The sequence below is a fragment of the Peromyscus maniculatus genome, chromosome 10 (assembly GCF_049852395.1).
Source record: "Peromyscus maniculatus bairdii isolate BWxNUB_F1_BW_parent chromosome 10, HU_Pman_BW_mat_3.1, whole genome shotgun sequence".
NCBI classification, from domain to species: Eukaryota; Metazoa; Chordata; class Mammalia; order Rodentia; family Cricetidae; genus Peromyscus; species Peromyscus maniculatus.
This window is the reverse complement of record NC_134861.1, coordinates 18,523,891-18,595,979: the sequence shown is the minus strand read 5'-3', so window position 1 is coordinate 18,595,979 and position 72,089 is coordinate 18,523,891. Positions and strand designations below refer to the sequence as shown.

General features: G+C 39.4%; 1 protein-coding gene across 4 annotated transcripts; it reads right to left on the bottom strand.

The window, feature by feature from the left end:
- Positions 1 to 24,180: 24,180 nt before the first annotated feature.
- On the bottom strand, positions 24,181 to 52,502 carry Vstm2a (V-set and transmembrane domain containing 2A). 4 transcript variants are annotated; one of them, XM_016009274.3, is made up of 5 exons: positions 51,995 to 52,303; positions 50,035 to 50,201; positions 48,543 to 48,593; positions 46,718 to 47,054; positions 24,181 to 24,420 (listed from the first exon to the last, which is right to left on the bottom strand). In XM_016009274.3, exons 1-5 carry the CDS (start codon positions 52,071 to 52,073, stop codon positions 24,311 to 24,313), a joined length of 744 nt encoding a protein of 247 aa, XP_015864760.1. In that variant the 5' UTR covers positions 52,074 to 52,303; the 3' UTR covers positions 24,181 to 24,310. The 4 variants fall into 4 exon arrangements, with proteins under 4 accessions (XP_015864760.1, XP_006991080.1, XP_015864759.1 ...); XM_006991018.4 differs by lacking the exon at positions 24,181 to 24,420 and adding an exon at positions 25,724 to 28,945 and having other exon boundaries at positions 51,995 to 52,502; XM_016009273.3 differs by lacking the exon at positions 24,181 to 24,420 and adding an exon at positions 25,724 to 28,823 and having other exon boundaries at positions 51,995 to 52,496.
- Positions 52,503 to 72,089: the final 19,587 nt, after the last annotated feature.

Sequence of the window (72,089 nt, the reverse complement as noted above, 5' to 3'; positions counted from 1 at the left end):
CTTAAACACTTAAACTTTTGAAAATTTGCTACTTCTTTAATGTCTAAAGATGATTTCAGCTGGGTTTTGGGACGCTGTGACTCAGGTGAAGTTTAATGCATATTTTTATTGGGTCCCTAGCAGTGCTGTGGATATCGCTCTATATAAATAAAACACTGGGCAGTGACCAGGCAGGAAGTATAGGCGGGACAAGGAGAGAGGAGAATTGGGGGAACAGGAAGAAGGAGGGGGAGACACTGCCAGCCACTGCCAAGACAAGCAACATGTGAAGATGCCAGTAAGCCACGAACCATGTGGCAAGGTACAGATTTATAGAAATGGGTTAATTTAAGATATAAGAACAATTAGCAAGAAGCCTGCCATGGCCATACAGTTTATAAGTAATATAAGCATCTGAGTGATTATTTTATATGTGGGTTGTGGGACTGCGGGGTTTGGTGGGACCTGGTGAGAGCTCTCCAGCAACTTAGCAGGGACTTTATGATCATTGTGTTCAATGTTTTTTGTTTCACTCTTTGGAAAACATTCTGTTTATCGAACTTTCACTATTTTCCATAGCAACACTGTTGGTAAGAGGTTAAATCTGCTGTATCAAATCCCAGGGCTCTTTAGCTGTCTTCTATGTGGAAGATAATAAAATGACACTTTTAATCTTTTATTAGCATTTCAGAAATTTCTTCACATACATTGTCTTATTTGCTTCTTGTAGCTGCCACATGAAATAGGCAGGGCAGAACTCATTACTTCCTCTGACAGGGGAAGCGATTGAGGGCCAGGGGGGTTAAGTGCCTCATTACCACCAGACTCCTTTGGTGGAAGGTGTCATTGTGGACAGGGGTGGGTACCTGCTTAGGAGGCAGTGCCTCGAGTCTCGTCATCTCCGTATTCTTATATCGTCTTGGCATACCATTTAAAATCCCTGGTCTGGGTCATTAACTGAGACATGTAAAGCAAAGCAAAGTGTCAGGGACATGCTAAATACAAACTCATAAGGCTCTTCAAAGATAGAGAGAGTGAGGCACACAGACAGTAGGTTGGGCAGAAAGGGCTTGGCAGGCCAAAATGAATGACGAAAATGGAGTGGGAAGGAAATGGCCATTATTATTGGCCTTTGTTTTCTTTGTGGAAGCATTTATACAGATGCATAATCAACCAATAACCCGAGACACACTTAGTGATGAGCCATGTGGGGTTTATTGTGTAAGACATTACAGCCTTCCCTCCCTCCCTCCCTCCCTCCCTCCCTCCCTCCCTCCCTCCCTCCCTCCCTCCCTCCCTCCCTCCTCTCTTTCTTTCTTTCTTTCTTTCTTTCTTTCTTTCTTTCTTTCTTTCTTTCTTTCTTTCTTTCTTTCTTTCTTTCTTTCTTTCTTTCATTTTTTAAAAGAAGTGAACAAGCAGCAGGAAAATACACTTTAAAAATAGCTTGATCTGTGCAGCCTGGGGCTTGAGTGATGTGTTGCTGGATTCTCGGTTGCTAATGGCAGCACGCTGGGCATTGGGGTATGATGAATGGGGTACTGCTGGACCTACGGGTGTTTTGTAAAATCAGTGCTGGAAAAATCTGAGATGATAGGGTGAGCCCAGGACTGGAAGAATTCCAATCACTTGTTTAGATAATTTTTTTTTTTTTGAGACAGGGTTTCTCTGTGTAGCAATTTGTGATCTATACAAAGGGAAAGACTGGCAACATTATGCAGATCATTCCTTCTTCATTTGTTAGATATAGGAACACTCTTATAATGAGAAAAAAAATGAAGGCACTTTAAAAATCTAAATTATTTATGTAATGTCAGTCATACGTTACCATAATTATGATTCTTTAATTTACTGGAGGTTTATTGTAAGCATGTTGATTTAAGTAAACATACTGTGGCTATTTATGAAAAATTTCAGTGTAACATTCTCTACCATGTGCTCTGGGGAGAACAACACTATGCCTAACACAAACTAGAATGTGTCAGGACTCACTTCAGAGTTTCATTTTTCTGCGAGTTGAACAATGAGGACAGAACCTTTGTCTCTTCTAGTTTTCCCACAATATAATTAGTATTTTATTTTTAGAGACCCTTCATTGAATTCTTTTCTATCATCCTGTAAGGTTAGGTTTCCACTCATGGCTGCTCAAGATGCTTAGAGCAAATTATAGTTGAATCCTTAGTCTAAATAGGACATGTATACCAACCTCTCTAGGGCTAAGGGGACATTCTGAAAGGGGGAGCCTGAAGAATATAAAATCTGGAAGATAGAAAAAAATGCCAAATTCTATCTTCATGGAATGACAGCCAATTGAAACATAATCTTAAAGCAGCTGTGCTTGCCTGCACACTGCCTGTACAAGACTGGGGCTGTCACAGCTAATTGTGGATCAGAGAGGAGCTCATGAGGTCCCTACCGTTCCCTAATTAAATACTGGTGACTGATGAATTTGGGATCATGGAGATGGCAGTCATTACCTTCAGCTGTATACCATGGTGAGCCCATAAGGCTCCAGTGGATACTTTCAAATGGGGGCCACACAGAAGATCCTGTTTAAAATCAGTGGATCTCTGTCTCTCTGTCTCTCTCTCTTTCTCTCTGTCTCTCTGTCTGTCTCTGTCTCTGTCTCTGTCTCTCTCTCTCTCTCTCTCTCACACACACACACACACACACACACACACACACACACACACACACACACACTCTGACCTTTTGAGTTTTCTCCTTTAACACCTTCAGGTACTACGGAGACTTACCAATACAGAGGGATCTTCCAGGTTGGTACCAGCTTGCTTCCTTCATGTGCAACAATGAAAGTGCGTGATATCTTACCATTGAGTTCTAGTGGGCAACCAAGAGCGATGACAATAGACCATGCTACAATCTTCCTTAAAATCTTCCTTCCTTCCACCGGGCGATGGTGGCGCAGGCCTTTAATCTTAGCACACAGGAGGCAGAGGCAGGCAGATCTCTGTGAGTTCGAGGCCAGCCTGGGCTACAGAGGGAGTTCCAGGGAAGGCGCCAAAGCTACACAGAGAAAAACCCTGTCTCAAAACAACAAAAAATTCTTCCTATGCCCACTTTTTTGGTTCTTCATGTTAAACGCATTTAAAGATTTGACACTCGGATCCATGTCTGAGAGAGAATATTTGGCAAATTTGCCTCTGGGTTCTTTCACTCAGTATATTTTCTCCTAGTTCTACCCATTTCCATCCTTTCGCTCTTTAAGCAGTATTTCTTGGAAGAAGTAAACAGAGGAATTTTATTTTCTAATCCAATCCACTCTGTGTTTTTGATGGAGAATCCAGACCATTAATATTCGGTTATTACTGAGAGGTGTGTAATGCTCCCTGTCATCTTCCTGATTTTAAAACTTTTGGAAATTTCTTTTTTTTTTTATTATTATTATTATTATTATTTTACAACACCATTCAGTTCAACATAATAGCCACAGAATCCCCTGTTCTCCCCCTCTCGCCCACCCCTCCCCCCAGCCCACCCCCCATTCCCACCTCCTCCAGATCAAGGTCTCCCCCGAGGACCGGGGTTGACCTGGTAGACTCAGTCCAGGCAGGTCCATTCCCCCCTCCCAGACCGAGCCAAGTGTCCCTGCATAAGTCCCAGGATTCAAACAGCCAACTCATGCAACGAGCCCAGGACCTGGCACCAATGCACAGCTGCCTCCCAAACAGATCAAGCCAACTGACTGTCTCACCCGTTCAGGTGGCCTGATCCAGTTGGGGGCCCCTCAGCCTTTGGTTCATAGATCCTGTGCTTCCATTCATTTGGTTATTTATCCCGGTGCTTTATCCAACCTTGGCTTCAACAATTCTCGCTCATATAAATCCTCTTCATACTCACTAATTAGACTCCCAGTGCTCCACCAGGGGCCCAGCCGTGGATGTCTGCCTTCAGATTCCTCAGTCCTTGGATAGGGTTTATGGCATCACTATTTGGGTGTCTGGCCATTCCATCACCAGAGTAGGTCAGTTCCTGCCGTCTCGCGACCATTGCCAGCAGTCTTTTGAGGGGGTATCTTTGTGGATCTCCGTGGGCCTCCCTAGCTCTCTGCTTCCTCCCCTTCTCACCTTCCCATGTGGTCTTCATTTACCATGGTCTCCTATTCCTTGTTCTCCCTCTCTTTTCTTGATCCAGCTAGGATCTCCCACTCTTTCCCTCGACTGTCGCCCTTCATTGTTCCCACTCATGACCAGGCTATTCATGTAGATCTTGTCCATTTCTCCGTGTCTTTTTTGGGGTCCCGTTTTCCAGGTAGCCTCACTGGTGATGTGAGTAGCAGTCTAGTCATCCTTGTTCCACATCTAGCATCTTCCTATGAGTGAATACATACCATATTTGTCTTTCTGAGTCTGGGTTACCTCACTCAGGATGATTTTTTCTAGATCCATCCATTTGCCTGCAAACCGTGTGATGTCGTTGTTTTTCTCTGCTGAGTAGTATTCCATTGTGTATATGTGCCACAATTTATTTATCCATTCTTCAGTTGAAGGGCATCTAGGTTGTTTCCAGGTTTTGGCTATTACAAACAATGCTGATATGAACATAGCTGAGCAAGTGCTCTTGTGGTATGATTGAGCATTTCTTGGGTATATGCCCAGGAGTGGTATAGCTGGATCTTGGGGGAGATTGATTCCCAATTTTCTAAGAAAGCGCCATATTGATTTCCAAAGTGGTTGTACAAGCTTGCATTCCCACCAGCAGTGGAGGAGAGTTCCCCTAGTTCCACATCCTCTCCAGCATAAAGTGTCTTCAGTGTTTTTGATCTTAGCCACTCTGACAGGCGTAAGGTGGTATCTCAGAGTTGTCTTGATTTGCATTTCCCTGATGATTAGGGAAGTTGAGCAATTCCTTAAATGTCTTTCAGCCATTTGGGATTCCTCTGTTGAGAATTCTCTGTTTAGTTCTAAAGCCCATTTCTCAATTGGACTGTTGGTCCTTTTGATGTCTAATTTCTTGAGTTCCTTATATATTCTGGATATCAGTCCTCTGTCAGATGTGGGGTTGGTGAAGATCTTTTCCCATTCTGTAGGCTGTCGCTTTGCCTTGTTGACCGTATCCTTTGCTCTACAAAAGCTTCTCAGTTTCAAGAGGTCCCATTGATTGATTGTTTGTCTCAGTGTCTGCGCTACTGGTGTTATATTTAGGAAGTGATCTCCTATGCCAAGGCGTTCAAGACTATTTCCTACTTTTTCTTCTAGCAGGTTCAGAGTAGCAGGATTTATGTTGAGGTCTTTGATCCACTTGGACTTAAGTTTTGTGCACGGTGACAGATATGGATCTATTTGCAGCCTTCTACACGCTGATATCCAGTTATGCCAGCACCATTTGTTGAAGATGCTTTCTTTTTTCCATTGTACACTTTTGGCTTCTTTGTCAAAAATTATATGTCCGTAGGTGTGTGGGTTAATGTCAGGGTCTTCAATTCGATTCCATTGGTCCACATGTCGGTTTTTATGCCAATACCAGGCTGTTTTTATTACTGTAGCTCTATAGTAGAGCTTGAAGTCGGGGATTGTGATGCCTCCAGAAGTTGTTTTATTGTACAGGTTTCTTTTAGCTATCCTGGGTTTTTTGTTTTTCCATATGAAGTTGAGTATTGTTCTTTCCAGATCTGTGAAGAATTGTGTTGGTATTTTGATGGGGATTGCATTGAATCTGTAAATTGCTTTTGGTAAGATTGCCATTTTTACTATGTTAACCCTGCCTATCCATGAGCATGGAAGATCTTTCCATTTTCTGAGATCTTCTTCAATTTCTTTTTTCAGGGACTTAAAGTTCTTGTCATATAGGTCCTTCACTTGCTTGGTTAGTGTTACCCCAAGGTATTTTATGTCATTTTTGGCTATTGTGAAGGGTGATGTATTTCTAATTGCCTTCTCAGCTTCTTTGTCCATTGTATATAGGAGGGCTACTGATTTTTTTGAGTTGACTTTGTATCCTGCTATGTTGCTGAAGGTGTTTATAAGCTTTATCAATTCCTGGGTGGAATCTTTGGGGTCACTCAAGTATACTATCATGTCGTCTGCAAATAGGGAAAGCTTGACTTCTTCCTTTCCAATTTGAATCCCCTTAATCTCCTTATGTTGTCTTATTGCTCTGGCTAGAACTTCAAGTACTATATTGAATAAGTATGGGGAGAGTGGACAGCCTTGTCTCGTTCCTGATTTTAGTGGAATTGCTTTGAGTTTCTCTCCATTTAATTTGATGTTGGCTGTTGGTTTGCTATATATTGCCTTTATTATGTTTAGGTATGTTCCCTGTATTCCTGATCGCTCCAAGACTTTTATCATGAAGGGGTGTTGGATTTTGTCAAATGCCTTTTCTGCATCTAGTGAGATGATCATGTGGTTTTTTTCTTTGAGTTTGTTTATATGGTGTATTACATTAATGGACTTTCGTATGTTGAACCACCCTTGCATCCCTGGGATGAAGCCTACTTGATCATGGTGGATAATCGTTCTGATGTGTTCTTGGAGTCTGTTTGCCAGTATTTTATTGAGTATTTTTGCATCAATGTTCATGAGGGAGATCGGTCTGTAGTTCTCTTTCTTTGTTGCATCCTTGTTTGGTTTAGGAATCAGGGTAATTGTAGCCTCATAGAAGGAGTTTGGTAATGTTCCTTCTGTTTCTATTATGTGGAACAATTTAGAGAGTATTGGTATTAACTCTTCTTTGAAGATCTGGTAGAATTCTGCGCTGAAACCATCTGGTCCTGGGCTTTTTTTGGTTGGGAGACCTTTAATGACTGTTTCTATTTCCTTAGGGGTTATTGGACTATTTAAATAGTTTATCTGGTCTTGATTAAACTTAGGTATATGGTATCTATCCAGAAAAATGTCCATTTCTTTTAGGTTTTCCAGTTTTGTGGAGTAGAGGTTTTTGAAATATGACCTTATAATTCTCTGGATTTCCTCAATGTCTGTTGTTATGTCCCCCTTTTCATTTCTGATTTTGTTGATTTGGATTCTCTCTCTCTGTCTTTTGGTTAGTTTGGATAAGGGCTTGTCTATCTTGTTGATTTTCTCAAAGAACCAACTCTTTGTTTCATTAATTTTTTGTATTATTCTCTTAGTTTCTAATTTATTAATTTCACCTCTCACTTTGATAATTTCCTGGCGTCTATTCTTCCTGGGAGACTTTGCTTCTTCTTGTTCTAGAGCTTTCAGATGTGCTGTTAATTCACTAGTGTGCGATTTCTCCAACTTCTTTATGTGGGCATTTAGTGCTATGAATTTCCCTCTTAGCACTGCTTTCATAGTGTCCCATAAGTTTGGGTATGTGGTGTCTTCATTTTCATTGATCTCTAGGAAGTCTTTAATTTCTTTCTTTATTTCTTCCTTAACCCATTGGTGATTCAGTTGAGCATTATTCAGTTTCCATGAGGTTGTAGGTTTTCTGTAGTTTTTGTTGTTGTTGAAATCTAGCTTTAAACCATGGTGATCTGATAGAACACAGGAGGTTATTCTGATTGTTTTGTATCTGTTGAGATTTGCTTTGTGGCCAAGTATGTGGTCGATTTTAGAGAAAGTTCCATGGGGTGCTGAGAAGAAAGTATATTCTTTCTTGTTAGGATGGAATGTTCTGTAGATATCTATTAGGTCCAATTGGGTCATGACATCAGTTAAGTCCTTTATTTCTCTGTTAAGTTTCGATTTGGGAGATCTGTCCAGTGGTGAAAGTGGGGTGTTGAGATCTCCCACTATTAATGTGTGGGGTTTTATATGTGGTTTAAGCTTTAGTAATGTTTCTTTTACATATGTGGGTGCTCTTATGTTTGGGGCATATATGTTCAGAATTGAAACTTCATCTTGGTCGATCTTTCCTGTGACGAGGATGTAATGTCCTTCTTGATCTCTTTTGATTGATTTTAGTTTGAAGTCTATTTTGTTGGATATCAGGATGGCTACCCCTGCTTGTTTCTTAAGACCATTTGATTGAAACGTCTTTTCCCAGCCTTTTATTCTTAGGTAGTGTCTATCTTTGAATTTGAGATGTGTTTCTTGTATGCAGCAGAAGGATGGGTCCTGCTTTCGTATCCATTCTGTAAGTCTATGTCTTTTTATAGGTGAATTAAGTCCGTTGATATTAAGGGATATTAATGACCAGTGATTCTTCATCTCTGTTATTTTTGGTGGTAGTGTGTGTGTACTTCTCTTCTTTGGGGTTTACTGTTGTGGCTTTATCTATTGCCTGTGTTTTCAAGTGTGTATCTGACTTCCCTCGGTTGGAATTTTCCTTCTAGTGCTTTCTGTAGGGCTGGGTTTGTGGATAGGTATTGTTTAAATCTGGTTTTGTCTTCGAATGTCTTGTTCCTTCCGTCTATGATGATTGAAAGTTTTGCTGGGTATATTAGTCTGGGCTGACAACCATGGTCTCTTAGTGTCTGGATTACATCTGTCCAGGTCCTTCTGGCTTTCAAAGTCTCCATTGAGAAATCGGGTGTTATTCTGATGGGTTTACCTTTATAGGTCACTTGGCCTTTTTCCTTGGCTGCTCTTAATATTCTTTCTTTATTCTGTACATTTAGTTGTTTAATTATTATGTGTCGAGGGGACTTTTTTTGGGGGTCTAGTCTGTTTGGTGTTCTATAGGCTTCTTGTATCTTCATAGGCATTTCCTTCTTTAAGTTGGGAAAGTTTTCTTCTATAATTTTGTTGAATATATTTTCTGTGCCTTTGAGTTGGTATTCTTCACCTTCTTCTATCCCTATAATTCGTAAGTTTGGTCTTTTTATGGTGTCCCAGATTTCTTGGACATTTTGGTTCATGACTTTGTTGGCTTTAGTGTTTCCTTCGACTGATGGAACTATTTCTTCTACTGTATCTTCAATGCCAGAAATCCTCTCTTCCATCTCTTGCATTCTGTTGGTTATACTTGCATCCGAAGTTCCTGATCTTTTACTCAGGTTTTCTATTTCCAGCATTCCCTCTGTTTGTGTCTTTTTCATTTTTTCAATTTCCCTTTTCAGATCTTGGACTGTTTCCTTTGTTTGTTTCATTGCTTTTTCATGATTTTCTTTCAGTGCTTTATTGTTTTCTTCCAGGATTTTAATGTTTTCTTCCAGGACTTTATTGTTTTCTTGGAGGGCTTTATTGTTTTCTTCTAATTTGTTTGCCCTTTCCTCTAGTTGTTTACAGCGTTCTTCCAATTTTCTTGTCTTTTCCTCTACACACGCCTCTACCTTCTTCATGAAGTTACTCATAAGGCTACTTTCTTCTGCTTCTTCCAATTTTTGGTGTTCAGGTCTAGATGTTGGAGGCGAGCTAGGTTCTGGTGATGCTGTATTGCTCTTCATTTTGCTGTATGTACTTCTGCTTTGACGTCTGCCCATCTCCTTGTGATTCCTTCTTGGTCTTATCAGTGGACTTGTTTCACAAAGATCTGACAGACTCAGGAGGACTCTCTCTCTTGTCCAAAAGGGAGTTCTCTTGTCCAACTCTTTGGTCCAGAAGGGAAGTCAGGGGCAAGCTCTGGTCCAGAATGGCAGTCGGGGACAGGCTGGGAGCTGGGGGCCGGTCTCTAAGTCTCAGGAAGTGGGTGGGGTCTTGGGCAGATGGGCGTGGGGGCAGGGCGCGGAGACTGCAGGGGCTGCCGGGGGCTTGGAAATGGGGATCCCTCCCGGTGGGGCTAGAAGGGGAGCTGCCCGGTGGCCAGAACCCGGCGCCAAGCTGGGCAGGTCCTCCCGGGGTGGCTGGTGGCCAGGGATGGGGTCCGGGCTGGACCCAGGCACTCACCTCTGGTCCAGAAGGGAAGTTGTCGGGGGCAGGCTGGGAGCTGGGAGCCGGTCTCTAAGTCTCAGGAAGTGGGTGGGGTCTTGGGCAGATGGGCGTGGGGGCAGGTTGCGGAGACTGCAGGGGCTGCCGGGGGCTTGGAAATGGGGATCCCTCCCGGTGGGGCTAGAAGGGGAGCTGCCCGGTGGCTAGAACCCGGCGCCAAGCTGGGGATGTCCTCCCGGGGTGGCTGGTGGCCAGGGATGCGGTCCGGGTTGGACCCGGGTACTCACCTCTGGTCCAGAAGGGAAGTCTTCGGGGGCAGGCTGGGAGCTGGGGGCCGGTCTCTAAGTCTCAGGAAGTGGGTGGGGTCTTGGGCAGATGAGCGTGGGGGCAGGGCGCGGAGACTGCAGGGGCTGCCGGGGGCTTGGAAATGGGGATCCCTCCCGGTGGGGCTAGAAGGGGAGCTGCCCGGTGGCCAGAACCCGGCGCCAAGCTGGGCAGGTCCTCCCGGGGTGGCTGGTGGCCAGGGATGAGGTCCGGGCTGGACCCAGGCACTCACCTCTGGTCCAGAAGGGAAGTTGTCGGGGGCAGGCTGTGAGCTGGGGGCCGGTCTCTAAGTCTCAGGAAGTGGGTGGGGTCTTGGGCAGATGGGCGTGGGGGCAGGGCGCGGAGACTGCAGGGGCTGCCGGGGGCTTGGAAACGGGGATCCCTCCCGGTGGGGCTAGAAGGGGAGCTGCCCGGTGGCCAGAACCCGGCGCCAAGCTGGGCAGGTCCTCCCGGGGTGGCTGGTGGCCAGGGATGCGGTCCGGGTTGGACCCGGGTACTCACCTCTGGTCCAGAAGGGAAGTCTTCGGGGGCAGGCTGGGAGCTGGGGGCCGGTCTCTAAGTCTCAGGAAGTGGGTGGGGTCTTGGGCAGATGAGCGTGGGGGCAGGGCGCGGAGACTGCAGGGGCTGCCGGGGGCTTGGAAATGGGTATCCCTCCCGGTGGGGCTAGAAGGGGAGCTGCCCGGTGGCCAGAACCCGGCGCCAAGCTGGGCAGGTCCTCCCGGGGTGGCTGGTGGCCAGGGATGAGGTCCGGGCTGGACCCAGGCACTCACCTCTGGTCCAGAAGGGAAGTTGTCGGGGGCAGGCTGGGAGCTGGGGGCCGGTCTCTAAGTCTCAGGAAGTGGGTGGGGTCTTGGGCAGATGGGCGTGGGGGCAGGGCGCGGAGACTGCAGGGGCTGCCGGGGGCTTGGAAATGGGGATCCCTCCCGGTGGGGCTAGAAGGGGAGCTGCCTGGTGGCCAGAACCCGGCGCCAAGCTGGGCAGGTCCTCCCGGGGTGGCTGGTGGCCAGGGATGCGGTCCGGGTTGGACCCGGGTACTCACCTCTGGTCCAGAAGGGAAGTCTTCGGGGGCAGGCTGGGCAACTTTTGGAAATTTCTTATTCACCTTTTTATTTGTATTTCTAGTAGTCCCTTGATTGTGCTTCTCTTTCCCTTCATACTTACGTTTTCCTTCCAGTATCTTCTGTCAGTTCGCTTGGTGGTCATACATTCCCTAGCTGCTTTTACCAAGTGAAGTTGTAGATTCACCTTTAGTTATTGTGGTCTTGTCTAGTGTACTAGATGGTGCTGACAATATCTTCTGTCAGAGTTTGAAATGCATCATTACAAGCCCCTCTTGCTGTCTTCATTTGGACTGAAATGCCAGCATCATTCGGATAGGCTTGCCTTTAGAGGTGAATTGGCTTTTTTTGCTTTGCAGCTTTCAAGGTACTTTTCTTGTTCTGTACATTGAGTGTTTTAAATACATTATGACATGGACAGTTTATTTTCTGGCACTGTATATTTATTTGGTGTTTAATGTATCCCCTGTTTCTGAGTGGTTCCTCTTCCCCTATATTAAGAAGGATTTTGTCTATAGTTTATTAAAAATATCTTGTATTCCTTTTACATGAAATTGTTCCCTATAATTTATGTTTTTAATTGTGTCTGAAGACCTTGCCTGAATGATCTCATTCCTCTATTTTGTTTTCATATCTTGATATTTTGTCTTCTACATTCTATTGGTGAAGTTGTAGGGGTCCCAGAAAACACTGAAGGAAGACCCCAGACTCAAATAGTATGCAACAGCAAAGAGTATTTATTTCCCAGCATATTCTTGGTTGTTCACTTGTACAAAATGGCCATGACCCCAAGAAGAGCATGTGGGCTCCTTTTAAGCGCAGCTAGGGGAATTTCGGGGACAGTTAGGTCATCTCAAATATAATTGGTTAAGCAAGCAGAAGTTACATTAGTACATTTTAATTGGCTGAGGTTTTTGTCTTTGGTCATACTTGTGTAAGTTTCAAAGGGGTTGCAGGAACCATCCTTGAGGCATTGTGGGGCTGACACAGGCCTTGTTCATGCTCTCTTCCTTGTCCCTGAATGTAATTTGTTGATAAATTAGCCCTTTGTTGTGAGAGACACCTGCTTGCCCCTCTCAGAGACCTGAAATCCAAATTCAGTTGTAAAAGTGGGAAAGTTTAAACCCTTCAAGGTTTTTCATTGAACTTTTTATTTGAGCTGTTGTGGCTTTCATTTCCATCTTCATTTCAGTTTGGTTTTCTTGAGCAGTTCTAGCTCTTTATTAAATTTTAATTTTGAATCTTGAATGGACATCCCTTTTTTGTGAAGCTATTTGTGTTTTCTTGGAAATATTTATATCTTTAGTTATTTGACTATATTTATAATCACTTTCTTTGAGTTCTATGTCTGGAATTTTGTCCACTTTGTTTTTATAGCTTTGTTGCTCTAGGGTTGGTAAATTCTTGAGGAGATGGATTATCTTGGTTTTATGTTACTTGTGCCTTTTAGTTGGGATCTGCCCACCTAGATTTTAGATTGTTTGTTAGGTTGTTGTTGTTTTGTTGGTTTGTTTTTTGAGAATGGATTTATTTGGCTTACATCCCAGGTTGTAGTTCAGCAGGGGGGAAGCAGGGCAGAATGTAAATAGGAAGTTAAGCACAAACCATGTGGGAATGTTGCTTGCTGGTTCATTGATTCATGCTCAGCTAGCTTTCTTTCTTTTAATTAAAAATTTTTCATACATTTTTATCATGTTTCTTCATTCTCCCAACTCTGTTCAGGTTCTCTCCATCTCCCTACCCAGCCAACTTTATGTTCTTGTTCTCTCTCACTTCAAAAAAAAAGTAAAGATATATATCCAGACATTGTAAACTAGATCAACTTCTGCTGGGCTTTGAGAGGTGAGGATGAGGAATGAGTGTAGGAAATGAGAAAGAGAAAAAGAGGGGAAAGTTGTATATGTGTGTGTGTGTGTGTGTGTGTGTGTGTGTGTGTTGTGTGTGTGTGTGTGTGTGTGTGTGTGTGTGTGTGAGAGAGAGAGAGAGAGAGAGAGAGAGAGAGAGAGAGAGAGAGAAAGTGTGTGTTGAGTGCAGAGTGCAAATTTATATTCCCCCTCTCTCTTACAAAACAGGAAACCAAAAAAAAAACAATAACAATAAATAAATAAATAAATAATCTCTCCCCCTAAAACAAAAACTACAACAAACAAGTAAAAAACTAATATAACAACAACAACAAACTGCAAAACATAACAAAAAGTCCACACAAAGACAACTGAATTGGTTTTATGTTGCTAACTACTCCTGGGTATGGGGCCTGCCCTGAATTGTGATTGATACACTCAGTGACATTTCATTGGGGAAAAAAAATACTTTTCTGTTGTCAGTGAGTATCAGTGACATATAGCTTCATGGTTAGAGGTAGGAGCCCACGTGTCCTTCCTCCTCTCAATGCTGGGACTCCATCTGGCTTGAAACTGAGCAGGTCTTATGCAGGGCGTCACAGTCTCTGTGGGTTCATATGTGCACCAGTTCTGTTGTGTGTGTAAGACAGTTTCCTTAGAGTTATCTATCCTCTCTGGCTTTTACAATCTTTCTGTCTCCTCTTCCTCATAGATCCCTGACCCTTGAGAGGAAGAATTTGATGAAGACATCTCGTTTAGGACTGAGTGCTCCAAAGTTTCGTATTCTGCATGCTTCCACTTGAGGGTCTCTGTATTAGTTCTCATATATTGCATCTATTAGTTCTCATCTCTTCTCTGATGATGGCTGAGTACCTATAGATCAGATAATAGTATTAGCTTTCCCATGTACCTGTCACCTATTTACTCTCAGTTTCCTGGCCCCTTTATCAGTGTCAAGTATGGCTTCCATCATAGAGTGAGATGCTTTAAATGCCTTAAAAAATAGCCATGGTTTGTTACTCCTCTAGTTAGTTAAGACTTTTTTTGTTACTTAATTCAGGCTCTTTTCATTCAGTAGACATATTTCCAGTGTTGAGAAAAGATTATGATTTCATATATTAGACTAGTGTTTCAGGCACCAGGATCTATCACACATGCATCCTTAGTGATTGAATACTGTTTGCAGCAATAATCACTACTCAGCAGTTAACTCACCCTGATAAGCAAGTACAAGTACAGATATTTGTTAAGTAGCAATTGGTTTAGCTAGCAAAGGGGCCCAGATAGTACTCAGTGTGCTGATATATTAGGATGAGCCAGAAGGAAAAGAAAAGAAGAGGTAGGCAATCATGGTGAGACTAGATGTTAGGTTGTTAGAGGGATGAAGGGGAAAAACTGAAGTGGAGATGTGGAGTTTTGATTAATGGTCAAACTTCCAAAAGGGGTAAAGATATGTCTGCAGATATTATAAGCCAGATCAGCTTTGGGGCTTTGGGAGATGCAATAGTAAGAAGAATGCGTGTGGAGAAAGTGAAAGGAAAAAGAGGAGAGAGAGTGAGAAAACAAGGGGAAGGTACAAAATGGTAACAAGGGATGGGCAGCCAGGGAGAGTGTTGACCTCCTACCTTGAACTAGTATTATATAAGCAGGCAATAGCTATTCAGGGGAAGGGGTGCTAGATAATGGAAATCACTTGTTGCACAAGTGATTTTGTTTGTGGTCTGACAAATAAAGCTTTCTTGGAGTCAGGGGATGGAGCTAGCCACTAGTTAACCATAGAGGTCTGGAGGACTGTAGAGAGAAGGACAGGAAGTGATAAGGAGGGGCTGAGACAAGATCTCAGCCCTTTTGGTCAGAGGAATGGAAGAGATAGGAAGTCATTGGTGGTTTCTCCCCTGATTCTCTGATCTTTCAGGTTTTCACCCTGATATCTGACTCTTGGATTTTAATCAGTAAGATTAATTAGATTTACACTTCTATCAATGGTAGATAAGGAAGAGTTTTAGGCGTTGAGCTGGATGGAGATGCAAGAAAATGAGATCACTTGTCTCCTTGGTGGATCCTCTGTTTCATTACCCTGGTGCTAGTCCGGGTTGTACTTGCTTTGATTTTTGCCTGTCCTGCTTTTCTGGACATCCAGGTCCCCATGTGTGGATAATGGGCTAGTGTCTCATTGTTTTAATGATCAAACTTTCAGCTGTCTTTCTTATTTATTTATTTATTATTTGTTTGTTTGTTTGTTTAAATTTTATTTTACAGTACAATTCAGTCCTACATATCAGCCACAAATTCCCTTGTTCTCCCTCCTCCTTCCCCCCTCTCCTTCCCCCCAGCCTACCCCCCATTCCTACTCCCTCCAGGGCAAAGCCTCCCTCAAGGACTGAGATCAACCTGGTAGACTCAGTCCAGGCAGGTCCAGTCCCCTCCTCCCAGGCCGAGCCAAGCGACCTTGCATAAGCCCCAGGTTTCAAACAGCCAACTCATGCAATGAGCACAGGACCCAGTCCCACTGCCTGGATGCCTCCCAAACAGATCAAGCCAATCAGCTGTCTCACCCATTCAGAGGGCCTGATCCAGTTGGGGGCCCCTCAGCCTTTGGTTCATAGTTCATGTGTTTCCATTCGTTTGGCTATTTGTCCCTGTGCTTTATCCAACCTTGGTCTCAACAATTCTCGCTCATATAAACCCTCCTCTTTCTCGCCAATTGGACTCCCGGACACCCTGGGCCTAGCCGTGGATCTCTGCATCCAGTTCCCTTAGTCATTGGACGGGGGTTCCTAGAATGACAATTAGGGCTACCTGGAAAACAGGACTCCAAGAAAGACACGGGGATCACTCAATGATGGAGAAATGGATGAGATCTACATGAACAACCTGGACATGAGTGGAAGTAATGAAGGGCGAGGGTCAGGGAAAAGAGAGCTTGGGGGAGCAGGAGATCCCAGCTGGATCAAGAACAGAGAGGGAGGACAAGGAATAAGAGACCATGGTAAATGAAGACCACATGAGAATAGGAAGAAGCAAAGTGCTAGAGAGGCCCACAGAGATCCACAAAGATACCCCCACAATAGACTGCTGGCAATGGTCGAGAGACAGCCCGAACTGACCTACTCTGGTGATGTGATGGCCAAACACCCTAACTGTCAGCTGTCTTTCTACCTTGTACTTTCCTTCATTTCTTCTCCAAGATCAAGTACTCCTAACAATGTAGGATATGTTTCGGCTGTGACAAGGAATGTTGTTTATTTCTGTACACATTTTCATTTCCACTATGTTTCTTTAACACAGAAAAGCTGTGTTTGGTATATTAATATTCTATCATTTCCCATATAGTCAATTACTAGTTTTAAAAGTTGTCAGTTTATCTTATATTTTTCATCTGTCACTTATTCCAACTTGAACTTGTGATAAGTATATTCTTTCTAGTTGTTTATTTTTTCCTCCTTTTGTCATTTGTACTGGTTCAGTGACCAGGTAACTATTATATTTTAAACAGTATTGGTGATCCTGGATAGGTTTCTAAGCTGAATGAAACTATTCATAGTGTCTGACTGTCAGCTTAAGGCCTATAACTTTTGCCTTGTTGAGAGCTTGAAATTCAAATTCAAATTAAGAAAGTGTGTATGTGTGTGTGTGTGTGTGTGTGTGTGTGGTAAATTTTGAACTATATAAGTTTCATGTCTTGTCTGTAAAAGTAATCACTATTTTTAGCCTTATTAAGATCTTTTCTAGTCTTAAAATAAAACAATAGTGTGTAGGCTCAGAGACAGAGTATTACCTCTCAGGACACGCGTGTCTCTGTCCATCAGGTGGAAAAGAGTTCACTGGAACACAAGTTAGAATTGCTATTTGTCCTTTGAGCTCCTGACACCATAAAATCTATTCTAGGTTATCATGATATGTAATCATATAATTTGATGTTATTTGTGTCTCATCTCTTATTGATTTAAACATATATTTTCATGTACTTTTTTCTTGGGTATATTATATTGCTAGAAATTGTGCTTGTTTTATTAGTTGCTTTATAAATTTTGTCTTATATTTCCTCCTTGAGATTTTCTATAGCACAATTCATTATTTTGAGTTCTTTATTATTATTATTTCTTCTTATATTCTGTTTCACTTAACTTTTTTTAACCTTCTTGCATAGAAACATCACTTACACAACTTCCTTTTTTGATACCAAAATACTTGAGAATATCTATTTTTCTGAAATTTCAATTTCTATATGTAAAGCATAGTCTTTTCTCACTCCATTTGGGCTGTTAAGAATGCTAGACTGGATGATTTTAACCATAAGGGTTTATCCTTCATAGTTCCGGAGGGAGTGGCATGAAAGATGATGTTTGGGAGGGTTGCTTCCTGAGTCAGATAAGGCTATCTTCTGCTGTTCCTCACAGTGTGTGGAGGCTGCTGGTGTAGAGGGCTAGGGAGGAAAGAGAAGGATACACTCTTTCAGGTCTCATGTATAAAGGGCACTAACCCCATTCATGGGGCTCTGACGTCATGATCTCATACTATAGTTACAACATGGAAGAAAACAAATACTTATCCATCATAATATAGTTGTAGTTGGTTTCTTTTGTTTCAATGAGGTTGAACATTTTCATGTTCATGCACATCTATGTTGATTATTTATGCTTCTTAAAAATTGTAATCATTTGCCCATTGTTTGAGTAACTGAGGTAATTTGTGTCCTAAATTACATTTAAAAATGTGCTGGATATTGATTTTGGGATAATCACGTGTACTGAAGAGGAATTTCCTTTTTAATTCACCTTTGAATTTGATCCATTACCTAAAATTTAAGTTCTGCCCTATTGTTGAGAAATAATTCCACCAGAGAACACTCATGGACACTCTTGAAATGGAATAGAACTCTTTATCTCTGACTGGTGGCTGCACAGGAAACTTTCCCAATCCATGCAGCCCCTGAGCCTCCATTCTTTGTATTTTGTGCGCAAAACACATATCCTACTTGACACACTTCAGTTAGAGAGAAAAGTTAGCTGGAAGCAAAACTGCAGAAGCCAAAATGCAGGATTAGTATGTTCAGGGACTTTTCTGGATCCTGGGACTACTTACTGACTAGGTCTTTGATGGATTAGGTCTTTGTTACCATTTTGACAGAAGCCGGCTCCTACCTGGACAGTTCTAAGATCAAAATGGTGCCTTCAACATGGCGTCAGTCATGCTAAGGTCCCAAGATTGGTTACACTGTGACTTTATCTTTTCTTACTCAGTTTTCACTTTCTTCAATTCCCCCTCCCCCACAAATAGTCAGTTACTACAGGGTTAACTTATGCAACAATTTTCCTCCATCATTTGAGTTGTTCTCATTAATATTTTCCTGCTCTCTTCCTCTTTCTCACCCCCATATTCCAATGTTTGTTTAAGATCTGTCTGGTATTATGTCACATTTTATATATCCTCTAGATATTTTAAAATAAGAGAATGTTCTGTTTGCAAACCCATTGGTATGTCGGGTTTATGACTTTTTCTTCATAAATAGCTAGTTTTCACAGTGCTATAGAGCAGACTGCCTCAGGACTGACAGTGTTATAGGAATAGATACTCTGAGGCTTGTACCTATTTGTGAAAACTATGTGTACCTTGACATCTACCTACTGTTTGTTATTTACTTCTTAACAAACAACAGTGCTATGGTGTTTATTAAGGTAGGTCAGTTACTTGATGCAGAGCACAGGACTGTGATACAAAAGTGTTCTTGTCTTCAGTCATGTTTTTATGAAGATTTCAGTGGCCTTGGATAGTTTGTCATTATTGCTAATGAGACATGTTGAACTCCATAGCACCTACCCTATCATATTTTTATCATGACTCTGGCCAGGTTCATGATCCTTTTTCTTCTGGTTTACATTGATTGAAAGATAGCAAGCTTCCATGTCTCCAGAAAACAAACCAAACCAAATATTCATCTGATGGTAGTACATATTTTTTCAGAATCCGCAGGGAAGCATAAATGCACACCTACTTTTAGTAGTGGAGCGGATAAGATGTCAGAAATCTCTGCTAGGGGAAAGCGTTTTCAGACTTGCTTCAGTGTCTGATTTAATTTGCATGATTCTATTTCTCTCTCTCTCTCTCTCTCTTGTGTGTGTGTGTGTGAGCTTGTGGTTACATATGCACAGATATGAAATATGTGTGGAAGCCCATGGTAGGTGATGTTAGGTGTCTTCTCTCTCTCTCTCTCTCTCTCTCTCTCTCTCTCTCTCTCTCTCTCTCTCTCTCTCTTTCTCTCTCTCTTTCTTAAGAAAGGATCTTTAATTGAACCCCAAACTCATGGGTTCAGTTAGACAGGGTAGCCAATGAGCTCAGGAATCTACCTCCTGCCCTCTCAGGGTGGGATTTACAGACATATGCCATTTAATGCAGCTTCTGAGAATATGAACTCAGGCCCTTGTGCTCACATGGTAGGCACTTTACCAATGGAACAATCTCCTCAGCTGTATTTCTATTTGACTAGAAAAAATAAAAACAGGAATCCAGTGTGCATGGGTATATATTCCACAAACTCACATGCACACACAGACAGAGGGAGAGAGAGAGGAGAGAGAGAGAATCCAGAAATCTGCAAATTAAACCAGAATATGTATATTTCTTTATGGCTTAAAAAATCACTTTAAAATTCATCCATAATTCATGGATAATTTATGTGCATAGTCCTTATTATTTATTTATTTATCTATTTATTTATCTTTGCTTTCCAGTTTCTCTTTGGTAAACAAATGTATGGTTTGTATGCTCTCCTATATTTGTCCTCTATGCTTTTATTTTGACTAGGTTTCATTAGATAAATGCTTCCCATAGATATAGGAACTGAACATCATTGGTATGTTCTTCATTTTTGTTTATTAAGGGCAAGTATCTAATCAAGAACAAATATTTAACTTCATCAAATGTGTTTTTTCCTTCTCTAGGATATATGTCTGATTTTCTCATCAGTTGTGGGAATGATTGTTGCAGCAGGAACTGCCATGGCCCATATCTACCTTAGCAGTTCATTATGTGCAAACATATCTCCAGCTGTCAAAGTCTGCAATTCTTTTACTGAATGTAGTCTTGGAAGGACTTGCTGTGCTCTGTACAAGGACAGTGGAATTTATACTATCTGTGGTTCCCCATGAGGTGAAATACCTTTGCTAATATATTCTGTCTTTGTATTTCTTCTTCTTCTATGCATGGTCCTGAACTTGCTAAATAAATTAATTAGAAACAAGCTCTCATCTTGTGTCTACTCTGCAGTAATCTTTTCTAAGACTGCGGAGAATGCCATTGGTGGCTTTTCCAATTTACTTCTAGAATGTACCATGTTTATTTTATATGATTATTGTATTTTGCTGGTTTTGTTTTGTTATTGTTCTTGTTTTAGCACCTATAGTGATGAGCTAGAATGAGTAGTAATTTCCATTATTTTCACACTGTCATCGTCAAATTTTCTAGTTAGTTAATGTTAGTCTCCCAAATGAACTTGTGGCTCTGCTTCTTTCTGTGACTGCCAGCCACCCTAAGTGAGGGGGCAGGGAGCCGAAGCAAGTGAACAGGGTAGGACGGCTTGTGAGTCAGTGCTCTGGGGAAATGATTTAAATGTTACAACTCTGCTTTATTCCAGAAAGAAAAGGTAATATAAAGGCTGGGGGCAGTGGCTGGGGCATCACCTAATTTGCATTAAGTGGCATGCTCCTATCATAAGGCTTCCTATGTGACAGTAGGGTCCAATAGTAAAGCTCTTAGTATAAATCTTAGTTACTATATGTGCAGCAGGGGAGCCTTCCAGCAGGGAACTGTGCCAAGGGTCATGCTAAAGATAAATCAGGTATCCAGGCTTAGAAACAGCTTTCAGATAAGGTCGGTCTTCCATGCCCAGGAACATACTCCAGATAAGGGCAGGTAGAGAGCAGGAAGTCTCCCTGGGGAGGGAGTTCCCATGTCCTCAGGCTTTGGAAAAAGCTGCCAGGCCATGACAGACTGTGGCCTCTGACCAGTAAGGTCTTCCAACAGAATTGGGGAATGTATGATAATTCTGTATTCACTGTGATAGTTTGTGGAAGAGTAGAATTAATACTTTGCTGGGTATTTAAAGATGAATTTGAAGCCAACTCTTGCCCATATTTTTATAGAGCTTATCTACTATCTTACAGGCTGTATATGTATTATGAGGCCTCTAGGGTGCTATATTTTCCTGATTTCTGAATGTCTTTAGTACATTATCCTAGGATCTGGCCAAGCAGACTACTGTGTGGCCAAGAGTCAATGCAACTTTGAGGTGAAATAAGTGATAAAGGGGTAATAATTGTATACCTGCCAGGTTTAAAAATATCTTCTTTTTTAAAATTCTAATTGCAATAAAGTAGAAGGTTACTCAATGATTGACTTCATGGCAGGTGTTGAGAATGCTGCTCATTTTCCCCAGGAAGTAATCCACACCTGGACCAGCAGCTATAATTGTATGCAGCCCATGATTATGCTATGATTATCCATACTCAAGACTCAGCTGCCTTTCCTATCACCAAGGACAGATATGAAAGCCTTATCCTTGTAGCTGATAGAATCATGGTTCTTCATTTCTCAGAAAAAAAAACGAATTGTTTTCTGTGGACAATTTTGGTATAGAGGAGAAATTTCTGGGTCTTTTCTAGAATTGTTGTCACTGCCTGGTAGGACAGAAAAATCTATGTGGAATTTTTTTTTCCATTTCTAAAGCTACATATTTCAACTGTGTGTTACAAGCTGGAGGAATGACTGCTCATAGACACAGTGGCCTCATCAGGCCCATAACAACTATCAAATATCGCCCAAGTCACTGTAGAGTGCCCCAGAGCCCATAGAATGTAGTAGTAGTCTTGAGCCACAGCCTGAGAACCCAGTAAGATATGGGCATTTCTCTTTTTTTTTTTGGTATTTTTCTTAAAAAGCTTCAATTTCAAGTAAGGCTGACAAATATTTCTGTTAGGAGGGTCATAAAATATTTTTAGGATTAGTGCTTTCTTCCATAGGTCTGTGAAATGATTTTGGTGGTGGACTTGGGTGGGGCTGTGACTTTATGAGGGTTTTGGTGGTGGTCTTGAGTGGGTCTCTGTCTTTATGATGACTTTGGTGGTGGGTTTGAGTGAGGCTGTGTCTTTATGATGACTTTGGTGGACTTGGGTGGGACTGTGTCTTTATAATGACTTTGGTGGTGGACTATGACTTTATTATAGTGTTTAGACATCTGCTTTCAAGGAATGGAGGATTTTTATTAGGTCATGGAAATCAAGTGAAGATTTGAGAAAGGCATTCTTCTGCTTACTTCGAGACTCCACAATCAATCCACCATTCAAACTAGGTCACAGGATGACTAAGCGCTGACTTCTATGTTTCCAGGGGTAGGATGGAAGCAGGCTTGATTGCTGTGGTACTGCTCACCCAGGTGCTCCTGAAATCTTACAGGAAAATGTCTGCTGCCAACTAGATTTAGCTTAGCAGCCTGGAACAGAACCCAGAAGACACACAAAGACTGCAAGCATGAAGGAGAACCCCAGCCCTGGTTACAATCACCAGCACAGGACTGGGAGCATTTCTTTGTCTGTGGTTCATCTTTGACTGTCCATTTTTGAATAACATAATGTGAATTTAGATTATATTTGTCATTGAACTGTTCTTTGGAATGAAATATATCTGTGATTGTTTTGTAAAGTATGTCTGTAAAGTCAAATTAATGTGTGATAATCAACATGAATAAAATAGAACAAAACTGAAAATACTAAAAGGCATGAACAAAATAATGGTATTATTTTGTAAATCTTTTCATATATAGTGAAATAGAATAAAATACTTTATTATAATTTATATTTAACATAATTTCAAATTTCCTGTGGTTTACAGTTTGTGTTATAGGTATTCACTTATAGCTTTATGTTTGATTATTGCTGCAGTTGGGGTACACGGGGAAGCATTGCTTGTAAGTGTCCACACATCTGGGGCTGGCAAGATGACACAAGAGTTAAGAATGTGCAGTGATATTACAGAAGACCCGAGTTTGGTGCTCAGTACCCACTTGGGGCAGCTGACAACCACCTGTAACTCAAGCTCCAGAGGGTCAAAGACCTCTTCTGTCTTTCCTTGGCATCTTCACTCAAATGTACACACACACACACACACACACACACACACACACACACACACACACACACACCGCAGACACACATAATTAAATCTTTAAAAAGTCCATACATCTTATTTTTTTTTAAAGAACTTTGTCTACCTCAGAATGATTTTATTGTTTTCACAGTGAAAATACAATACAATGTAAGATGGTTTTGAGACAAATTTTCTTTTGAAAACACTATAATCTTCCATTTTGTTTGTTTAGACAAGGTTTTCATTTTCAAGTTTAGGCTGGCTTTGAACTTGTGATCTTCCTGCCTAGTCTCCAGGCATGCACACCTGGCTAGCGCTCCAAGCTCCTTACCATTTACTCTATTGTCTTCTGAAATTTTGGTTGTGGAGAACTCCAACATCTTAATTTCTTATATTTAAAAATAAGTCTGTGGGTATAGGTATGCATGGACATGTGACATAATAAATTCTCCTCTCTCTACCTTTTAAAAGACAGTCTTTCCAATAAATGTCTAGGAGTATCTGTTCTTCCAATCTGTCTGCCCTTTCCATTAGAATAAGGCAGTCCCTCCCCTCTTCTTCATTACAGAGTGGGATATGTTCCAAAATCCCCAGCAGATGCCCGATGTCACAGGTAGTACAGAATAATGCAGACTGTTTTTTCTATATGTATTTATCTTTGATGTAGTTGAGAAATTTCATCTTTCTATTTAGAGTAAGCATTTCACAGGTGCTCTTTGTCACAACTGAATTGCTATCATCACTTCTCTTGTGACAGTGGTCAGTTGAACACAAGCCCCAGGGTACCACCACAGTGCATCTGCTAACTGGGATGGCTACTAAGTACCTAACGGCTATATATAGTATGTGGTTCTTGAATAAAAGAATGATTCATAGAGTGATGTGCAGTTTATTACACTACTCAGAATAACATACACTGTAAATTCATGAATTGTTTGGGAGGCTTCCATTGGCTAATTTTAAAGTATGGCTAACAGCAGATAGCTTAAACTAGAGGGAGGCAAATGTACCCATGCTTTTATTTTAAATCATGAATGCAGTTACAGTCATTAGTTCCTTACCATATTCCAAACAGTCCCAATTATCTTTTCAATTCCCTGTCTTGCCCCTGAAAAGTTTCAACTGTATTTTAGCATTTAAAACATGTTAATATCTCACATCTCCTGAATTCCCACAGTATCAGTATAAAAGTAACCAATTTGGGACTATGGCGAAGTTTCAGTGCCTAAAATCACATGCTGCATGAGTGTGGGTGTGGCTGAGAATGCCTGTAAACACAGGAGACGGGAGGATTCCGGGGTGTGCTGTCTTCCAGCCAGGTTCCAGGCTCCTTGAGTGACCCTGTCCCAAGGGAATAGAGGGTGGAGAATGACAGAACATGACTCCTGGCATATTCCTCTGTCCTCAACATGCACACACAAACACACAGTCAGACACACAGCCAGACACACACACACACACACACACACACACACACACACACACACACACACACACACACACAATTTGGAAACTTCAGTGTTCTTCCCAAAGAGTGTTGCTAACATGATTAACTGACTAAGCTTCAGGCAGAAAAAACCTGTCTTGTGAGGGCAGAATCAAACCTGGAAGTGAGATCTTCGCAAGATCTAGCTCTGCTTTGTTTGCTCCCCCAGGGCTCAGCATTCTCTGAAGATCCCTTATGTAATCCTGCCTCAGGCTCTCTCAGGTCCCTCTCCTGCCTCTCTTTCTCTGCATGCCCATGTTCACAGACTATGCCTTGGACAACTCTACCTGAAGTTTGCTCCAGGTGTTTGGCATGGGATATTCCCTCTCCCTGAAGATACATTTCCCAAATCTTCTGCTTCTTATCATTTAGGATTGCATAACTGCACCCCTAGAGTAACCTCCTGTGACATCCCAGTCACTCCCTTTTATCTTCTCTGATTGGGTCTTCACAGAAATTATTGGCATCACACATTTTATTGCTTTTGAATGCTTTCCTCTTGTCTCTCACTACATACAGGGAAAGAACTTATCTATATCATGGCTGACATTTCCTGAATGACAGAGAACTCCCTTTACTAATGAACAGTTCTAAAAATAAAATTGCTTGGTATAAATACTTGAAACTTAGAGCATTCAGTTTTTAACTTCATAGTCTTAATTCTATGATACAATCATCAGTTTATGTATTATCTCAAGGAAGATTGCTTTTACCTCTTGTGATTATTTTTATACAAATTAACACCACAGTCAATATTTTATTTCCTATATAGGATTAATATAGGAATAATATCTGTGTGAGGATTTTTTTTTTGCAAAATTAAACTAGCACATTTTATTTTTTAATGATTCAGATTGTAGACAGGTTGGGCTTGAACTCATGTTTTTCCTATTCCAACCTCCTGAGTCTTGTGGTTACAGGAATGTGCCACCATTCCTTTTTTTTTTTAATTAGCATCTGTTGTAAAAAGTCAACAAATATTACTCTATATTTATTATTCCATCCCATGTATAATAAATTTAAAAATTTTTCTAGGCTTAAAAATATACATTTTATTTGCCAAATATGTGTATATGTGTGTATACTAATATATTTTTCTGAACACTTTGTTTCTGAGAACTTCAAGGTAAACCACTTCAAAAACATAGTAATGAGGACTTCTTAGGTTCTTAAAATCATTTATATATTTCTTTCTCAGGCAAGGAAATCACAATTAAATTGCTTTTCAGAAGTAATTCATGCCAAGGACTATCTCCATAAAATGAATATCAGTAAAACCATACATGTATAGCTCTCCACCTAGCATCTTGTAGATAGATGGCTGTACAAGCCAATCACTGGCTATCAGAATTTGTGAGTACTCAAGTCTTTTAGATAAAATGGCATAGTCTTTGAACACGATACACATAGCCTCTTGTACGTTAAATCATCTCTGATTGTTTTGCCTAATACAGCACAAACACCACACAGATGGTTGCTACAGTGTGCTGTTTAAGGACATGTAGGGCTGACGGTAAACAGGGCGCGTTCCTAGACCCTATGAAGCTTACTTACTAACTCAGATTACAGCTTCTGTTCTGGAGAATTCTATTATTTTCTTTTGTTCAGGAGTAATTTCATTTGCCTCCTTCACTTTGTTAACTGCCCAAAAGTCTTTAAGGAATAAAGTATCTAACTTAAACTCATGTAAGAAATTTCAGCTTTTTATAACTCTGTCTTATAAAAGGTACTATATTACCTTGAAAACAAGGTTGAGAAAGCCAGATACTTTACTTTTGCATTTCTATTCACTTCCATAGTCATGGCTACATAAAAATTATAGTCCCAAAGGAATATAATATAGTGTTCAGATGTTTAGAAATTCCCATTGACAGCTGTATTTTCTGCTCTAATGTTTAAAGTTCCATACTCTTTTTTGAGTTTGGAACAAACAGATACTATGTCATAATCTCTTTTCAAAGTGGATGATGGGCTGGACTTTGGTCACACAGTGATAAACAGGTCTTTATTACTTTGGACACTGATACAATGAATCTAGTGAGCATTCTTCCCAAACTAGCATGTGCTCTTTTATTACAAGCATGGTGAACATTACTGATATGGGTACAAGTTTGGCTTACTGTAGAATTGGCTGATATCATTAACTGGACATGGAGTAAAAATATAATACATGATGGTTTTTCCAGTTTGGTTGACATTAAATCAGTATATTAATATATGCCTCAATGTATGGAACTCTTAAAGCTCAAAGAGACTTAACAGGCAATATTTACCTATCATCATTTTATACAACTTTCAGATCTTTAACTTTGAAAGAAAATACATTTTTATGTTAATAAAGTATCACAATTAACCCTTTATTTTTTCTCATTAGAATGAAATAATGAATCAAATGAAACAAGAAAATGACAAGGAAAGATTTAGCCTAAAGCAATATTTCTTAAAAGAAAATGTCAAGAATGTTATGAAAATATGCACATTGCTTATAAGTGAATGGCAGAGTCCAGCCCTTTACCTTAAAAAAAAAATCAAAGGTATTCATAGCCTTTAAGCTTCAATTTAGGACCTTAAGCTGGGAATGGGCCATTCCTAAATAGATGGTGTTCTGAATTTATAATAAATGTAAATAAAGTAATCTTTCTGGAAGACTATCTGGATGCATTCTTTCTCAAACCATAACTATTATATTTTGGAGGAAGGATTGTATTAGTTGTTGTATCTTTCTTTACCAGAGAAAGATTTATTTGGAATAGGTCTAAACAAAATATCATAAAGTCAAAAATAACCATGGAATATTTAAAATTATAATTAATGAGTGAAGATTGAACACCTATCTTCTTCAGTATGGGCTTTGCAGTCATTTGCATATTATATTCAGCCAACAATCACATTTTAAATTTTAATTAGTAGACATTAAAATATAATTAGCAGCAAATAACAGAATGACAAAGCTACAAAAATTCTTGAAGAACCAAGGAAGCAGCGTTATTTACTCTGAGTGTGAAGTGCTCTTCCAGGAACCTGAGGAGTCAAAATGTCTTCTTCAGCTTTCCCACTTGGCCTCATTCTATTTCTGAGATAGAATATTGATAACATGACAAGATCTGTCAAAACCAGGATGTGCATTCTTCAGACTCGAGATCCCCAAACCTCAATAAGCACACATGTAAAAGAACACAGCAAATTCCAACATGGCATACACACAACAAAAGTAATTCATTTATCAGAGACATATACAATTTAAATATGCATTTTCTAGGAGGAAGCAGAGGACAACAGAGACAAACCTTAGTTGTCAAACCAGTGGAACAGAGAAACACGCTACAAAACTCACACAATACATGAGTTACAGATGAAAAAGAATGCTTTAGGAAAAGAAGTTGGTAGCCTAATATATGCTCATGTATATATTTGTATATAGAATGAAGAAAGTCAGCTTGCATGAGGGTCATATCTATCTACCTTGAGGTCACATCACACATACTATAAGCAATTTACAGAATTTGCCAGGTTTGCATTACAGAAATTGCAAAATGAATTAAAATACATTGAAATATAGCACACTCAATATGTATGAATATAAACCTCCCAGGATTGACTAGAATTGGCCATAATTGGCACTTGCTACCACAGAACAAGGACGGCGATTGAGGAAAAGAAGGGAAACTCCAAGAAAAATTCCAAGGGGGAAAAAGAAGTTTAAAAAAAAAAAAAAAACAACCCAAAACTTGCTTTGATTCTTCCTTATGTAAAATAAAGGTTGCCTGTTGTTGATTTGCAGTGTCCGGCAATTTTTGTTTTGTTTTGTTTTTGTTTTTTTTCCCCCCAGCTGGGGTGCTGTTTGAAGATAATTTACATTTCTTAGGCTTTCCATCTTTGTTTGCTTTGTTCAGATTAGGTGTCCCTTGGTAGGAAATTGGTGAAATCCATGGAAGTATTTACTATACTGATGACTTTCAGGCCAACTCTTGAGCAGTCAGTGAAATGTAGATTTTTATTTGTTGAAAGAAGAGGAAAAAATAGATCTTGTTATTAGAAAATGTCCTATCGCTTCACATTAATTCTCTTCAAATAAAAGATCAGCCACTTCCCAAAGAAAATACTATCAATAAAGCATGTGTTAGCCTCTTCACTTATGCTTCCGGAAGCTGACGCTCCTTGTGTAGGTAACTAGAGTACAGGGGTGCAGAATGGTGCTTGGAGTTTAGGGTCAACTTTGCTGTCCGCTCCGTAGATTTTACAGGCGATTTGCTCTTTGCTTTAAGAAGAGAAAGTGATATTGGAAAAAAGTCAGCACTTTAGATTAAAGCAAAGCACCCTTCACAAAGCCACAAACAAGAAGCAGGACAGAAAGTCCATGGCTTGTAGCTATCCTCGCACCTGCGGAAGAAGTTATAAGATATTCGCTCATCTTGAAGATTTCCAATGCTCCTTATTAGGCTGTTTTAAACATATACATATATATATATATATTTAATTAGCTCGCCAGCTTGGCTCTGGTGCTCATGAATGTCTTGGCATGCACTGCAAACAACAACACATACAAAACATTTCAGTCCCAAGAAGCTGGTGGTGTTTGTTTTTACACAATGCCATCCCACGGCTGGGAACTCAGAGAGCAAATGAATCCAAACATGTTTCCCTTAAGAAATGGCATGAATCCCACTTCTTGTGATCATTTGGTTGCTCCCACCCTTGTCCCTGAGAGCACACTTCCTATTTCACTAGAGTGTGAGTGTAAAAGTGCGGAAGAAATCCAAAGCTTAAGAGCACTGTGCTGCTCAGTGCTGAGGACTGTGTTGGAGGCAGCCACCTCTTGGGGGGGGTGGGGCATTACTTTCTGAGTATGACCCTTTTCAAGCTTTTATCCCTCATGTCTGGAGAAGAATTTATCAATGCTAGTAACTGAACAAGCCCTGAAACTTGTTGTACATGGTGGGGAGGCGAAGAAATTGTACTGTCACAATGCTTCCTTTATTATCCAGTCAACTTCTAGCCTGAATGACATACCAGCAACTAATAGTAAAAACCAAAAATGTGAGGGACAAAAACCACTTTTTTTCTTTGTTTAGTTGGAGAATGGTTATAAAGAACTGAAAAGGAAAAGGGGTACGACTTCAAATTGTTCAATATTTCAGCTAAACCATGTTGATTCCTTAGTCCCAGTGATAGAAACTGATGCACTCAAAGAGCTGCTGTAGAATAGACATGTGAGACATGGCCTGTTGAAAGACCAACATGTCTGCTTTTTTTGGTCAGGTTGCTTTGGTGCTGATTCTGATTTGCTTTTCTGGGAGGTGGCCCGTACATATTGCATGGAATCTCCTTCCATCAACTAAGGACTGGAGACCCAGTAATTGCCCTATGTGCAACTTCAGCTTCTGTGAAAACGTCCTGAGACCCAAACATTACTCTCAGTCCCCATGTGGCTCTAAGTACAGAGAACATGCAAATCAAACATGTATTCTAATCCACTAACTGCTTGTAGCTAAGCATGTATTCATGGTAGATTTTGGAGTAAGATTTTTGACAGAAAGAAAAAGACAAATTACTACCCAGTTCTCTAAATAGCTGATTGCACTTGATTTGACAGAAATATATATGCTACCAAGAGAAATTTAAAAACGATGAAAGTAGCAAAAATCATTGGAAAAGGCTTCACTCTAGGAGTTATTTTGTGATGGAGCAGTTTCCTTCTCCAGTGAGTGTTAGAAGTTGGGTTCTAACTGAAATTGCTCTTTCTTGGTGCTCCTTTCTTAGATCTACACTTTCCAGAACATGCCTGGCCCATCATACCTCTCACATATTAATGAAGAAATAGCTGCTTCATTTTGACTCAGCATTTCCTGTCATATGTCTAGCATGTGCAAGTTAAAGCATAATTTACATGAATATTTTCATGGGAAATCAAGCCAGTCTGACATGGTTGAACATGTTTAAAAGGCACTGGAAATTTGAATTGCCTTCAGATGCACAATCCACCATTGGAACACAGAACTTTCTTTTTTCCTGGTTGGGCTCTTTCATACATTCAAGTTGCATGCATTCACTAGCACATTTCTAATTCAATGAATTTATTTCTGCCAGGACAACCATAAAGACTTCGTTCTAGGTGGTAAATTCTACATTCTGTTTCACCACATCACAAAGTTGTTTTCACTTCTTGTTTGGTTTTTATTTGTGTCCCACAAGAGGAGAGATAGACTGATCTTTTTGCAGCCTCCAAGAGAGTGAAATTTGAGGCTCTAAAATGCTGGAGTCTGTCGTACATAATTGTACTAAATTACCAACATTGCTGTTTCATTAAAATTCATACTACTTTCAGAAAACAATATTGTCAGCCAACATACTCTTGTTTATTACATATAAAATTCAGAAGCATTGTTTTTCATCAAGAACAAACCAGTAACTCCCCAGGTACCCTCTTTTTACCATACAGAAACATTTCACTCTTGTGAAACAGTAAGCCAAGTTTGCAGTCAGAAGCCTTGATTTCCAATTTCTGTTGCCATCCACTTCTGAGACTTCAAGTGATACACTTGCTTAATCTATGCTTTCTAAAATCAGCCTAACTATGAATGGATTATGGATGTTTTGGCCTTTTCATATTAGTAAGTCAGATCTGCCATAGAATACATTCACCTACTTTGTTTAATTTAGTTTCTTTTCCTCTCTTGCCAGGTCAACCATGTAACTCATCACTTGCCCTAAAGAATTATACATTTCAGCAATCATTGCCCTCAGAAGACCTGCTGTCCACATTATCTTTTTTTCTCCAGAAAATGGGACTCTCTTTATATTCTGAACTTTTCAAGTATTTTGGTTATGCTTCTCTTGTGCCTTCATATAGTTAATATTGTTTTCAATTAATTATGTTTATATATTATCTCACTGACCACAATTACAATCCATTAAAAGCAAAGTCCTGAATTCTTTAAAGTAATTGTTAAGCATACTGTTCATATAAAAAATTAAAGCCTTTAGAGGTTTTAAACTTTTGCCTCTAACATAAAATACTCTGTGAAGAAGACAGATGTTATCTATTTGCTGGAAGAAAATGTGCAGGTAATATGTCTAGGATGAGATAGGCCAGATCTGATAAAGAGTTTTCTTCCAGGTTCAGAATGCATCTAGTTATGTCCCTTGGCTTGTAGCTAGCCAATAGTGGTACTTGTCCCCACCCCTAAGGGCTTAAAGATGTTCATAGGCCACTCTTGAGTATCATCCCCATATCTGTGAAGCTGGTAGAGATATTTTCTCTACTATAAGTAGAAAAGAAGTGCTCAAGAAATCTCAAAAGCCTGTGTAATACAGAAGTCTAGGTTCCATTTCTTATCTCCTCTGATGCCTTACGGTTTTGGCATTGTCTCTAGGGACAAAGACAAACACATAATTCTCAAGAATATGAGAAATGAGTCTGAATAATGAGCACTACATTATACTCAACCATTCCATCATCATCATCATCATCATCATCATCATCATCATCATCATCACTACATAATATAATAGAAATTTCACTTATTTATATTTAAGTAAAATTAAAAATCCAAGCTCAGTAGTCAAGACTTGGCAAACTCCATCAATTGAACCAGAAATGATATGTGTTACACAGACTGCTAATATCCTCTGTCTGACAGCTATGCTCTGTCCCAGGTCATCAACCAGAATCACATTCATAAAGAAGTTTGCTCTCCATCTTCCTCTCATTTGTTAGAAGCAGTTAAATTGTCTCCTTCCTCTTATCCCTTGCCACTCTCCTCTGCCAGATGGAAGAATTTAGTTTCCCCATACTTTCCATTTAGCATTTATTTGTACTGCATGTCTAGCTATACTTGTGATCTCTAAAGTGGCTCACGATGTATGAGGGAACTACTATGTATAGTACAGCAAATAATTAAAGACACAGTCTCATTCCTCAGAACAATCCCAGGTGCTTAATGCACAGATGAAGAAAACAATACTCAGACAGAAATCCACTCACTCTGAGTTACACAGAAAACAGTGAGGCAAAGGCCTAGGTGTGATGCCCAAGTGTGGTGCCAGCAAAGAACCCTTGACATGCTCCTGCCTGCACCGTTGGGGAGTGGCCCAACTTCAAGATTTTCACCTGTGTCAGGTCATCATATGGAGAGTATGCTTGAGAGGTAAACCCAGTTCACATAAATTTTACTTCTCTAGCTATGAACTGATAAATACCAGATATGGAAATATCACCAGGTCCCAAGTGAACTTTAGCTAGCTCAGTGTTATCAGGTAGCACATGATACAATGTTTTGAACTTTTCAAATCATAAACTTTTGGAGTTTAAAGTTTCCTCAAAATCTCTTAAGTGTTTGAGTGAGCTGTGGGTTCATCATTATTCTGACAACTCCTTAGCTAAGAATTTTTTCGCCAAGGTTTTGATTTAAGATAAAAAAATGGTAGGTCGAGTGTTGAAGATGTGGTGGAAAGAATAGCAAAGCTCATGGCTTGGAGGAAATATCACCAGGTATGAGTATCAAATAACCAAGTGGGAAGTGGAAAGAAGTATCTCAAATTTTAACTCATGCAAAGTTTATTTAAATATCCGCTTTCTTTTGACTCTGAATATTTTATGCATTACTTTCTTATGCAAACATGACTTTTGCTTGGTGTAGGAACAAGACGCACTCCTACTGAAAGTGTCTGTGGGACACTCCACGTGTGATGACTGAGAGCCTCTCCCCTTCTTTTTCTCCCTGACCACCTAACATCATCAAAAGGGACAAGAAAAAAGAAGAAAGACATTCCCTCCCTGTGTGGCTCCACTAGTGAGAATGTAGAATACTTATTTTGCAAGAATGAATATCGGAGATGCTCATTGTATGATCAGAACTCCTCTAGGATAAACGTAACAATAGCCTGGTACTCTGCTGTCTGTGAAGTCAGTGTCTCCATGTCCTTTAAACCCCATAGCAGACAGGCCTCTTTGACATACTTTTCTTTATTACAGATGTCAGCTCTAAGAAGTGAAAAGAAGCGGCAGTGGAAGAAAATCTGAGCTAACTTTTGATGAAAATTTTATTCAAGTTAGCTTATGATAAATCACTACTAACAGGAAAGATCAAATAATAGTATGATTTTATCCTAGACTTTTTTTTTAGAAGAATACGTTTTTATTAGAAATCCTAAGAGTCCAGGGACAATTTCTTTTAGAAATCTAGCTTTTATAAAGAAGTTAGTATCATTTTGACAAAATATCTGAATTACTAACTTTGCTGTGCCCTGGCATGTTGGCAGTAGCAGCTTTTCCTGCTTTCCTTTGGTCAGCAAATTACAGCCCTCTTCTAGTTAGAGGGCTTTGTATTGAGGACCATGGAGAAAGGGTAGCTGCCCCTCCATTCCAGGTATAAATAACAAGGCATTTGGATGATACCCTAGTCACCACAGAATGTTCCAGACTTTTCCCTTGCTTAAAATAATTGGTCACATCAATGTTTTTAGATATTTATTTTCTAATGAAGACTGGAACTGTAAGAGGAATGTTGTTTCCCTCCAACTAAGATTATAATACATCTTTTATAATGTTTTCCTATGTATTCACTGTGTGTGTGTGTGTGTGCGTGTGCACACATGTGTACAGGAGATTGTGTATGCACATATATGCGGAGACCAGAGGGCATATTCCTCCATCACTTTTCACCTTATATATTAAGCCCAGAGCTCACCGAGTCAGTTAATTTAAAGAGCCAGCTTGTCCCAAGGTTTTCCTGTTTAATTCCAATGTGTTGGGATTATAAGAGGCTGTCACAGCCTGCCTGGCACTTATGTGGATATTGATACATGTTTACATGGGAAGCACTTTTATCTAGAGAGCCAATTCCCCAGTCCTGAACTCTGCACTTTACACTTGCACAGAAATAGTTTAATTACTCAGCCAACTCCCAGACTGCTGTCATAGGGCATCTTAACTAAGCACATTTTCATGGTGATGTCCCCACCAATGATCTCAGTCTTGTAACTTTGACATGACAGATTATGGCAGGACAAGCTAATACTTCTTGGGTACTTCTTTTACCTCTGACTTTGATCCTGTGAACTTGCCATAGCCCATTATTGAAAGGGTTTGTGCATTTTGTTCAGGATTACTTAGCCGGTAGTCAGTGCACTGAATTCCAATCCAGATTATGTCAACTTTAGAACTCAGATGCTGACAGTTAATACATCCCATAATTTCATCTGGTAATTCCTCATACCCCAAAATGCTAAACTTTCTCAATTCTGACTGTTAAAAATAGAGGGGAATATGAGTGGCTTTTATAAAAATGGAAGCAAAAAGAACAAGATTTGGTAGAAAATCAGAAGGTTCCAAAGAGGGAAGTTAGAATATCATACTTTAACAATAATTCTAATACATAAATAAGTATTACATATAACTAATACTCTGTTTCCTGGCATATGAGTTAATGCTGCTAATGTGCTTAAAATATTTACTCATAGAATTTATAATGTCTGTGTATATGCTTTTATTATTAGTTAGCAAACTGTTTTATAATGTGAAGGTAGATAACAATTCAGGTTCTTTTGATAATCAAGTTCTACACATGTAGTTTTCCTACACTAATAATATTGAATACTTCCAGATTTAATGAAGGGATTAAGTAAATGCCTTCAAAGCGAATAATGAAATAGAGACAAATCAGGACAATTGGCATTGGAGTGTGATAACAGGAACAATGCCCATAATTCACTTACCAAGAGCAGCAAGACTATGAACCTTGAGTTAGGAGGCCAATACAAGATACACCACAGCTAGAGTGGCTGAATGCTAAGGGTAGTGGTCAGAGAAATGTATTTTAATGATGCCTGCATTGATGAAGTATAAGTTTGTCTTCTTAAATAAATTAAAATTATGTCACCATAATTTGGAAAGTGATAATTTTGTACAACTTAAAATTTAATTTTTGCTGTTCAGCAATTTTTGATTTTGAGGTGGCAACTATTGGAAGACTGAATGCTAACAAGACAAACAAAACATCAGTCTTGTGTCCTTAACAATACACTTCTTCAATATAAAGCAAAAGGGTAAGATTTTATGCACTCATTTTTCAGGTTAGTGCTAATGATTTATCATTTTTTGAATCTAGTGGTTCAAAATTTTCTGAATTAAGATGTTTTATAAGGCATTTGTAAAACAGGGACTTGGATAATCTTCTTAGCTGTCAGCATTAGAGATTCTAATGCAAATATTTTTAAAAATTGTTCCTTATCAAGACATATAAATCAAAGAATCAACACATTTTGGTATCAGAGAATATACATCCAACTTCCTAGACACAACTTGTTATGAAGTATCACTTGAAACACGGGTGTGACTTTTATCATCAAGCATGTAATGAAGGGTGGTCCAAGCACTATTTTCCAATTGTTCTCTGTCCATCACTATATAAGTGGTCTGAATTTGTTTTCTTAAATATTAACCAACTTATATAAAAATGTATGCATCTTCTTAACAATAATATACTTTTATGGTTTGCATTGCAGATAAACTAAAACATAAATATTCAAATCTTAAGCATTCATTTTACCCTAATTTTATCAGCTAAACAGTGCTAGGGACTACAATAGCATTAAAAGCACTAAGACATAATTCATAGCCCCAAATATTCTATAACATTTTAGATCAATATTTCTCAACCTTCCTAATGCTGTGACTCTTTAATACTGTTTCTTATGTTGTGGTGATCCCCAACCATAGAATTATTTTTGTTGCTATTTTATAACTGTAATTTTGCTTTTGTTATGAATAAGAATATAAATATCTGTGTTTTCTGTTGGTCTTGGGGGATTCCTGTAAAAGGGTCATTTGATCTCGAAGAAAGGTTGTGACACACAGGTTGAGAACTGCTGTTTTAGATGGTTGAAATAGAATTTTCAAATTCAGTAAGCATTTTTTTTAAGTGGTTGTAATTCTATTGATCGCTCCTTTAATGCAGTATTTGTCCACATTACTTATTTAAAGGCTGGAAATGAGAACATTACCTTCAACCCACATGAATTTGTTTGATCAGAAAATTTAAAAGTGAAATATTTTACAAGCTACCAATGATACTTCTACACATTTGTCTCTAAGACATCTAAATGATACAAGGAATGGCTGATGTAGCAGTATACTCTGTCACAGCTCTATATACACCTTTACACAGAGGCATTCGAGAGTATCTGACTACATTATTTAATCTTCACTAAAATGTTATTGACTTTGAAGATAAAATTGCTTGCTTTAATTTCACTTTCTGTTTTTATTTTCTCAATAGTTCCATAGTTGTCTGCCTAGTGGAACAATGAACTGGAAATCCTGGCTTCACAGTTTGCTTTGAGTCAAACTTGGAGACTGTGCAACAGTCAGGTTAAGTACTAATGTCCCTTGTTTATAAGTCTTTCTGTGCTTGGTAACTTTTGATATTTCCAATAATGACACATCACCTATCATCTTAATATTCCTTTGAATTGTGAGGCTGAACTGTATCACTGAGAGAGCATAAGACTGCATATTTTATTTATGAATATTATATGTGCTTGACTTATGAATTCATCAGGCTCAAGTCTTCTTGCTTAGAAACAATGACTTGATAGTCATATTATCTATTTAGTGTCCAGAAAATATGGTGTTGCACATGTGTAAAATATTATGTGGATAAAATGTTCCTAATTTTATCCTACATGAAATTTCTCAGTATCACATCTTCATAACAGTGCTTCATTGTAAACATGTACATCCCTGCATCTATTTTAATTTTGTCATGAACTCCACAGTCACATGACAGTATTATTTTCTTCACTTATTGTACTGTCATGAGATGCCTACTTTTATTTTTGAACCAGGCACATTTTAAACATTAAATTGTTTTTTATAGCAAAGTATCAAGTTATTATACTAACAATATAAATACAAATTCAAATGTTACCATCTTGACATTTTGATGCACATTTTCATGTATCATTTTTATTAGTTTTCTATGATCATAGAACAGATGGATTTAGAGTTTTACATATGATGTGTTTTCACTTAAGGGTTTGTTTCCTATAGTTTCTCATGTTATATTAGATATTAAATATTCCTATCCTCATTAAATGTTCTTTAAAATATGGTTCTAGAAGCTGCATAATATTTAATATATGCTTTAATACATTCATAGTTGACTACTTTGGTTTTAGTCACTTTAGTGTATTTTAAGTCATATGAAAATCTGTCATGAATTACACATATGATTCACTACTGATCTAGAAATTTCTTTCCACAAGTACAATTTCAGACAACATGAATCTAAAGCCCTATGTTTGAGCTTCCCTATCAAGTCAAATTGTCCTTGGGAAGGGATGTTCCATCTCAGTGCCGAGTGGTGGGATGTCCAATTTATTGTGACCTTGATAATCTCATTATTATAAGCAGTATGTGCCACAATCATGTCTGTCAAGTTTTAGAAAAATTACTAGGGATTTTTAACTTCATTAAACATGTGAATACCTGTAATAAGTCTGACAATTGCAGTATTGAGTCTAATGACCCAGTGAACAGCATGTTCATTTATGCAACCCTACATTATCTCAATAAGTTGCTCTATTCACATCTGTGTGACCTATTATTATTTGTTATATTTTTAAAAAATGACTCTTTTACATCTTTTCCTTTTTGAAACTACTGAGGATTTTTGCATTATGTTCTGACTTTTTCCTCCCTGGATACTGTATCTAGATAGAAGATTGAATTGAATTTATATGTTAGTCTAGTTTTTAATCCATGTCACATGATCCTCTGCTGAGTGGGTCACACAATCATAGAACATTTCACTACTGACATGCTTCCTTCCTTCCTTAAGAGTTATACAAAAATATTACCTTGCACATTGATGCAAGTTTTCACTAAATTTTTAAGCATTTATGCTACTTATAGTAAAATGTCATTTTCATCTGCAAACTATTCCAAAGCCTCAGATCTCCGATTTGACATTCCTATTTTTGGTTTTATTTTCATTTGGAAATAGATCCTAAATCATGGTAAAATGTTTCCTTTTTGCTTCTTTTAATTTCTCCTCAATGTTTGTTTCTAACTTATATTGTTTAACACAATTTTAGAATTTTCCAATCTTTGTTTTCTCTGCTCATATTTGTCTTCCTTTGATTTATTTTTAAAGGTGGCTATGTGATAGTCTTTCAGGAAAGACAAAGAGGGTAGGGGGCACTGACCTGACCCACAGTATGTGATAGTCTTTCAGGAAAGACAAAGAGGGTAGGGGGCACTGACCTCACCCACAGGCTAAGTTTACTTGTTAAATGTTTACAATACACGATTTCACTTAAGGCTGAGAAATGACCTGGGAGATGAGCATTGCCATTTCAGTTTTTACAAACAAGAGCATTTTTAAAGTTCAGAGAGATTCTATGGGCAGTTCATTCACAAGAAGAAGCTGGTAGACTGTGAGTCTAGCAATCATTCTCTAACCACCCAGGATCACGAACTAGACTTTCATTATTTTTCATTATTGGCTTTTACATTTTTTTTTTACTGTTAAAGCTTTTAAAAATGTTTTCAAAAAACATTTTTAGCTGCATCTCTAATCACGTAAATTCTTTCAAAGGCTGTTTTGAAAGCTTTAATCTAATTTTGACAATAGGTCTATATACTTACAGCATTAAAACCCTTGCTGCTTATTCAGGTCCATTTCTTAAAGTTCTTTGGAAATTTATTTCAGTTTAAAATAAGGATCTAATTACAACCTTGGGAAAAAACATCTGCTGGTCAATATGATGTGGTTCTATAGAGAGAAACCTATCATTAATTAATGTCATCGCAACAGAAGGCGAAAGAAAGCTTGGAAATGACAGGTGACAAGACATGAAGACAGTCTTCCCTCTTTAACTTACCACATCTCTATGCTCCCAAAGGAAAATATTTGCTTCATACAACAAGTAGACCCAGACATTTACAGTCTTTTTCCTAATCTACTTTTTCTCTTTCTATATCTCAGTCACCTAAAGTCAACTACTCTCAACAACAACAAAAAGATGTTTGTCTTATGTGTCTAGAGAGATTTTTTCTTTTTTTTAGTGGCTAAGATCACTTCCAGGGTTTGACTTCCAAAACCCACATAGAACTCAAAACCATCTGAAAACTCTAGTACCATGGAATCCATTGCTCTTTTCTGCCCTCTGTGGAAACTTCATTCATGTGATGCACAGATATACATGCAGTCAACCTTCCCATATACATAAAATAAAATTAAAGGAAAAATACTAAAAATACTTGTCTTGACTTTCTAGAAAGAGAGACCACATTGCCATGGCTTTTTTATAGTTGCTCTAACTTTGTGATTATTTTTGGTAATCTCTTCTTATGCCTATTTACAAATTAAACTGTGTGGTCAGTAGGTACACAAAGGAAAAGAACAGCATCTATAGGGTTCCCGTTATCTGAAGTTTCATGAGTCCTGGAATGTATCCCCTATAGATTAGGATGGCCAAGTGTGCTCTCATTGCTTTTTGCTGGGAATAACATGCAACTACATGCAATGAAAGTCATGCCTACACTGTAATTGATTATTGTTGATTAAGAAGTTAAGTGCCAAGGCTTTAATGTATAATTCTCAGAAGTCTGAGGATTGTGCCGTAGTTCCCTTTCAGAGAATGAGGAGATAGAATCATAGAGCTATCCATGCTTGACCATGGCCTGGTCTTTACTGCTGTACACTCTTCCTCTGCTGGCAGCAGAGGCCAGGCCAGAAGTCCAGCCCGTTGGCCTTCCCATCTGAGACAAACACTAGCTGCATATTATCTTTTCTTCACAGCGGCAGGATTTCTTGGAAGAGTAATGCTGCCTTTCATTTCTCTTTCAGGATGTGTGTGCCTTTGACCCATAAGGTAAGTTATTTCCAGCAGCTTTCTAACTTCTTGGTCATTTACCCAGGAAGATGCTCATATTACAACAGCAGCTTCTTGAAGTTCTAAGGTCTATGAGACACACCATTTGAGATACAGCTTAGAGCACTGACAGATTCGCTTTCATGTCTCCTCAGTCACAGATGGCCTAATAATCACAAGTGAACCTTCACCATGATCTGAAAAGCCCCTCCAGGCAGAAGGTACTGAGTTTCAGTTAGTAAAATTTGCTAAAGGTTTCTGGAGAAGTTAACCAGTACAGACTCCTCATCTACACAATTCTTATTCTAACAGCTCTAGAAGATTCTTTGTCCTGTGGTATCCAAATCATTACTTATCATCTGTTTTTCTCCTTATTCATTGACCATCCATTTACACAGCAGTCATTTAGTTGATGGAATAACAATGATCAAATTAACCTACCCTAAACATCAACATAACATCTGGATTATGTGATGGTTCTGTACCTCGGTGTGGAACAGCACTTACTCATACATTACATCAATCTTCATGAAAGGCCCTCAACTTTAAATCCCATCTTCCCAATTACTCTGAAATTTTGACTTAAGGATGTTTGAACCCAGCTACTCTTGGAGAGCTGCCATGTTTATCAGCAGCAGAGGAGCTCCAGTGAGCCCTGGGTTTCTGGCAGCTATTAGCAGCAGCTGACTCTGGGCTCTAAGGATAATATCATGGTGGAACCACAAAAATCATGTTTCAGAGTTCAGATAACCAGCACTCCCACCGAGTGACTAGAGGCTTCATGTGTAGCAACAAAACTAGCAGCATCCTTAACCACTGCCGTCTTTCTTCCTACTCCCATCTGTTCAACCCAGGAGCAAAGAAAAAAGCTTTGCAAGTCCCTAGGGGTCAACACTAGAAAATACAGTAGCCAAAGTAAAGGCTCTATGAGTATTTTGAGATGTCACTCTTATCACAGATAGAGTTATAATTTTCTGCTTGTTTCAAAAGGCTTTTGAAAACTAGTCATTCTCATAGTTTACAAACATAAAGCTACTCCTTTCTGGTCCCATCCTCAGATGCTATAAGTCAGGTGCTAGATGGGGTGTTAGTACAGGAAAGTGTGACAAGCTCTCTTGTGGGCTCTTGCAAGTAGAGGGTGCAGGATTCACTTCAAGAATCATTGTCAATAGTCTACATCATTTACGAGATTGTGGTATAAATATTCACTTCTTCTAGGCACGTCAAGTCCTCTTAAATTCTTGCAGGATCTGCTATCTGTTGCCAAGTTACAGTTAGTGTAGCACATGTCCTAGCTGGCCTGAACATGAGATTTACAGAGCTGAAAGAGGCATGTTTTACAATATAAAGTACAGCATTGGCTTCACAGCAAGTCTGACCAATGTGATGGAGGAGACCTGCCTGGGGAAACAAAGAAGTTTATTTCCTGATCAGGGGGCAGGAGAGAGCAGTATAGAGGGATAACATAGGAATTCACAATCAAGGAAAGACCCATACAGAGGGGGAAAAACATTTGTAGGGTTATAGAGGCAAGAGAATACCTGGAAACACTCAGGAAATACTAAGCATGAAGAGTAAGGGCCAGGATTCTGACTTAAGAAATAGGAAATGAGACTATAAAAGTTAGTGGTGGGCACTTCAGAAATAATTTCTTTTTTTGTAGAAATGATGGCTCTTAGAAATAACACATGGACTGTTGTGATACATTCCTTACATTAGAACTGAAACACAGGCTCGTAAGAGCTTTAGGATAAGGAAAGCAAGGAGGGCATGTTCAAAATAAAATCAATGTTTGTAGAACAGAAAAAAATGCAATTTTCAGGAGTCCATCTTGGGGAGAAAGTTCTTGGGACAAAATAATGAATTGAACTGGCAACTGAAAGAGAGAAAGAGAAGACATTTCCAAAGTTTTCCCAGGAGCCACAATCAGGATGATACTATTAGATGTTTGGAAACAGGAGGAAGGGCATTTCTTTTTAATGAATAAGCTCAGATAATAACAGATAGCTCTGAACACCTGAGTTTCAGTGGCCTATGTGGGTATCTACTACTGTGAAAGAAATGCCCTCATGCCAAGTCTTGAAAAAATGGTAGTTAATATTTATCTCTTACTGCTGTGTGTGATGCCTGGGCTAAGCTGGACATTGCTTGTCAGGAGATAGAATTAGAGCTGAGGTTAGATATTGGCTGGGGATGATGGTTGTTTAAGATGGCTTCCTCATGGTGATTGGCTTCTCAGAGGTGAGGACAGAGGCTTTGGGACCTTGTAAGGCCTGGAATTGGAATAGCATAACTTCCCCAAACTTTGTTAGTTTGTTAAAGCAGAGGGGCAAGGAACAGGGAGCCAGTCTCTGTGCAAGAGAGGTCAGAATGTCAGAAATGGGTGGAAACCAGTGCTGTCTAGATGTTGGAAAGGATGAGTTACAAAGGAATGTTCAATAGACACCAGTAACTTCTCAGGACACATCAGCAGTAGCATTAACAAAGGAGCAGTATTCCACGAGACTGAGGTCAGAGAAGGGGGACAGAGCATAGTACTGCCCTTCTGGGAGGAACTGGCATCAGCTGGGCAAATACTCAGAGATCTGGCTCTGCCCAGTGAGAACAGAGAAGCAGGGCATGCCTTCCTGCTGGTTTTATTTGCCTGTTTGTCAGGTTGCTTGGAATGGTCAGCAGAAGATAAGGAAACAAGAGAAATGAGGCAAGCGGATTTGGTCAGTGTAGGAGAAGGTTAGCTTCTGAAGGATTGGGGGTGAGGAATGGAGGAGACAGGGTGCAAAAACAAAGCAAGGTTAGTGCGTTTGATTATTCAGGGATATGGTGGAGGGAGGAGGGGGCTAGAGTAAGTCTTCAACTTTCTGGAACGTGGAACTAAGCCCTTCTATGCTGACAGAGGTCCTGGATTTCCCATTCTGGTGCCCCCAGTCTCCTGTCAGAGAAGTCCCAGGGGGCCTTTGTTGATTCCGACAGGAAGAAAGAGGGCCCTTCCTCCTCAGAATAGCTGTAGAACATTTCTTTACATTCTAATTCCAAGCTTTTAATTGTCTCATGTATTATATTTGATAGCTTTTTTCTTTGCAAGCTTTGTGTATAATAAAAACGAAACAGAACAGGACAAAAATATGATGGGTTTGATATGAACTGCTTCTGTCCTGGGCACACAGAACTGGAGAGGGCTCTAAAGAACTGAAGATGAGAAATTTGTAAGAAAGTTTTGTTTATCTATCTGCATTGTATTTTCTTTTTGCTGATTTGTTCTAATTGCTGATTATTAAATGAAAATAAAATTTAAATAACGTTAAATGTTAGGGATTTATAATTGTTTGTCATTTATAACACAATTTATAAAGAGAAAGAAAATGCTTGCAAGCAAGCAAGGACAGCATATAGTAACTAGCTTTGGGGAATTTTTGAAAACAAACAAACAAACCAGGACCACTAAATTATTATCAAACCTACATCTGGTTGCATAAGGAATGTCACAGGTTATCTTTTCCCTCTTCCTTTTCATGTTAATTTTGCTTCAGAGTTAAATGAATTTTTAAGACAATTTGAAGATTTTTATATAAAGCTATTTTCAGCTAATATGTTTCCTTCATAAAGATAGAGAAATTATTTGACAGGAAAATAGTATGAATTTAGAGTTGAGTTTGTGAAGCTAGTCAATTGAGCCAAAGAATGTAATAAAAATAAAGGGCTGAATAAATTAGTTTATTATAGCACAGGTTAATATGACCATGCCATATATGCTAGGCCCCCTTGTATCAGTTGATAAAATATGAAAGGCTAGCATAGCCCTTTACCACTCAGAGCAAGATTTTAATTTTTATGTCTTCACCATAAAAATTGCACACTATATGGAGTCAATGAGTATCATTCTTTATGTCAAACTGAACAGTAGAGGGAGGAAGTGTGCCTGTGTTTGTCATGCCTTGAAGAGATGAGAGGTAAATAAGTGAATAAAAAATGAAGAGTTGAAATAAGTTTTATTATCAACTGGGATATGGCTATCACATATATAATGAATGTAATATGCAATTATCATCCCAATTACTGTATTATATAAAATCATCTTAAAAGCATAAACTTACACAATATGCTAGAGTGACGGGGAAACCTTAACTGCTGAACGAGATGTTAGAGAATGTTGCTAGAAATATATGAAAGATTTTTCAATATCATCTGGGAGAAAAAGAAATGTTGAATGTTCTGATATATTTTATGCCCGTCTTTGCTACGATCAGGAAGGGGGTGGTGCACAAAGCTTTTAGTGGATGGAGGTTTCCAGGAGACAAAATCCTCCTCTCCCTTTAACTTTTAGGAAAAACAACTTTGTACCTAAGAAGACTGATGGGAAGGTGCAAAATGAGCAGAACTGTACTTGAAAATTTAGTTTCCATCATAGCTCTAGGAGACATAGCAAAATAAAGTAGATATTTTAAAAATATATTATTTTATACCATGAAATGAATAAGATATTTTAGAAAGAGAACACTTCATTCTCCTTAGTCATTCACATGGACTAATTGCTCCATTTGACTTAATCTCAGATGGATTTATGGTGTCTACCTTGGAATATTCTATGTATGCTAATAACCTCTCTTCCAGGGTTTGTAGTTCTCACTAATTATGTTGTAAATTGACTGCTGAGGATGCTCTGTCATTCTACAGGTAGTGTTTAGCTTCTTGGTGTTATAATGTAAAGAAAGATGGAAGGGTCACAACCTCAAGAGGCATGAAATCTTTGAAAAATAATAATAGTTAAAACTTGTAATTGATATATAGGCATTAGCTCTGCTAGCTTTGTTCTTGAATTTGGAAAACAAAGGAGATCACAAGGAGAGAAATGAGACAAACCCACAAAAACTTAAGCTTCAGAAAAGCTTAATTGTCACTTAGTAGACTGTATGTTACCAGGACTGAAACCTAACAGGAAGAGTCTCTTCAGCATTTAAAGCAATAGAAATTCACAGGACCCTAGCTGAGCATCCTGTAGAATTTACATCACATTTATTCAAACAAAATGCATAAAGAGTAAATGCACGTTGGCATGCATTATTTTATTAGTTTTTATTGATTGATTGGTTGATTTATTTTTCTGTGATGCTGGAGATTGAATCCAGGGTTTTATACAAACTAATCAAGTGTTATACCACTGAGTTATACCCTCAGACCTGGCACATCTATTCTTTTTAAACATTGTTAACAAGCAAGGATTTAGAGGTGTGCGTTGCCCATTATTGCCAATGACTTTCCGGTGGCCTGAACCTGTGCTGCTCTATCTCCCCATCATTGGCACCAGCCACCCTGTACTCCTACAGACCCTCACCCTTCTGCCCCACTTCAGAAATCTGAAGCTTTTGGTGGGAATTATTATTTTTTACTTCACTGTCTGAAAAATTGCAGGTGAAAAAAACCCCCAATAAATCACCACATCAAGTGATTCCATTGTATCAGATGCGTGCTTAAGAAAGGATGTTGCTGTAATCCTATTTTAGGCAAAGCATTTGAGAAAATAGGACAGGGGGTCTTTGTACACAACTGCTCAATCCCGACAGCCTTGATCCCACATCAAGGTTAGAAGTTCAGTGAGTTTCCATTGGTGGAATGATTGTATAAGTTAACACCATTCAGAATCACTTTAACTTGCACAGCTGATTCGGGAGACGTGTGACTAAGCTTCCAAATTGGCACCCACGGCACATTTGTAGGAGCTGCCTTATCTCTGCACCACTTCCTTCCCCCCCTCCTCACTTCCTGCCATTATCACCATCAATTTCATCAGAGGCAGCTGAAGTTTCCCTTTCAAAATCAAAAGCCCTTGGAGAATAGTTCTGCTTAAAGCCATAGGTCACTAAATATATGGATGATTATGATGACTCTTTTTCATTTCCATTTTGATTAAGTGAAAGCCTCTTAATTTGGGTCCTTATTGATACATAAATCTGTAGAGAAAATGAACATGCCTTTATAATGTAACCAACATTACATGATTTATTGTTCTTATAATGTGTAAATACAGAAAGCAGGGGGAGAATAAAAGAGTCCAGCTCTCAGTTCCCTGGATATGAACCAGTGCCAGGGACTAATGGAGCAAACTCATCCTGAACGTCCAGCCTCCTGCTCTCAATGGCTCATGTCTCCTCATTTCAATCGAACTCGGTCTCCTATTTGAAAAGCCGTCTAACTTTAATCTGTCTATGCTATTCAACTGACCTTTTGGTGGGAGGTTTGTGAGTGATAAAATGAAAGGCTCAAAATGGGTTTCCATACCTGATTGTGGACTTTGTTTGGGGATTTTGGCTACCGCTTGAGGGCTGGAGGTGGAATGCGTTCGTTGGTTGGCAGAGCTGTGGATGCTGCTGGGAACCACTGATGATGCATTCTTTCGAGGCTTCATGTCTTGTAGCCACATAGGTGAGGCTTCAAAGGCCTGCATCCTCCGAGCATGGCTGTTGGCATTGACTTTCAGGTAGGCCTGGGCCTTGTGTTCCTGTAGCTCCCCGTAGTTGGCATCAGTCACCCTGCATTCATATAAACCTTCATCCTTTTTCCTCACTTTGGAAATCTGAAGCTTGTGGGAGATGTCATTGCCTTGGACTTTCACTGTCTGAAAAATCGCAGGTGAAAAACAAAGTTTCACATCAAAGGGTTTTATTCACACTATCTTAAGTTTGCTAATGTTGGGATTAAAGGGTCTTAATGGCTTCATAGTACAAATCTGAAGGTCATATTCATCCTGTTCTACAAACAGTTATCCACATACTTTATCGGTCATAAGCTCAATTTGAGCAGTGCCAGAGTGGCCCTGCTGTCCACATTTCCCAGATTCCTCTAATAGCCCTGTCAATTTTTCCAACACGGGATTGGCCTCTACCTGGTTAACTCAGCTGAATGAAACATTGAGGAAGGAGTCCATTTCTGGATAGATTTTTCTTTTTTTATGGCTACAAGACAACTCCCTCAAAACCAGGGCCAAAAAAAAAAAGTTGGTCATAACAATTTGAAAACAGGATGCAAAGGCACTGATAATAGACTTAGATAGTAATATTTTTCTTCTTAGTTACCTATAGCAGGGCTCAGGCTACAGAGAAATGGCATCTGAAATCGAGGCTCGTTGTATATGCTTATGTCATTATACAAACTTGTGATGCTATTAATTGGACAATGATTTGATTTTTAAAACAAGTCAATTTTATTTATTCTAGTAATTTTACCCCAGATTAAGAATAAGATCATGTGTCTAATGTATAATATTAAAAATGTACTATGCATTCCATTTAATGTATATGAAATATATATATGTCATCAGAACAGTTAATTTGATATATATCACATGTTAATCTATGATTGACAGACTAGAAGATCACACAAATATGTCAAGTTTAAGGATTTGATTGATTTTATAAACACAGAAATGAAGGATGAAGAAGGATATTCTAGTCATTACAAATGTAATTATGACAAATTAACCTCATCGTCATGTTGTCAGTAGGTCGGTTTGGCCTAACAGCAAGTGCAGATTTATATCTGCTTTGGTTTCATATTTTTGTGATTTATTTGAATACTAGATTTATAAATATTTTATAGGAGTTATGAATGATATCCAACTTGAGTCATATTGTTTCATTACATTTCAAAAATCCTATTGGATGGTTTCATTTTTGTTTTCCTGAGGTTGTTATTTCCTATTAAGAGTTGGTACTCCCATTACTTTGAATTATTAACATTATTAATATTGAAGTATTGCAGACCTTCATTGTTACACTTAGGTGACTATGAAAAAAGAGCAAGAAAAACAGCGCACTAATCTCATTGGCTAGCAAATTAATAGTCTAGCCAATTTATAATTATTTATATGATTAAAACATGCAATTTTATTCATGGACTCTAAATTTAGGCTCAATTTTTAGGTCTTTAATAAGGTAAAAAAAAAAGACAACTGCCTCTCATCCTGAATTTATAAAATTATCTCTTCGGGCTCAATGAATTAAAAGGATTTAAATCTAAAATCTGTTTTGTACTAATGTTCACCTTCGGTCTTTTTGGCCATTTACTAAAGCATGCGCCCCCTGTCGCTTGTCCCTGTGACACTCACACTTATCTTGGTCCCGTCGTTGTCCGGGTCTCTGTCGGGTAAGAGCTCCACCTGTAGGACAAAAGTGCAAATGCTCAACCTCGCCCGAGTCCTCCAGTCCCAGGCGCCGCGTTACCGCAGCAGCGCAACCCCTAGGAGAGATCCCAGCTTTCTGGTCTTGAAACACTTCAGCCAAGGGAATTTCAGAAGCAGAAGAACGACCGAGGTCCCTACCGCACTCAGTCCGGAGGCCAGGCTGGACTGCTTCCTATGCTCCTCCCTGGAGCATCCCCGAAGCCCCTTTTCTTCTCTCACTGGATTCCAAGCATTCCCTGAGTATCACTGCGAACCCATCTCTCCTTGAGAATCCCTAAGGTCCCCGTGGTCCCCTCTATCCAAGGGATACCCTGGAGAGTCCCTGTGGTCCCCATGCCTTCCTGTGGTCGCCGCCACAGTCCTCGTTGTCCCCAAGCGTCCCTGAGGTCCCCGCGGTCTCCTCTATCTTAGTTACACCCGGAGAGTCCCTGTGGTCCCTGCAGCCCTGCAGGCTGTGCTCCCCCTTGCTGGCTCCCGGCTAGAGTCACAGCGAGGCTAGGTCTTCTCCCTCTCAGTTCAGTCTGCCCTGCCTGCAGACTCGGGAAGGGTAAGGGACAGGCGTAAACCCAGGAGGGAACAGGAGTGTGGGTGCAAGTTTTCCGGACAAATTTCTGCATCTCTGACCTCGCTGCTGCTGACCAGTCAGTCCCCAGGTTCTCTTCACCGGACTTTCTCGGTCCTCTGGATCTCTTGTCCGAGTCCTCTTTTGCTCCGTGCGTCTCTTTCCTGCTCTTAGGGCGCTACTCTTTTTTAGCTTCTTTACGTTTTCCTTCTCTTCTGGTTTTCTCCCTTCTCATTTGTCTCCTGCTCTGCTTTCTTCTCCATTCTCCATTCCAGGGCCTCTCCCTGCTTTTCTGATGCCTACCCCCATCTCTCCCTCTCCCCATCTTTCTCCCCCTCTCTCCTTCCCTCCCTCCCTCCCATCTGCCCGCCCTCTCTCCCTTCTTCTTCTCTGCACCCCCTGCCGTGTGTGTGTGTGTGTGTGTGTGTGTGTGTGTGTGTGAAAGAGAGAGAGAGAGAGAGAGAGAGAGAGAGAGAGAGAGAGAGAGAAAGAGAGAGAGAGAGAACGCTAACCTAGAAGAGGAATGGAGGAATGACTCCCCTCATCCTTGATATTGGGGAGACGGAAGACTGGTGGAGAGTGCCCTGGTCTGTACCAGCGATACATGGCCAGTTTGGACAGCTCCGGGTATTAAGGGCTGGTTAATTCTGGTCTAAATCGGGAAAGTCCTCGATAGTGTGACTTCCTAGGTGCTTTTAACTTAATGTAACCAGGACAAATTCAGCCTTGCTCACTCTCATAGAGCAGGGAAGGTTCCCTTGGACACATGGACCCTGGCGCTGGTTAGACAGGCATAGATCTAAGAAAGTGACTGACGTGCAGGGGTTCTGTGGGCTATATATAATCCATGACTACCTGAGAGCCAGCCGCTTCAGTCCCATGCTCCAGGTCCTCTGGTCCCCGAAGGAACCACCACTGGATCTCCAGGTACACTGAAGCAGAGCCGCTTTGGAAAGCACAGGACATTTCCACATTTTGTCCCTCGGTCGCAGTCACGTTCCGCGGGAACTCGGTAAATTTTGCTGCAAGACAGAAATGCATCATTTTGGAATGTCTGTACCAGGTTTGCTAATGTCTCTTTCTTGGAGAACTCGACATAAGTTTTTGTTTGTTTAGCCTTTTTCGTGGGCATTGGAAGGAGAAAATAAAAACAGCAATGACAACCCCCATGACATCTCTGCAGGGCTCCCTATCCCCATTGCTTTGCCTCTGCGTGCCTTGTTCTTGGTATCATGCCTACATCACTTTGTTCTTGATCAAGTCCAGATAATGGAGAGGTTAACGAGCTTGCCAACAGCTCTCTCTGCTAGCCAAGCAGCCCAGAGTTAGATCCAAACATCTTTTTGCCAGATTGCAGCATTCCCTAAAACTTACTGAGAGATCCAGGGAGGTGCATTTTAGACCTTCTGTCCAATTGATATATGAGAAAGCCTCTGGATTCCTAAGTTTCCAAACCATCTGTGACTAACCGGGATGTTTCATGTTAGAAATAGGTAGTAAGTATATTCTTACAACCCACATTCTTAATCTGTCAAAACAGTGGTTAGCAATTTTGTTCTGGAGCCCAAGTAGTGAAACAAGTTGTACACTACCTAAGAGGCATATGCTTCATCCCTACAAGTTAACCTTCATGTTTGTTCCCTTCAAGTCATTATAAATTGACATATGTCAGGGGATATAAAAAAATCATACGTCCATGTTTTGCTCAGATCAAAGATTATTTGAAAGACAATACAGAGACTCAGTCTAGCCCTTTTGCTAACCTTGACACTGCCAGCTCGTAAGATAATCCATGTGAAAGCCATAAACATAAAATGCCCCTTCCTCCTTACAGGCATTCCTTGAACATGGGATGATGTTTTCCTTGCTAACTAGGTGATTGTTCTTAGCCTTTCTAAGGGGCACTTTGCAAAGAGCTGATGGCCCTCTAGAAGAAACCTTCTATTTGTGGCTGATAGAAGGGCACAACCACACATAGGAAAGGAGGGTCGTTGAAAGGATGGCAGGATTGATTACCGCTTTCTCCTCATTTCTTACAGATGGTGAATCTGGGTGGCTCTTTTAACTATCTATGAAATCTCAAAGGAACTGATTATGTTTCAAGGAAATGGACACTATGAGAAGGCAGCCTATCTGAATAGGGTTTTCTGCTCATATCAGCCAGCGGAATGGGGCATTTCTGCTTGCAGAAGTGATGCAGTCTTCAGGAGGCAAACACTGTGATCTGCTCATGGTGCCGAAGCATCCACTGCAGCCTGCAAAGTCCTGAACAACTGGGCCCAGCAAGCAGCTGCTGCTTATGATGCAATTAGAACCTGCTTGTGGGTTCTCTGGTAAACACACATGGAGAAGAAGTCACAGGAACTAGAGAAGGAGACTAAAGCTGTCTGCATACAGGGAGTACTGGCAGAGAGAAACCCCTTCCAACCATCAGCTCTGTATTCCTAATGATTGTATGTGCATGAGTGGTTGCTCTGTTCATGCACATGGAACACACACACACACACACACACACACACACACACACACCACACCACACCACACCACACCACACCACACCTGTGTATGTGCTCACTGAAGAACTCAGCCCATTGCCAGTCTGGCGTCTACTAGATTTTCTTTGAAACCTGGCTTGCTTGTGATTAATAAACTTTGAAGGGGGAAAAAAAAAGCCAAGCCAAAGACTATTCATACTACCTAAACCCACTGTTGGCTTGATTTGAGCCACTCTCGAGCCGTCTGTCCATTCTTCCAGTTGGTACAGCACACGCACACACACGCAGCACCACATACACACTACAAGCAACGGACTTACCTTGAGAAGAAAGCCCTTGTTGTACATATAACACGGAAAAGAACACAAATCCAACAGACGCCAAAAAGATCCCCATCATGCCAAGGGAGGGAGGCACATTCGTGTAGCCAAGAGCCCCAAAACCTGAAAAGACAGGCAAGCAAGCGTGTCCACAGGCTGCTTTCAGAGCCCGGGGCGCGACACTGCACGCATGCTGCCGCTCGCAGCGAAGACTGGCTTGGGCACTGGGGATTGCGACTGGCGAGGGTTGGACCAAAGCTGGCTGGGATCCGGAGGCTTCAGGCGCAGACCCGGGCTGCCACGCTGCGAAGTGTCTCCGCCGGCGGCTGGCTGCTTCCGCTACCTGGCAGCTCGTCCCACGTCAGCCGCTCGGCTTGCGTGCTCGCCGCCCTCCCCACGCCCAGCGAGCCGGCGGCGAGTGGAGCGGGCGCGGGGCGGCGCGGACTGGGCTCGCGCGGAGCCCAACTTTGCCTCTAATGGCTGCGATGATGCCTTTAACTCTGTGCGCGCCAGGGCTGCGCACCTGCTGGCCAGGGGGCCCTGCCAGACTTCTATGCACCGGTCCGCCTTTACCCCCATCAGCTGTCTCGGGCTTCGCCTGTGCAAAGAGGACAGGACAAATATAGGGTCTTGGCGTTTGTTCAGGGATAGGAGAGAGGAATTTGAGAAGGAAGTTGAGGCATTGTTAAAGACGGAGGAGGGATGGATGGGGTGGTTGGGAGTGACTGCTTTGGGGCGATGAAAACAGCCCTTGGAGGGAAATGCTGCTTAACCAGTTATTAACTGCTCCAACTAGAGCGATCGCATGCTATTATTTCACCAGAATGTATTGTGAGCAGCTTGCAACCCAGGCCATTCGTACAGGCACCGGATCACTCCAGCAGGCAAATGGAAGGGACAAAAAGTACTCAAGTCATGTATTGAGAGAATGTTCCAGAAGGAAAAGTCTACCATGCAATGCGAACCATCTTTTTATTCTTATACTCATTGCTTGCTTTGTCTCCCTCCCACAGTATTTCTTCTGGTGGGGGAGGGGTTTTTACAAATCATTAAGGTCCTTTTAAAGATTTTATTTTTGTTTTGTTCAATTTCTTTTGCATAATAGTAATTACATAATAGTCTGTAGGATTATATGAATAAAGAATATTATTTTAAGCACAACAAACCCCCCAAACAAGGCAAAAACTCCAGTAAGTTTCAGAACTTGGAACAAGCCTGGTCACTTGTCTTGGGAAAGCTTGAGATGTATACTGTATTTTTAAAATTTAAGGATCTTAAACAAACAAACAAAACCCCAGAAACTCTTGTCAGTTCTTGTGAAATCTAATTATTACTCAATGAGTTTACATCTTAAAATTTATTTTTCAACAGAAAGCACAGAATAATGTAAAATATTTTCATTATTTTTCCTGTGCAGATATACCTCCGTTCTTCAGTATTAATTGGAAATATGCATTAGTCTTACAATGCTACCAGAAAACCAATGAAGCTTACGTATTTTCATCTTCGAAGTTAAGAGTTTGTGCTTGGCTGATTCCTTTCCTGCCACAAAAACTTAACCCTAACGTGTCTGTAGGGTTTTAAAAGCACTTGTCTCCTACAGCTGAATGCAGCAGGAACTTTAAATGTCAAGAAATTAAGGCACAAAAACCTCATAGCAGTATAATTTATTTTTGTGAAGATATAGTTACTCCCATTGTGGGTAGATGCAAAATAGGAAATTTACAGACAGACATGGGGAGTACTTTATGCCTGTTCATGTTTAAGTTAAGCATGCTTTACATCTGCCTTTGCAGTCAGTGGGGAGAGGATGGTGAAGTTTGTCATACTTGAAAAAAGGTATTTTTTGTTCTAACATTCTGTCTTGGAGAAGGTGTTCAGTGTATACAAACACAACAAAGGCCAGGGCACCTCCTCCATATCAAGCAATATTTTTTGGAAAACAAACAATATATTACAGGCATTAAGTGTTCATCTGGCAGGTCATCTTCTAATTTAAACGTTACATCTAACACTGTCATATGGGGACTGCAGGGCTTTAAGTTTCTTTACAGCACTTAGCATTAACAGTTTAATGTGTCCTGGGAATGACGTCAGGGTTATCTGTTGTTCAAATAGATTCCAGTACCAAGAGAGAGCACCCATTGGAAGAAAGGCACATAGCTTTAAATGGAGAAACTGATCACTAGCTGCAAACATTCAATGGGAAAAGCTTGAAAATGCAAAGAGAGAAAAGAGCTATTATTAGACAGACAAATCATCAAAATTCATGACCAAGAAGTTACACCACCTATGTTATATAAAGAGGGAGGGAGTGTAAAAGGACAGAAGGAGGTAAAACTGGGAAAACATTTGATTCTTCTGAGAAAATCGCCTCACAGATATTTTACTTTCAGTTTTTCCAATGTAGGCCAAAGTTTTTCTTAAATATTCATTCCTGCATCTCAAAGAGTACAAATAGTGCTGGCAAACACCTTTGCATGATTCAATATAGAACATTTACCTTATTAAAGACTGAAGACATGTTAAAGATTCAAAACGAGATGTGTTTGTTAAAAAGTAAATGTAGCCAATAGAGCAAATGACTGTTCTGAAACAGTCATTGTAGTACACTATATTTTACAAGACTGTAGGAAAGGCCAGTTTTCTGCATCAACATGTGGAAGGAACGTTTCCCTTCCATTTTTCCTCTCCCAAAGCATGGCTAATGTGTAGTCTTATAGAAATGACTGTAAATTTCTTAATGTCACTTAATACTCACTATTTTGCTTTCTAAAAATTTAATCATTTGCATTACCACAATCGTCCTCTCCAAAGTTTGTGCTGCAGATGGTTGTGCCTCCTTGAAAGATAGTTCAGTCCCTCCGAGTCTTTCCATTGCCCTGCTCTAGCCTTTTATTTAGGTTACATTTATGTACTGTTTGCAAATTGAAAGTTGCTTAACTTTGTTTTTCAAACAAGTTTCCTTTGCAGGCTTCTGCATAAGCTTTCAGAGCTATTGATCACTGAGTCAAAGGCAGAGGAAGGCCTAAGCAGCCTCTGGCTAGGGAGCTTGTAATCTCTTTATCCTAAGAGGTGTGGGGGGTATTTTCCCATAGTGAACTTGAAAGGATTCCTCACATTCTGCTCTCATATGCACACAGTGCATTCACTTTCCATTTTATACTTTCTTTTTCTTGTTCTTTTTTTCTAAACTGAGTCCTGGATACCAAATGAAATTTTGATAAAAAAAAAAAAGTTTGGAATAATTTAAAGACAGAAAAATAGACATTTTCTTCACAAACAGCCTTTTAAACATTTAAAATAGTCACATGGAAAACCAAAAGTTAATCCCTGTGGATTCAAGAAGATAAGCTCCTTCCTTTACCTCCCTTGCTGGCATCTCTCTGACTTAGTTGAACAGAGTATACATGCTTTCCTGTCTGCACCCTGATGGTGCTCACTGTGGTGTTCTTGAACACTTTCTTTGGAGATAATAAAAACTGCTTATGGAAGAATATTTCAGGGTATTGAGAAACATTTTCCCTCACAATCTTATGCCTGCATTAATTTATTTCTTACTTGGGAAAATAAAAAGAAGTATTACAAAGCTTAAATGTTGAAGTGTCATAAAAAATGTTACAGAGAAATTTTATTTCAGCTGAAGAATATAAGAGTCAAGAGGAAAGTCACGAACTTTATCAAAGATGAACTTTAAAAATTTGACTTTCACTGGACTCTACAAGCCAAGTCATGTCACAGTTCAGTCTTCTTGGCATGTAGAAATGGAAAGATATAATAAAGTTAAAAAATGGACGGTAATGGCAGAAGAGATGGGACTGTCTCTTTCTGCACACGTAAAGGTCATATCATTAGACCTGAGTCTACTTCTGAACTTCTGGGGATTCCAAACCCTTCCTACTGGACCAGTCCAAGCACATGGCTGTGTTACCAAAGCAAACCCATGCTTTATTTCTCCAAGATACTAAGATCTCAGATGTCTGAAGTGAGTGTGCTCCTACAAGTCAGTCGAGAAAAGGCCCATTGAAACAGCACAATTCTTTCCTAACATGGATTAGCAATTCACTTGCATTCAAGATCGGGATAGTTTTCTTCAACACAACTTCATGTTGCCGTGTGGACTGTGCTTTGCAAACAGTCTATGAAGCAAGAATGCTGGTGGACTCTGGAAGAGACTAAGCATGGCACAGGTGGCCCAAAGATGTCAAGTGCCTACTGCACAGCTACTGTTCACTCAGAGCCCCCAGATGGTGTACATCCTCTTGTACAGGACAACAATGTAGATCTGAATTTTATGCTGGGAAATTCTGTGTAACTTTGCAATTGGAGTTCATGATGTTAGAATACAAATTATTCATGAGGTCGTCTTAGGTCATTTTAGAACTGTAATGTCTGGCCTACAGGCGACCTCTGGAAAAAGCAAAGAACAGAGTCACATTTTCTTTACAAGTTTCTGTCACTATCTGAATGGCTGCCCCATACAATGTCATGCCTGGATTAATTTCCTTCTTTCTAGCTTCTCCCATTCACTTTCTTTCCCTTAAAATATTTTTATACGAACATGGGTTATGTCTGTTAATTTCATTAGCAAAGAATTAACATCTTCTCTTCAAAGCATCTTTAACTACCAAGGAAGAAAAGCTGAGGATTCTGCCTCTGAAGTTGCTCTCTCAGGAGAGTTCCTGCTTCAGAATTCTGCTTCAGTTAAAGCTCAGAACTTGTACTCAATATTTACTAGCTCCAATCTTTTTTTTAAAAAAGTTTTCATTTCAAATTCAGTGGGTTTGATTCCATGTGAGTAACCAAAATATGCACCTAATTCTGAGAAACAGATAATTAAACTGGAAAAAGAAAGCAAAGAAAAAAAAGCATTACTTTTTGGTAGAATCTATAATTTCCAAGCTTTTCCATGATTCTGTGTCAAAGTTTACAATTTGGATGAAAATAAATAGTAAGTTTTAATTATGCTTTTGGAAAGCCTTTTAAGAAACAAAGCAATTTGTAGACATTTAACTGGTCTAGTATTTCCTAATTAAATATGCATTTTGAGTATCAGAGTTCTGGCATTAGGTTTTTCTTAATATGTGTTATTTTATAACCTTAACAAGTAACTTAAACTCCCTGGGCATTATCTAGTTTCTCAGCAAATAAAAATTCCAGTTTTTCCCACTTAATGCTGATATAGTGGGAAAATGCATGCCATGACTTATTATTACAGTGCATACATTAGGATATCAGATTTCCTGATGATGGCCATACTAAACCATGTGAGATGGCATCTATATTACTTTTAATTTGTATTGATCTAATAACTAGAAACGTTGGTCACTTTAAAAAAATCATTGGTCATTTATATATATTTTTTGAGAATTATCTGTTCATTTTTTTAGGTTAGCTTTTCTTTTTTCTTTTTTTAAACTTTTTTATTAAGAAAAAAATTTCATTCATTTTACACGCCAATCAAAGATCCCCCTCTTCCCTCCTCCCACCCCTCCATCCTCCCCCTCCCAACCCCCTATTCCCTCCTACAAGATTAACCCATTTGTTGAATGACAGTTTTGGTGTGTGTGCGTGTGTGTGCGTGTGTGTGTGTGTGTGTGTGTGTGTGTGTGTGTGTGTGTGTGTGATTGTGTGTATTCTTTGCAGTGCTCTGTAAATTCTGGATACTAGTCCCTTGTTTGAAGAATATCTGGTAAAGCTTTCCTAGAGTTCTAGGGTTGTCTGTTTGCTCTGCTGACAGCTTCTCTTCCCCATTGTGCACCCTTGAAGCCAGTTCCCGTGCTGTTAGAGTACCATTCAGCATGTTCTTGTGTAAACCTATACCTTCACGTTCATTTCCTAGCTTTTCCTCTAGTAGTTCTATCATTTCAGATTTTAAATTAGGGTCTTTTAGTAGAAGTGGGGTGGGTATCCCAAAACACACTTGGTTCAAAGATATTATAAAGATACATAATACATTATGTTGTTTTAATAAAAAAAAAATGAAACCAAGTGTCACTTATCCAGTAAATACTCATGGAGCTGAGGTTTTATAAAACTCATGTGAAATTAAGGAAGTCTCACTACACTATAGAAGGGTCTTTTTAGAAATGTTGTAGAGGAGGAATATTCTGAGATCCCCCAGAAGCACACAGGGAAAATTATATTCTGTTGGTACTGTAGTAATTAAGAATTTGCACAACAGAAAAAAAAACCAAACAGAAATTAGCTCAAACAATAGACTAAATAAAATACACTTGGGTCTTGAAATTGTATTCATTAGATGTGGATGAAAAGGGACTCTTAAAATGTAGCTGTGTGTTCAGCTTAGTCATGTTCACAAATAGAATTATATTGGGAAGGGGTGTTAGTGTGGCTTTAGTATAATTGCAGCATAACCCCTACTCCTAGTCCCCTGGTAAGCTATGCCAGAGGTGCTAGTAGGTAGTTATTAAGTGATTTTGTTTGGTAATGTGCTTTCCTAAAGTTAACACAGTGATAAGTAGGAGAAAACAGCGACTTGGGTAAGGGGTCTATGCTTCATGAAACTTTAACTGCTCGAACTCCTAAAAGCCAAGGACTTAAGGGACTATCATTGAAATCTTAGGTTGATTAAAATATTGTGAACCCAGTGGGATGGTCCTGATTCATGGCAACTGCCCCAGCATAGGCATTGAAGTGGAACCTTTGCTTCAGAGTACAGTCTGTTTTGGATTTTAAAAAAACATAGTATAACTGTACTAGTTGAAGAGGAATGGGAGGGCCTTAGATGAACTAAATTAAGGACCATAACAGGGAAACTTGCAAGGCACAAGCTGAAAGATAATGTAAGACTGCTTTAATAGGTCAGGATTCAGTAGTGTGAGGCTATTTGAGGTTGGATGAAAGAAAAGTTTGATCCCAGTAAGACTATTCTATATTCAGAGAGTAAGAGTTAGTTCACATTCTCTTTGGAGAGCCCACTAGGCCATGTGGGAGTAGCTGTGGATGTCTGGGCTGAATCATCAGTTTAGTCTGGATAATTGCTAAGAAGGAGCAAAAGCACATCGAATTTAGGGAAATGTGAATACAGGAAACTAAACCTTGGGAAAATGCATAGCAATTTAAGAAATTGGTGGAAAAATAGAAATGGAGACTTTCAGAAATTCTGGGGGTCTTCTCTGTATTTGAAGGGCTTCATTTGCTAAAAGTGAAGGTTTTACCCTCTCTTCAAAAGTGGGGGGTAGTGACAAAGGGAGAGGGAGGGAGCATGGTGTGCTACACCTATAAATTTTACACATGCAATGGAAGAGGAGAGAGAAGTAATAATAAGATATGGATAAATTACAACTGAGAGCCAGCATGGTCATCCCAACAGAGGACCTCACAGGACCACTGGTATATAGATAAATAAAACATGTTGAAAACACAATAGTGTGACATAGTATCTAAGTGAGTTAGTTCTATCTTGCAGTAATTTTAAGAAACATCAAAATATATAATGAGACAATGAAGTCTAAAGTTAAATATGTCCATTTTAGATTATTAAAACATCCTCACATTTTGAGCTTTGAGAATTATTAAAGCATCATCCTCATCTGAAGGCTGAAGTAAGTATTGGATGATGGCAAGTCATGGGATATATTGTTCAGTGATAAAGTATCAAATAAGTAAATCATCTGAAAATAAAGACTGTTGTGTTTGAGACTGAACTACATAAGTTTCAAATAACAACAGGTGGCTGAAGGTCCAGACACCATTATTTGAAGTTCTAATATCTAGGATTTTGAAGTTAGAATTCAGCCATGGTGAATAAAACTCCTACAGACACCATGCCATTTTATTAAGGATGGGATATATATGTATGTGTATATGTTTAGGTATATGGGTGGGTGTTTCTTTGTGCATATGCATGCAAGAGAGAGAACTTGATGGCATAGAGAATCTTGTTCGTCTTAGTGTAGATAATGTGAAAGTATAGTGTAGGAGAGAGGTGAAGAATGCTTAACCATCCTGGGAATGGGTTCCCTATAGCACAGAAGTTAGGGTTAAATCTTGTGTGGGAACTGAGGAGAACCAAATTTCAACTATGAATTGTTCTCCATAATCCTCTAGCATGATGAATGGTGGTGACTCTTTTGTGCCCTAAGTATTAATTGGTCGGAGAATTTCAAGGGGATATACATACTCTTTCAATATACATGCTTTCTGATCAACTGCAATTTTGGGGTGGGGGTATTGGAAGCAAAATGGTCTAACATCTGTAGACAAGCAAGAGTAAGTTTAAAATAAGCCTAAATAAAAATTACCGTAGGTTCTTAATACTGTGTTCATGAGATATATATGAGAAATTGACCAAGGCAACTGTTTGGAGTTTTATATTTGATTTAGCTCTTTTCTAACAAAGTTACATTGAGCAAAATGCTTTGGAATGGCTCCAGTGTGGAGGGAGGCCCCGTCTTTTATACTCTGTGTCTGAGCATAGTGAGAGGATGTTTGTTTTGGTGTGTGTAATGCCTTGAGTCATGCAAAAGCTAATGTTTTTCTTTGTTTTCTCTACTTGTGTAGACTGGTAATACTTTCAAAAATAATCATCCATTCAATTTCTAGTGTCTTTGTAATTGGTGTGCTACAACCGAGATCCTTGCATGTCAACATCTCTCCTAATTATTCAGGCATCCTTTTGGTTTAGTAGTGTCCTTTTGTTGTTAAGTGCTGTCATCAAACAATCATCTTCATAAAAATAGAAACATCTTTTTGAACTGCAGCACTGCTACCACAGGGCTGTTTTGATTCCCTGAGACAGTTCTTCATATCTTATGAATGGGGTGTCTGCTGAGCCCTCTCAAGCAGGAGTTAGAGATGGCATAACCTTCAAGAGCCCACCCTTATTAACTGACTTCTACCATCCAATGTCCCTTTCTAAAGGCTTCACAGCCATCAAGTAGCAGTAGAAATTGGATATCAAGTGCTCAAAATATAGTTATATGGAGGATATTATAGATTCAAACCAAATTAGATACAAATTCCATTCAAAGATTTAGTAAAAAGAATTGTTAAGATGTGACATCAGCATGAAGACAGACAAATGCACATGTGATGTTAAAATAGAAAATATAGAAATCTCTTTGTGTACTTGTGAACTTTTATATAGGGCAATGGTGAGATCTGAAGTAAATGATGAGGAGAAGACCTTTTGTATAACTGGTAATTGATCAATAGGATGTCTGGATGAAAATAAAGGGAGATATGATCCTTGAATTATGGTGAGCAAGAAAATGACTCAGGCTGACCATTATTTAATAAGGACTCAAGACATCAGTATTTCTAGAGAATATTGCAAACTTTCATTTTAGCAGAGAAAAACATTACTTAATATGGTGCAAACCCCACCATTTATAAAGGAAATTAAGGAAAAGGCTAACAAATTGAACTTCATTAAGTTTAATAAGTTCTATTCACTAAAAGACATCATTAATTAAGTAAGAATGATAGTAGTTCAGTGTCATAGAGAATTGGAACACCTATAATCAATAAATATCTCATATCCAAAACAAAAAGACTTTCTATACATCAATAAGAAAAAATAAAACTTAAAATGACTGTAGTCATTTCACAAAGACATTATCTTTTAGTCAATGAATACTTAAAAAGGCGTTTAGTCATTCTATTAGTTACTAAACACAAATGAAAGTACAATGATATTTCAGAACACTTTATAATAGTTACATTTAGTTAATTCATTAATACTTTTCAACACAGGGTTTCTCTGTGTACCCTTGGCTGTCCTGGAACTTGCTATGTAGGCTAGGATGTCCTTGAACTCACAGAGACACTCCTGCCTCTGCCTCCTGAGTGCTGGGATTAAAGGTGTGTGCCACCACTGCCAGCTAATGTTATATTTTAAAGATTAGCATTGCTTCATGTTCTGGTTTTATTTCTATTAGTGTGATAAAATACCTTGACAAAAAAGCAGCTTAGAGAAGAAGGGGTTTATTTTAGCTCATAAGTTCAAGTTACAGTCTGTGATAGCAGAGAAGTCAAAGTGAAGGCAAGAACGTAACAAGACTTAGCCACGTCTCCTTTGTTTTCCCGAGCAGAAACAAACAAATGTATGCATGCTTCTTGTTCACTTGCTCACACATGCTTATGTCAGTTTCTATACTCTCACAGTCAGGACCCCTTGCCTAGGGAATTGGTGCAGCCCACAGTGGGCTGGGTATATTCACATCATTAATTTAAGACAGTCTTCTATAGATATGCCACAGGCAAACCCAAGGTAGACTATGTTTCATTGAGACTCTCTTTCCAAGTGATTCTAGGTTGTGTCAAGTGGAGCTGACAACTAATACTAACTACCTCATTTCATATCCAGTGTTAGCCTGTATCTGAAGTAATTTTGGGACTCTTAAGCAATCTTTTGGGAATATGACAGACTCAGCACTAGTTTTTAACTACAATTAATACCATCGTTACATATACATACATTTATACTAAGAACTCTACCTTCACTCCTGGGAACGTATCAGGAAGAATTTGGGATTATGTATAGTACAAAATTTCTTTAAGAATGTCACAATAATTACCTTTAAGAATTCACAGGAGAAATTTCAATACCTCAAGATAAAGTTGATGTCTATCTACAGTAGAATGGCGAATGGTTTATGTTGTATTAATATAATGAAATATCAAATAGCAAGAAAAATTAACAAATATAGTCATATACAAAAATTGATAAAGCACGTAAACACATTGAACATGAGAAGTCAGACACAGAAGAATGCGTACTGACTAGTACTACCCGATAAAGTTTGAACAATTGGTTGATCTGTGCCAGACATCAAAATGGGAAAAGAGAAGAGGGTTATATGGTACAAGGCTTAAAGGAAGATGATCGTATTCTATTTTTGATGTGGGTGTATTCTACATGATTATTTATTGATCTGGACATCAATTCTGTAGATTTTAAAAAAACAAAATAAATGAGAAGAAATTAGAAATCACTATCAGTAAAGTTTTATTAATGAGCATCAATTTTGACTTGTTTCCTCAGTCATGCTTACAGCTGTACTTTTTCACAGTAATAAAGGTGAACATTCCATTTTTCTGATTGGGTCACTTCACATTTTCCTTGTTCCTATTTCTAACACTTTGTCACAAAATACACAAACTTGCCTACAGAGTTGAAGTTGTTATTTTTAGAAGGCAAGTTTATTAGTAATAATTAACCTACAAATAGTAATGCCTCAAGCAAGAGTGTGTTTGTTTCTCTGTCTATCTTTCACATATACAGCACCCGAGGTCCACATATCAAGGCTCACTGGACATTCTACTCTTTAAGCCCCAAGAGAAGTTGAGCATGGCCCTTGTCCTGATGTCTCAGTAGGGACACAGTACTAGGTAGACATGTAGGTGAAAGGAAAGGGCATAGGACAAACTCAGAGGCAAGCAGACCTGTGTTATATGAGAGTGTCCTCTAGATCTGATATGAGTTTTTCTAATTTTCTATAACACATGCCACACAGATAATGTATGGGTCACATTGTGCTCTACAACCATCATTTTAGGCCACTTTAGAAAAGTTCCAAGCATCAGAATGTGGTGGCGCATGCCTTTAGTCCCAGCACTTGGGAGACAGAAGCAGGTGGATTTCAAAGTTTGAGGCCAGCCTGGTCTACAGAGTGAGTTCCAGGAAAGCCAGGGCTACAGAAGAAACCCTGTCTCAAACAAACAAACAAAAACCAACCAACCAAACAACAACGCCAGCCCCCCCCCAAAAAAAACAAACCAAACAACAAAAAAAGTAGTTTTCAGCTTGTTTCCTCTCTCCTTTGTAATATGTCTTCTGTGAGGTGCCACCAGCTTCACGGCAGCCAATGTGTCCATATCAGCAGGGTCCCACAGGGAAAACCACCCACTGCATCATTTCCTTTCACTACTAATCCAATGTAATCTGTACTGGGCGAACAAATTTCACTGAAAACTTTTGCAAAAAGGTGAATAGAAAGCTTTCAAAATAAAACAAGTGGATATATATACATATATATATATATATATATATATATATAAATTTATTATATATATAAATTTCCTTACCTAACTAGACTAGACATTTCAATATAACTGTCTTTGATGGCCACCTCCCACTCCTCAGTTTCCTGTTGATCTCTAAAACTCACAATCTTCTAAGTTGAAATGAATAAATCCCTAGTTAAATGCAGGAAAACACAAGCAAACAAACAAAAAAAGGGGAAGAAATGAATAAATCTTTTAAAGCAATCCAAGAAAAAATTCAACAAACAAATCGTTAAAGGAAATGAATAAAACTGTTCAAGACCTGAAAATGAAAACAGAATCAATAAAAAAACACAAACTGAAGGAATTCTGGAAATGAAAAATTTAGGAATTCAAAGAGGAACCACAGAAGCAAGGTTCAGTGACCATCTACAAGAGACACAAAGAGAATCTCAAGCATTGAGGAAAAGAAAGAAGAAATGGATACATCAGTTAAAGAAAATGTTAAGTCTAAATAAACCCCCAACACAAAACATCTAGGAAATACGGGACATTATGAAAAGACTAAATTGAAGAATAATAGGAACAGAGGAAGGAGAATTTCAGCTCAAAGACCTAGAAACTATTTTCAACAAAGCCACAGAAGAAAATTTTCCTAACCTAAAGAAGGAGATGCCTCTAAATGTACAAGAAGCTTACAGAACACCAAATCAACTGGACCAGAAAAGAAAGTCTCCTCACTACATAATAATCAAAATACTAAACATACAGAACAAAGAAAGAAAGGGAAAAAAACAAAAACAAAGAAACAAAACATAATGGCAGACATACTAGAATTATACCTGACTTCTAAGTAGAGACTCTGAAAGCCAGAAGGGCCTGGACAGAAATGCTGCAGACTCTAAGAGACCTCAGATGTCAGTCCAGAAAACTATATCAAACAAAACTTTCAATCACTATAGATGGAGAAAATAAGATATTCCATGATAAGAAAAACTTTGAACAATGCCTATCTACAAATCCAGCCCTACAAAAGGTGCTAGAATGAAAATTCCAACCTAAGGAGATTAACTACACTCATACTACACCCACGAAAACACAGGGAACAAATAGTCTCAGACCAGTAAAATAAAACAAGGGGAACACACACACACACACATACACACTCACATACAAAACACACCATTATCAATTCTACTTCTACTACCATTACCATTACCACTACCACCAACCACCACCACCACCAAAATAACAGGAATCAACAATCATTGATCATTGGTAGCTCTCAATATAAATGGTCTCCCCAATGAAAAGAAACAGAATGAATATGAAAACAGAACCCATTCTTCTGTTGAATCAAAGGAATACACCTCAACATCAAGAATAGACACTGCCTCAGGGTAAAAGGTTAAAAAAAGATATTCCAAGAAAATAGACCCAAGAAGCAAGCTGGTGTTGCCATTTTAATAACTAACAAAATAAACTTCAAATCAAAAGTAAACAAGAGATATAGGGAGGGACACTACACACTCATCAAAGGAAAAATTCACCCAGATGAGATTTTAAGTCTTACATCTATGTGCCAACAAGGGCACCCAGGTTTGTAAAAGAAACACTCTTACAGCTTAAATTACATATTGGCCCTCACACATCAATAGTGGGAGACTTCAAAACTTCACTTTCACCAATGGGCAGATCATCCAGACAAGAACTAAAAAGAGGAATGCTGGAACTAAGAGACATTTTACACAAAATGAACCTGACAGATATTTAAAGCACATCTCACTCAAACACAAAAGAATATACTTTCTTCTCTGTATCTCATGGAACTTTCTCCAAAACTGACACAAAGCAAGTCTCAACAGACATAAGAAAATGGAAATAACTCCCTGTATCCAATCAAACCACCACACATTAAAGCTGGATATCAATAACAACAGAAAGCTCATAAATTTATGGAAACTGAACAATTTATATGAATGAAAAATGGGTCAAGATAGAAATTAAAAAAATAAGACTCTCAAGAATTGAGTGAAAATGACCATATCCTTTGCTCTACAAAAGCTTCTCAGTTTCAAGAGGTCCCATTGATTTATTGTTTCTCTCAGTGTCTGTGCTACTGGTGTTATATTTAGGAAGTGATCTCCTATGCCAATGCATTTAAGACTACTTCCTACTTTCTCTTCTAGAAGGTTCAAAGTACCTGGATTTATGTTGAGGTCCTTGATCCACTTGGACTTAAGTTTTGTGCACGGTGACAGATATGGATCTATTTGCAGTCTTCTACATGTTGATATCCAGTTATGCCAGCACCATTTGTTGAAGATGCTTTCTTTTTTCCATTGTACACTTTTGGCTTCTTTCTCAAAAATTATGTGTTCATAGGTGTGTGGGTTAATGTCAGGGTCTTCAATTTGATTCCAATGGTCCACATGTCTGTTTTTATGCCAATACCAAGCTGTTTTTATTACTGTAGCTCTATAGTAGAACTTGAAGTTAGGAGGATCGTGATGCCTCCAGAGGTTGTTTTATTGTACAGGATTCTTTTGGCTATCCTGGGTTTTTTGTTTTTCCATATGAAGTTGAGTATTATTCTTTCCAGGTCTGTGAAGAATTGTGTTGGTATTTTGATGAGGATTGCATTGAATCTGTAGATTGCTTTTGGTAAAATTGCCATTTTTACTATGTTGGTCCTGCCTATCAATGAAAGAGAGTGGGAGATCCCAGCTGGATCAAGAACAGAGAGGGAGAACAAGGAATAGGAGACCATGGCAAATGAAGACCACATGAGAAAAGGAAGAAACAAAGTGCTAAAGAGGCCCACAGAAATTCACAAAGATACCCCCACAAAAGACTGCTGGCAATGGCCGAGAGACAGCCGGGACTGACCTACTCTGGTGATGGGATGGCCAAACACCCTAATAGTTGTGCCAGAAACCCCATCCAAGGACTGAGGAATCTGGAGGCAGAGATCCACAGCTAGGCCCTAGGTGGAGCGCCGGGAGTCTAATTAGCGAGAAAGAGGAAGGTTTATATGAGCGAGAATTGTTGAAACCAAGGCTGGATAAAGCACAGGGACAAATAGCCAAACGAATGGAAACACATGAACTATGAACCAAAGGCTGAGGGGCCCCCAACTGGATCAGGCCCTCTGAATAGGTGAGGCAGTTGATTGGCTTGATCTGTTTGGGAGGCATCTTGACAGTGGTACCAGGTCCTGTGCTCATTGCATGAGTTAGCTGTTTGAAACCTGGGACTTATACAGGGACGCTTGGCTTAATCTGGGAGGAGGGGACTGGACCTGCCTGGACTGAGTCTACCAGGTTGATCTCAGTCCTCGGGGGAGGCTTTGCCCTGGAGGTGGTGGGAATGGGGGAGGGCTGGGGGGAAGGGGAGGGGGGAAGGAAGGGGGAGAACAAGGGAATCTGTGGCTGTTTTGTAGAACTGAATGGTATTGTAAAATAAAAGAAAAAAAAAGAAAGAAAGAACAATAAAAAATAAAAAAATATAAAAAAAACAAAAAAACTTCAATTCTTTGAAGAAGGAAATTCAAGAAGATATCAGAAGTTGGAAAGATGTTTCATGCTGGTGGGTCAGTAGAATTAGTATAGTAAAAATGGCAATCCCACCAAAAGCAATCTACAAATTCAAGGCAATCCCCATCAAAATTCCAACACAATTCTTCACCGACCTTGAAAGGACAATTCTTAACTTCATATAAAAAAACAAAAAAACTGAGATAGCTAAAACAATTCTGTACAATAAAAGAACTGTGGGAGGTCTCACCATCTTTGATTTCAAGTTATACTACAGAGCTATAGCAATAAAAATCAGTTGGTATTTGCATAGAAACAGATATGTTGACCAATATAATCAAATTGAAGACCCATGTATAAGACCACATGCATATGGACATCTGATTTTTTTTAAAATAAAGAATCTAGAAATACACACTTGATAAAAGACAGGATCTTCAAAAAAGGCTGGTGGCCAAGCTGGATTTCTACATGTAGAAAAATGCAAATAGATGTATATTTATCACCCTGCACAAAACTTAATTCCAAGTGAATCAAAGACCTCAACATAAAACCAATTACAATGAACCTGATATAGGAGAAAGTGAGGGAATAGACTTGAATGGATTGGCACAGGAGACAGCTTCCTGAAAAGAATACCAATAGTGCAGGCATTAAGTTCAATGATTAATAAATGGGACCTCACAAAAGTGAAAAGCTTCTATAAGGCAAAGGACACCATCATTTTTAAAAGATGGCAGTGTATAGAATGGGAAATTATTTTTTTTACCAACTCTGATAGTGGTCTAACATCCAAAATATACAAAGAATTCAAGAAACTAGGTATCAAAAAACTCAAACAACCCAATTTAAAAATGAGGTGCACTTCTAAAGAGAGAATTCTCAACAGATGAAACTCAAAACGCCGAGAATCACTTAAGAAAAGTTCAACATCCTTATCTGTAGTTTTTTTTTTTTTTTCACTCTTTGGGGACCTGTCACCTAGCTCCCAAATAAATACATGGAAAGTTATTCTTATGAATACCCGACCTTATCTTGGCTTGTTTCTCACCAGCTTTTCTAACTTAAATTATCCCATTTCTCTTTAACCATGTTTTGTTTCTGGACTTTTTACCTTTCTTTATTCTACATATCTTTCTTTCCTTCCTACTTTGTGACTGGCTGTTTGACTGTGTGGCTGTCCCCTGGAATCCTCCTCTCTTCCTTTTCTTGCTCCTCACCTTCTTTCCTAGATTTCTCCTCCTATTTATTCTCTCTGCCCCACCCCAGCCTGACCTATTTCTCTCTCCTGCCTACCTATTGGCTGTTCAGCCAAGTGCAGGGCTGCATTAGAGGATTGCTTGACCAATATGTGGTTATCAGGTGATTGAAAAAGGTCTGTACTTGACTGTGCTAGAAGAAGGTCTTTTGCTCCACCCCTTGACATTCCTATAAAAAAAACCCTTTAGAAGAGATAGAAGGGACCAGTGGATAATGATCCAGGCCCTCTTGAGGCTATCCTGTGCTTCTATCTATTTCTCTCCCCTCTATCCTTCTGTTTAAATATTTCTCATTTCTCCCTCCGTAAGAGTACCCTAGGTAAAAAGCAAAGGGGGGCCTCCCACAGACAAATGGGCAGGGCCCACCACATGTAAACTTCCTAAATATATGTAGGCAATTTTAACTGAGGCTATAGGGTCTCAATTGGCCACCTCTTGTTACCAAACCATGGTTCTAGAAGTAAGACTGAGCTGTATTCAATAGAATTGTTGGCCAAGGAGGTCACATCAAAATCCTTAAACAATCCAAGCTATTGCCAAGACAATGGGGTTGCTCTCCACAAACTAACAGTGGGGCCCCATTGCTCAGGACAACACCCATACAACTCAGTAAACACTGAGAAGTCCAGCTGGTATTTTCATGGAGCCTTCACCCCTATGTTCTAGTGTCTTTGGTGTTGGAAGATACTCTGTAGGCTATCAAAAGAGAAATGTAAACACAACCCAGCCACAAAACCTTTGACCTACAATCTGTCCTGTCTGCATATAAGCTAGGGAAAAGGTTGCACAGAACTTGATGAAGTAACCAAGCAAGGTCAGATTTGACTCAAGGCCAACTTGACTAGACAGAACCCATACCTGATACTGTTTTGGTAGTCAAGAAGTAGAGACTAGGTAACCAGAGACCTAGGGTAAAACCAAACACTACTGATCTAAAATATGTATCAATAAAATTATTCCTAATGGTATTTTGCTATATTCATACATCAGTGTCTTATTCAGTCATTATCAGAGAAGCTTCCTCCAGCAGCAAATGGGAACAGCCAGACATTACTCAGAGTCTAAATGGAATGTTTCTACCTAATCCCTCCCCTCAGAGCTCAGAGAACCCTGCATAAGAGGAGACAGAAAGAATACAAGGACCAAAGGGGATGGAGAACACCAGAAAAACATGACCTTCTGTATCAACTAAGAAAGGCTCATACAAACTTACCGAGACCAAAGCAGCAAGCACAGGGCCTACATAGATCTTCACCAGGTTTTCTCTGTATATATTATAGCTTTTAGCTAGTGGGACTGAGTGTGTGAATGAGTATGTCTCTGATTCATGTGCCTGCCCATGCACTCTTTTCCTTCTGTTGGATTGACTTCTCCAACTTGGATATGATCATTTTTGCTTTATCTTACTATATTTCATTTTTAATGTTAGAGTATTATCTTTTAGAAGCTTGTTCTTTTGTCATGATAGAAAGGGAATGGGTACAGAGGAGAGAAGTAGAAGAAACTGGAAGGAATAAAGGGTGGTGGTACCTCATTATTGAAGGTTGACCAAAACAAAAAATAAAAGAATGATAAAAAAAATTTAAAGAACATTTAAAAAATTTTACTTATTCATGTATTTTTTATGTCTTAGTGCTCTATCTACATGTATACCTGCATTCTAGAAGAGGATAACAGATGCCATCATAAATGATCTTGAGCCACCATGTGGTTGCTGGGAATTGAACTCAGGACCTTGGGAAGAGCAATGTGTGTTCTCAACTGCTGAGCCATCTCACCAGCTGCCTAAATGCTAAAATTTTTTTAATAGCAATTGGATGAGTGTTCAGGGCAATTGGTATTCTCAGTCATTGTGGAGATAAAATATAGTACATAATGGAAAATAATTTGGTAGCTATTACAGTCTTAATCATTGTCCATTATTTTTACATGCCTTATCCTTTCTACTGATTATGATAATTATCAATTAATTAATTTTGCAAATTGATGGGTTTCACTGTTACTTTTCTATATATGTATGTGGCAGTTTGAATAGGAATGGCCCACATAGACTCATGTGTATGAATGCTTAGCCCATGGAAAGTGGCACCATTAGGAGGTGTAACCCTGTTGGACTAGATGTGGCTTTGTTGGAGGAAGTGTGTCACCATGGAGGTGGGTTTTGAGGTGTCATAAATGCTGAAGCCATGCCCAGTATGGCAGTCTCTCCTTCTGCTGCCTGTAGATCAAGACATAGAACTATCAGCTCCTTCTCCAGTACCATGTCTGCCTGCATGCTGCCATGTCCTGCCATGATAATTAAACCTCTGAAATTGTAAGTCAGCCCCAATTAAATGTTTTCCTCTATCATAGTTGTGGTGGTCATGGTGTCTTTCCAAAGTAATAGAAACTCAAACTAAGACAATGCACATATTCTGCTTCTGTTTTTATTTTTTTTCTCTCATATATTATATCCTGACCAGAGATCCCCCCTACTCCTCTCAGTCCCTCCCCTCCCCACATCTCCTCTCCCCCAGACCCACTCCTCCTCTGTTTCCCTTCAAATAAAAGAGTAGGTCTCCCAGGGATATCAATTGAACATCGAATAACAAGTTACAATAAGACTAGGCATAAACCCTCACATCAAGGCTGGTTGAAGCAACCCACTAGGGTCCCAAGAGCAGGCAGAAGAGTAGGAGACACCCCCCACTCCTTTTATTAGGAATCCCATAAGAACATCTGCTACACAAGTATAATGTATATGTAGAGGACCTACCTCAGACCCATATTGGGTCTGTGATTGTTGCTTCAGTCTCTGTGAGTCCCTATACACCCTGCTTAGTTGGTTCTGTGGTTTGTGTTCTTGTGGTGTCCTCAACCCTTCTGGCTCCTACAACCCTTTGTCCACCTCTTCTTCAGGGTTCCCCTGTCTCCACCTAGTGTTTGGCTGTGAGTCTCTGCAAAACTTTCGACCTACAATCTGTTCTGCCTGCAAGATGTGCTGGGATAATGGTGGCATAGAACTTGTGGGAGTGGCCAACCATGACTGATCCAACTTGAGGCCCATGCTACAAGAGAGAGCCAATACCTCAACACTGCCTGGATGGGCAGGAACCAGAGATCCAGGATAACCCAAACATGACTGGCATCAAATGATTCCTAATGATAGTCTGCTATACTCATAGATTGGTGCCTAGCCCAATTGTCATCAGAAAGGGATCATCCAGCAGCTGATGGGAGCAGATGTAGAGACCCACAGTCAATCATTGTCTTAACTAGCATGTTTGAGAACATACACTTCTACACAATGAACAGCAAAAATGCTAGCAGAAAATTCATTAGTATGAG

Excerpts from the sequence above, each read along its gene's own strand:
- Vstm2a (XM_016009273.3), bottom strand. The coding sequence starts at position 52,073 with ATGATGGGGATCTTTTTGGCGTCTGTTGGATTTGTGTTCTTTTCCGTG. Across the intron at positions 48,594-50,034 it reads CTGAAGCGGCTGGCTCTCAG|GTGGAGCTCTTACCCGACAG; the intron begins GTAGTCATGGAT and ends TTTGTCCTACAG. Across the intron at positions 47,055-48,542 it reads ACGACGGGACCAAGATAAGT|ACAGTGAAAGTCCAAGGCAA; the intron begins GTGAGTGTCACA and ends GCGATTTTTCAG.